General features: G+C 41.7%; 3 protein-coding genes across 5 annotated transcripts in view; 2 read left to right on the top strand and 1 right to left on the bottom strand.

Annotated features, from left to right (window-relative positions):
* The first annotated feature begins 150 nt into the window (after nt 1-150).
* On the top strand, nt 151-3,597 carry avpr1aa (arginine vasopressin receptor 1Aa). Its single transcript, XM_072386265.1, has 2 exons — nt 151-1,190; nt 1,863-3,597. The coding sequence occupies exons 1-2, from the start codon at nt 242-244 to the stop codon at nt 2,144-2,146; spliced, it is 1,233 nt and encodes a 410-aa protein (XP_072242366.1). The 5' UTR covers nt 151-241; the 3' UTR covers nt 2,147-3,597.
* Nucleotides 3,598-21,317: 17,720 nt separating this feature from the next.
* On the top strand, nt 21,318-58,338 carry ppm1h (protein phosphatase, Mg2+/Mn2+ dependent, 1H). Its single transcript, XM_072386264.1, has 10 exons — nt 21,318-21,796; nt 32,198-32,357; nt 35,962-36,318; nt 42,885-42,997; nt 43,213-43,297; nt 43,521-43,639; nt 49,853-49,916; nt 51,547-51,654; nt 56,430-56,581; nt 56,920-58,338. The coding sequence occupies exons 1-10, from the start codon at nt 21,564-21,566 to the stop codon at nt 57,065-57,067; spliced, it is 1,539 nt and encodes a 512-aa protein (XP_072242365.1). The 5' UTR covers nt 21,318-21,563; the 3' UTR covers nt 57,068-58,338.
* A 5,461-nt stretch (nt 58,339-63,799) lies between these two features.
* The window catches only part of mon2 (MON2 homolog, regulator of endosome-to-Golgi trafficking), a 27,294-nt gene continuing 19,303 nt past the window's right edge, over nt 63,800-71,790 (bottom strand). For 2 of the 3 annotated variants that reach the window (XM_072386261.1, XM_072386262.1), the window contains exons 24-35: nt 71,606-71,790; nt 71,257-71,455; nt 69,686-70,329; nt 69,220-69,363; nt 68,284-68,301; nt 67,614-67,742; nt 66,416-66,606; nt 66,273-66,333; nt 66,059-66,182; nt 65,657-65,864; nt 65,044-65,126; nt 63,800-64,561 (exon numbers count right to left, since the gene is read on the bottom strand). The exon at nt 71,606-71,790 is cut by the window's right edge and continues 109 nt beyond it. In XM_072386261.1, coding sequence (XP_072242362.1) covers nt 64,398-64,561; nt 65,044-65,126; nt 65,657-65,864; nt 66,059-66,182; nt 66,273-66,333; nt 66,416-66,606; nt 67,614-67,742; nt 68,284-68,301; nt 69,220-69,363; nt 69,686-70,329; nt 71,257-71,455; nt 71,606-71,790 — 2,150 coding nt within the window. In that variant the 3' untranslated portion in view covers nt 63,800-64,397. The remainder of the gene's footprint in view (nt 64,562-65,043; nt 65,127-65,656; nt 65,865-66,058; nt 66,183-66,272; nt 66,334-66,415; nt 66,607-67,613; nt 67,743-68,283; nt 68,302-69,219; nt 69,364-69,685; nt 70,330-71,256; nt 71,456-71,605) is intronic. The other variant, XM_072386263.1, reaches the window with a different exon arrangement.

Below are 71,790 nucleotides of genomic sequence, written 5' to 3'. Positions count from 1 at the left end.
AAAGTCACCACCACAACAAGTAACTCAGGTTTAGTTTTTTTTTTTTTCTTGCAGCGCATCCGTTTTACGCACACGCGTTCTGAAATTTGACTCGACTTTAAAAAGCCACCACAGCAGCCACTAGCAAGAGAGCAACGCGTTCCTGTCTGGGAGCATCAGGTAGCTCCATATACGGATTAAGGAGGCACTTCACAGCCCCTCTGGCAAAGAATCTGCTAGGGCGCACAGGGGGGGCAGTGCCATGTACTCTCCTAACAATGCGCTGCTCCTGAACGGACAGAACCAGTCACTACTTTCCAGTCTCACTAATGAACTAATGATGGGAACGCCTGGAAACAGCACCGTCCACCCGAACGGATCCGATCCGTTTGCGAGAAATGAGGCGGTGGCCCAAATCGAGATCATGGTCCTGAGCATCACCTTTGTGGTTGCCTTGGTTGGGAATGTTAGCGTCTTGTTGGCGATGTACAACACAAAGAAGAAGATGTCGCGGATGCACCTTTTCATCAAACACCTCAGCCTGGCGGACCTGGTGGTCGCCTTCTTCCAGGTGCTCCCGCAGCTCTGCTGGGAGATCACCTTCCGCTTCTACGGTCCAGACTTTCTCTGCAGGATAGTGAAGCACCTCCAGGTGATGGGGATGTTCGCTTCCACCTACATGATGGTGATGATGACCCTGGACCGTTATATCGCCATCTGCCACCCTCTGAAAACCCTCCAGCAGCCCACCAAGCGCTCCTACATCATGATCATCTCCACGTGGATGTGCAGCCTGGTGCTCAGCACTCCGCAGTACTTCATCTTCTCCCTGAGTGAGATCCAGAACGGCTCGGACGTGTACGACTGCTGGGCGCACTTTATCGAGCCTTGGGGCGCCAAGGCGTACATCACCTGGATAACCGTGGGCATCTTCCTCGTGCCCGTGGTCATCTTGATGTTGTGTTACGGCTTCATCTGTCACACCATATGGAAAAATATCAAGTTCAAGAAAAGGAAAACGACGGCTGGAGCCGCGAGCAAAAACGGGCTTATTGGGAAGAATTCCGTCAGCAGCGTCACAACTATATCAAGAGCCAAACTGAGGACCGTTAAAATGACTTTTGTGATAGTTTTGGCGTACATTGTTTGCTGGGCGCCGTTTTTCACCGTGCAGATGTGGTCCGTGTGGGATGAAAACTTGCAGTGGGATGGTGAGTGCTGAAGAAATAATATTGATTCTCTTGAAATGATGTGATTTACAGCCAATGATAACGGCACAGAGACAGCCTTAAGGAAATAGGGGCAAAAAATACTGATAATGATGAAAATAACTATGCGTAAAGGAAAACCCAAGTGCGCACAGCCTTTACGCATAGAGAGATTTGGCATTTAAAAAGTGTGTAACAAAAAGTTGACATAGTTTAATATATGGTGCACAAGCCACTTTATCTGCACTTAGAGTGCTGCACATATACCTAAACAGTACAATAAAAACAGTAGAAAACATCCCATTTTACTTTTATCTTGTATTTAATTAGAATGATTTGATTTCAAAACAAAGATGAAACGTTTGGGTGACATATTTAGGCTTTAGTTTTTGGGAACTTGACCAGAAAGTGCCCTGCAGGCCAATTTTTTTCACCAATTTAATGAAAAAGACGCTAATTAAATCATTAGAATGAGTTTGTTTATCAAACATATCTGAGCAGCTCAATTTTTCTAAACCAGCGTATTTGCCACATTTGTCTCTTTCTTGAAGTAAAATAGGCCCCACATTGAAACACCACATGAACTGGGTTACACAGGCATCTCTGCAGCTTTGCCTGTACCAGATGTTTTGCGGATTAATCATTCTTTTCCCCTTCCCTCTCTCCGCTCCTCAGATTCTGAGAACACAGTAGTGACTCTGTCTGCACTCCTTGCCAGTCTCAACAGCTGCTGTAACCCCTGGATATACATGATCTTCAGCGGTCACCTCCTTCAAGATTTTGTGCACTGCTTCTCCTGCTTCCACAAAATGAACACTGACCACAAGAAAGAGGACTCCGACAGCAGCATCCGTAGGACGACCCTGCTGACCAAGATGACCAATCGGAGCCCGACGGGCAGCACGGCCAACTGGAGAGAGCTGGACAATTCTCCCAAGAGCTCGGCTCAGGCAGAGTAAATAGGTAGTGGCATCAAGATAAGCACTTGATGCCACGTCTCGATGCTCGTCTTTGGACGTGTCTGGTGGAGGGTAAAATGCCCCCAAAATAAAAAAAAAAACTCTGGGAATAAAAAGCCTCTTTCTGAACACATGGCACAAACCGAAGAGATGTTGGAATGGCAGAAACTTTGCAACAAAGAGAGACAATTTGGACAGATTTAGATTTTTAGGCTTGATTCTATATGAATACATGGTCTTTTTCACCTATACTCAAGCACTACAGAAATAATAATAATAATTAAAAAAAACATTGGAAAGAGTGTTAAGTGGCAAAATATAGATTTAAAATAATGTTTATCTTTAAATCTAGTCATTACTCTTGAAAATTCAAGCATGAGAAAGCTTCAGGTTATCAAGCAGTTGAGATTTTCAGACACCACTCAAGAAATTCCAGGAATCCTGACACTTTTACTGGTGTTGGTGTCTCCCTGCAGTGCCGCCAAACACCCTTTCCTGTTTGAGTGTTTACAAAGATAAAACTTAGTGCAGCCTGGAGATGCATGGTAGAAATGACTCTTCCAGACCGCTCGTCACTAAGTAACGGAGGCAGGCACCTCATCGCTTATGTTTAGATTCCCATTTTGGGGATTTTCTTTGAACCACATTTCAGAGCCTAATGTAAAAATGAGATTCAAACCAATCTTTTGGCTTAACACAAAAACATTAGATATCAAGAGAAAGAAAGAAAAATAATGATAAATGTGCGGTTATACGTCTGCGTGCTTCAACACTTTTATGATTTGTCCAAGGCGTCGTTTCATGTTGCTGCAGACAGTTCTTTGTGTGGATCCCCAAATTTTGGCCTTCATTTCTGCTCAGCAGAGGTTAGCGGCGGCGCACGCACACACACAGATGGCGAGCAGGGGGGGCTTTGATGAGGTGAGACTGACCACTGTTGGATGAGTCTACACAACTTCACACAGACTGTTTCCATGTCTTTCACAGAATGTTGGTGAGACGCTCACACATTCCACACAATACACGTCAGCCCTGTTCCTTATTTCTTTTCTTTTTCTGACATCCTGCACCATTGGGGGCTTTGTGTTTTGGCTTCATTTGCACTCAAGACAAAAACCATTTCCTGCACACTAATGTGATGTGTAGCACTATAATGATTGTCAGACAATAACGAGGGGCCCCAAAAGAACATGTATATTGTATCGAGACTGTATGTATACAGTATATTGTGTATGTACATGTATGTGCACTGTGATCCTATGTATGAATGTTTGTATCATAATGTATAGTTGTATTTGTACATAAAAAGCACTTAAATATCTGTAAAAAGAAGTAATATATGTACATCTGCCCAAGCTCTATCTGTCTTGAATTGTTTGTGCTCGTTGAAAAAAAAACAACTGACTATACTTCAAATTTATGTTGAAATATACACAATAATGTCCTGAATACTAATGACTTTGTTGCCTGTTTTCACAGTCATGACATTGTTTATGTTTTTTGCAGTTGTTGCACAACCACAGACATATATGTCCGTTATTTTTCAGGAAATTGAGCAATTTTTGAATTTATATCTCAAGCCAATCTAAGCACTTAGAGCTTGCCAAACTTAGGGATTATGCAACCTTTCAATTGAGAATAGTCTGAGTAAAGAGTTCTGTTCAAAAACAGGCTTCGTCTTTGCGAGCTGTCAACAACAAAAGACGTCAAAATACCCCAGAACGACAGATCATTTATTAGGTTTCAAAATGTGAATATTCTAGCGAGACTGATGCTATATTGTGTAATAAAGTAATAAATCATTAGACTGCATCAAGGAGCCAGTTTATCCACATTGTCCAAGAAAAATGGTTTTGCTCTTAGTTGAGGTGACTCGATCAGGTTTTAGGAGATCTGTGGGGATTTCTTGCAGAGGAGGACAGATTTCTTTTGTTGTCGTTGAAGAAATTCAGGGCGATAAATTACCCATTGCTTTTGTACAGAGATTTCGATAATAATAAGAAAATTAATAGTGAACGGGCCTGTGATGCTACAGCAAGCATTTGGTTAGATTGGTTTAGCTTAGTTTAGCGTAGCTGTTACTAAATAGAGTGAAACAGTTTTCTCTCAGTTTTCTCTTGCCAGCTCCTCCATTGCTCCCTTATTAACATCCACAGCTCATTAGCTTGTGCAAAACCTGAACTTTAAACACATCAAGTGGTTTTACTGAAGGTAATGTAGCCGAGCTGTATTTTGTCATGGAGCAGTGAGTCACTGAAGTGTTTTTTTCTTCCTGTGAGGTTGCTTAAAAGAAGAGATGCCAGTAACATTTCTTTCAAAGGGTATTTTTTTGTCAAAAGCTTGTAAATTAAGCACACAAAAGAATGTCACCTGGGCCTTATTTAGGGTGGTGAAAGCTTCGGATAAGACCAGGCTTGTCATTTCTTTTCATTAAGTTAAGCGAAGGCAATAATTGTAAGATTTCAGGCAAATGTTTTTTCTTGCTTTTGAAGTTGTTTTTTCTTTGACTAACCAAAAGCAAACTCTCAAAATGTACATTTAGTTTCTTATTTTCATTCACCTGTTTGGAAAAATGTGGAAATCGGTACATGTCTATATAATGCCTCATTGACATAGTTAACGTGTACCAATTCATAAAAATATTCTAACACAAAAGATGTTTGCTTAATCCAAGTAAACAAGTGAGGAATTCTCATGGTCTATCTATTAGTCAACTATGTTTCCTTCAGTTGGGATTCCAGTGAAATATGTGGCATCTTCCCATACAAACAGTTAAAGGTCATTTTCTCAGACTTAAATTTGAACTTAATCCCTGATCTCTGCACTCGCCTAACTTTCCAATTTTCTTACTATTTATATTCTGGAGGTTTTGTACAGTGGCCTTTATCAATTTTACTTCATTTATAGAAAGTTGTTTCCATCGATATGAGCAAAATCCACTAGATAGAAACATTTGACCAAAATATGTCAACAAAATAAAGCAAGAAATTTTAACATGATCTTCAGACTTCCATTCTTCCTTTCATTTACTGTGCGTTTTTTAACTTTTAACTAATTTCAGAAATCTTGTTATAACTGTCTGAGGGTAAGGAACCCACAGGGGATGTTTCACTCAGATAATTATTCATGTTACTTGTGTCCTCACTTAATAAACAGATTTAAGGACAAGAGAGTTGATTGAAATCTCTACCAGAAAAACAAAAGATGCCAAAATGACTGACCGTCTCTAAATGTTTGAAAATGTTTTAAACTCATGAGGATCCACAGATTATCGGTTATTTCTATAGAGACAAATTATTTGGTATAATGTTCTTGCTGGCCACTTGCTGGCCACTTGCTGGCCACTTGTGGAAATGTGCCACGCCACATATGAAATTGAAATGAGACAAAGCAGCTATCTTACTCCATCAATTTTCTTTAATGTATTATCAAGAAATGGGAACAATATTTTTCAGATTTTGGTGAGAGATTTTCTTTACTAGCCTCCGATCACATTGACACTTGGAGTTGAAGCAGAAATATATTTTGACAGCAACAATTTTCACATTTTCATCCAAAAATAGCGTCAATCTCTATGTTATCCTCTTTGGTTCAGTTTATCTGTGACCATCTGACCTTGTAACACAAACCTCTGGTGTTTATATCACAGACGTCTGTATGAGAGGAAAGTTCTTAGAGGGAGTTATAATAGTCCCTCAAATCCCTCGTTATGAGTCAGCGTCTGTCATATAGCATTTTGATTGTGAGCAATAAAATGGAAAATAAAACAAGCATGCGGCAAATCCAACATGTATGACCTGGGATCATGCAGCTATCAGCTATTTAAGGCCATATGGAGAGAAAGAACCATTTGATGGACGTATCTCAAATTCTCAGTCTGAAGCACATGCTCTGCGCATCAAGTAGCATGCCTCTGACATGCTTGCCAGGTTAACAAGATCTGGGCAAAGGTTATCAGTCTGAACCGAGCAGATACTTAAGAAGGTATTGGTTGAGAGTCTCCAGAGAGTCTGAAATAGTAAGACTCTAAATCCGCAAGCCAAAAAGCAGATGGATATTTTTTCAAGGTATATAAAACAAGACACATGACCGTATGAGAGTCTCTTTTTATCTATACATCTATACATATTTTCTTCTCACACTGCCGCCATTCAACGTTTTTTGCTCTCTCTGAGATCAAATGATTTACCTCTCTGTTACAGTCAGTAATTCATCAGTTACATCATCCCCTTTATCCTCGGATCACTTGGATACAGGAGATAAGAATATCAATTTCACCAAAAAAGTGTCTCGAAAAGGTATTCTTATTAATCGAGGGTAGAGAGATAAGTGGATCTGACAGGGTTGTGTGAAGTCTAGCAGCAACAAAAACCTTCATATCCTTTGTGGTGTTATGCACATCGACACCTCAGGCAAAAACAGAGGTGGAGGTTCTCTTTATCGAAGGGTTGAATGAATCAGCCAAGACTTGAAGCACATGATTGTGAGGGTCATTGTTTCCTAGCTCACTTCTGAAATATCACCTGCACACTTACTTTATTTTAACATGTCTTAGGCATGAGAAATGACTTGAAGCATCAGTGTGTTATTGGCGGTCCCTCAATCTTCCCATTAAAGAAGGTCCCATCGAATGAGATAGAAGATTTAACTCTCCCGTGCATTCTTTGACCAGAACAGTAGGATTCTGCATCTGGGACCATTGCCAAGAAGATTCCTACTTCCTTTCTTAATAAGTAAACAACTCCCACCGTGCTTTCCTTACAGGAAACAAGTCCTGTTTTCTGTTACATTCTGGACAAATTGTGTCCACAGCTGGCTTCCCTCCACCTGACACAAAGTGGCCTCTCCTAAAACCAGTCTAAAATGAAGTCAGATGAGTGTTTACAAAGTTTGAATTCTGACAGGAAAGTTAATTTGTAACAAATGGGGGATGCATATGTTTTGGCTATGTCAGACCGTGGCTGGTCAGTGGTAACACAGTGAACCAGATGTGCTCCTTTTAGATGGATCTGACATGAGTGAGTCTTTAGCAGAGGAGGCTCTTTCAGCACTCTGATCAGAGGAATCAGATGAGATGGGTCGCCCAGCGCCTCCATTACAGTCAGCCTCTGTCTTCCTGCTCCATTGTTCTCCCTCAATTGCCTTTGAAAATAACACATACTTCTATTTACTATTGTGTTGTTAATTGCCCCCCTGAGCTCACTCAATCTATACAAACAAGCAGATCTAAGAATGCCAGTACACAAAATCTGGAAGATGATGAAACCTAATTTTCCTCTGCTTCACACATCACATCCGCAGTAACAAAGGCAGTCTGTGTAGAGCAGTTACAAAACTATGAAAAAGACAAAGAAGCAGCAGTTTTGGAGCTATTTTGTTCACACAAAAACTTCTCTGATAACTGCTGTTGTATAGTTCGACTCATTCTTAAAAAGCTTGCATAACTTTTTTTTCTTTGTCAAACATTCTATGACCAAACTGATTTATATCAAGAAAATTGTGTAGAGTTGTATATCTATTGTCTACTCTCAGAGTCAACTGTCAGCATATTTCCCAGGTCAGCCAAGTGTCTCTAAGTTCTTGTTTCCTAGCATCAGAGGGTTTTATTCTGGTATTTTTTTCTTTCAAGTTAAGTTCCTCAAAAGATGGAGCAGTGGAATGCGAAACCTCATCTAGATCGTGACCTTAACAAGGCTACTCCTTGCTCTTTCTCTTTGCTGATACTTCAAGGGGAAAACAGAATTACTTGTGAATTGAGGAAAAATCTAAAATAAGCACCATAAAAGACGAAGCAGTCCTTTGATGTGAGACCCCCAAACACAGTTGAAATGGCTGAGAAAATGAGAAGTGGGATGTTATTACTCACTAGCTCTAATTATTGATGACAAATATCACAGCAAGCTATTCAAATAAGTAGTCGAACCATCTTAAACATATTGCTTCAAAAACACTTTTTCATAAAAGATTACAAGACTTTGAATATGTTATCATTCAACATTAACAAGCAAAGTGCTACACTGGTGTAGATTCTCAGTCATTAAGGTCATGGTAATCCTGAGAGCTTGACTAAAAGCAACAAGACTATTTGCCATGGTTCTTAAGGACTTTTTGCTTCTCATCCAAAAGGCTTTTTCAATTCTGACCAGCTTGTTGGGAGTTGTTGACGTCACATGAGTTACTAAGCAATGCATTCTGTGGGTCACTGAGGTGCTTCTCAACATGTTCCACGCAAGAGGTGTGGATGCTTGCAAAACTGATTGGGATGGGGAATCAAGGCGGCATTTTAAATGCAGGTATCTGAACTTGGTTGGTATCTGAACACATTACCTATTTTTGAAGTTTTTTTTTTTAACCATTTAACATAGACAGCTTCTTTAACTCCTCTTCTGCTTTACTGTCCTCAAAAGATTGTCTATTCTCCTTGAGATATAGGAGGACCGCTGAGTCTTGGCCTGAGGAGCTGTCTCTTATGTGCCGTGCCATGCACTTCAGAAGTGGTTGTTTAGTTTCCCTGATACAAAGGTCCGTTGTTCTCTCTTCAGGACACTGGAGTCTATACAGCTTGCTAAGCAAAGCTTGTGTTTAGATTTTTTGTCCTTCGGGTGAACCAGTCTTCTGTCTGAGCATTGTTGAGTTTGTGGTGCAATGGGATGTTGCGTTTGGAGGAAATCCTAAATTTCTACATATGAAACACCTGTTTTTCTTTTCTTTTCCACATTTCCACTCCATTTCAATATCTATGATCCTCATTCATTGATGTGATTTACAGTACTGTGCAAAAGTCTTGAGCAATCCCTCATTTTTTCATATGCTGACACAAAAACATAGTTCTTCGCAAAGCTGACTGTTATGTGTAGTGCACAACACTGACTCATCTCTTGAGTTAGGTGCTTTCTTTATGCTTAAATGATTCATTCTTTCAGAAATAAAAACACACACATTCCAGTGAAAATGGGCAGGTACAACTACCGCACTGAAAATGAGGGAAAATGCAGCAAATGTCTACAGAGAAACTTTGGGAAAGCTTGATGAACCATAGCTCAAGACCACTTTAAAAGCTTATAAAAGAGGCTGGCTGCTTGCAATAAAAATATAAAGAAATGAAGGGCGGCTCAAGATTTCTCCACAGTACTGTAGGTTCAGGCTGAAGAAAACATTGTAAGAGTGTCACTTACTGTACAGCTTCGAGATAGTTTTCTGAATAATGGCAAACCAAATATTCCTGCTAAAACCTGTTTCAAAGGTGTGAAATGATCATTCAGAGATTTTCTTTTAAATTCACGTAGGCTAAATGGCTTCACTCATACATACTCCACTCCAGTTTCTACCCATTCAGGATCACAATGCGCTGGATGTTGTCCCAGCTGCCATCGGATGAGAGAAAGATTCCCCTGGGCTGGTCGCCAGTGTTGCTCTAATTTATGACATAGACAAAATGATAACTGCATTTATGTGAGTAGATGAACATTTATTGTGTTCATTTCTTATTTATGTATTCATTTTCTTATTTATGTATTCATTTTCTTCATGGCCAACTAATGTAAAGGTCATTTACCACAGATGTACTTTCATTATTCCTGCAACATTTTTTGTGTCACTTGCAGATTTTAAAAAAAGGACATTTCCAATATGCAGAAGAAGTTAGAAAGGATCAGTTTAGGGTAATCCATGTTTTTCAAAGGGCTGCGCAGTGATGTGGTGATTAGCCTCACAGCAAGATGGTTCCAGGTTAGAATCCTGCCTGGGGCATTTCTGTGTTAATTTCCTGTGCAAGTGTGGCTTCCTCCCAGAAACTCATGTTAGGTTAACTTGTGATCCTAAATGATCTTGAGGAGTGAGCGTGCATGGTCTAACCAAGAGGTTTGGGTGCCTAAACCAAAACAAACAGCAAAGAATGGTGCTCAAAAATGAAAGTGCGTATAAACAAAATAAGCTAAATCTATGGCCAAGGATACGGAGTGTAAGAGTTCCGACAGTTTCACAAAATGCTGCAGGACTGTATTATATATTTGCAGTGGCTGACCCACGGAGCCGCACCACCATCCTTTCCAGAGAGTCATCAGTTGCCTTTGGCAGCAAAGCAAGAAAATCACAGCAGAATAACATGTCCGCCTGGAAGATCCAGTTTAGCGCCAACCATGACTAATGACTTTGCTTGAAATTTGACAGCACAGCCAGCTTGGTAACTTAATCTCTGTTTTCAGTCAACTGCAGCCGACAGACATTTAGCTCCATTGATAAAGTTAAAGAAGGCGGAAAATTTTGATCTTGGATTTGATCCCAGTGCTATAACATTATCTCATTTCTTAAATTTCAATAGAGCTCAAGGTGTAAAACATTCATTTGGTGAAAAGACAAACAGGGCAACTTCAATCACGATGCCACGACTCAAAATTGTTCACCCCGTGGATTCACAGCATGCCACTCACTTCAGGTGCAGAAGAAGCAAGGAAGGAAGACGGAGAGGCAGAAAGCCTACACATCTTAAACAATCAATTTTAGATTTATCAAAAACACAACTTGCTATCAAAGAATAGATAATATATCTATATCTATATCTATATCAAAAGCACACTGCTCTCATCATCAACTGTATAAATTTTTTTGTTTTGCATCAAACAGGTGCTTTGGAGGGCTGTGGGATCACAGCATGACGTTATAAGAAGGCTGCATACACGTGATAAACATGTGTGAATGTACACACCAGCTTTGAATCAAAGGCAGAAGCAGGGAGGTGAGATCAGAGGCAGCTACACAGACTACCCTTTCATGCAGCCTCTGTGTCATTATGTGTGCGTGTATACAGAACAAACAAAACGTGTGGAGAGAAACGGAGGCAAAATTTCTCTGCCTTATTGGAACATGCTTTTCAAGGTAGTTAGGTGTAATTGAGAGTTCAACTCTTGCAAAAACGAGCTGCATTGTTGAAGAGACAAGTTAATGACACAGACACACTGTAACCACCAGAATGTAGAGGAGAGAGAGATACCTTCATAGCAGAGTTGTTGCCTAGAAACAAGTAGCAGGTTTAACTGTGTCTGTGGACAATGATTAATGAAGTGTCACCGTAGTGCTTTCCCCCGCTTCGTTTGTAAATAGCAGTAAAGACCTCCATGCGTAAGACGGCATTATTTTGTGAAACTATATTGTCAGGGTCAAGGACAAACTTTCTTTCTTCAGCACAGTCAAGTTTACATTCTTTGTTTAAGTGCGCTGTACACAGCCTTGAACGCATCCTTTTCCTGAATTTGTGATTGCGTCCTTCATTGAGTTGAATGCATTTCCTTCCCTCTAAAAGAGTAAGTTAAACCTTTTTTTTATGATTGTGATTTTTACTTTTCATTACAAGCTACTGCCATCACTTGTCAGGCAAAAAAAACAGCATTTAATTGACAGGAATTCTATAGTTTGACAGCATGAGCAGTCAGCAGGGAAGTAAAGCATCTGCACATGTAGATTTGGACGAACAGAGTTATATAAAGTCCATTAATCACATGCAGTTTAAGATTTTCCCCACAAAGTCCAGTTATTTCATTCTTATTATACACAAAGCAAACAAAGTAGTGATTTCAGCTCACTGTAGCACACACAAAATGTCTTTCTTACAATAAAGAAATGTCATGACAGAGTGTTTTCTTGATCACTGAATATGCTCCAATAATCTAAAAAGCAGCTTAAGTGTGTAAACAACCTCAACAACAGCCCAGACTTTCCTTTTTTCTGCAGTCAGACTCTGCTCCTCCTCAGCTCTGCTGGGGAGAACACAATGTGAGGAAAGCAGTAACAGTGACAAACTATCAGGGCAGGGTCTCCCTGTGGAGCGCCAGACCACCACCAGCCTAACTCTCCAATGGCAGCGATGACACCACTATTTCCAGTTCAACAACAGCACTGCCTCTGCTGGTTGATTGTGACTGAGGTCATTTTATTCCCATACAATTCACCCTTTGTCAGGTTGGTGTTTCATTTTGGAAAGCAGGAAAACATGCACAAACACACACGCACATCAGGTAAACTGGGGCTTGCCTTTGTTTTATTAAATTAAAAGTTAGAGGAGTCCCTTAAAGATTATCAGAACGCTGGGGACATCTGCTGGTCATGGATCAAAACCACAGGCTACACACAAACTGGTGAAAACTAATCCGCTTTCACTGTATCATGTGTTGTACTGTGTGTTCGAAGTCTACAACATTAAGGTGAGTGGTGTGCACTTAAATTTAGCCTTTTAAGCTTGTTTAAGTTCTCCAAAGCGCTCAGCAGTGTATTTCTCATGCACTCCACACACGCAGTGCTTTTCTTTCTCTACAGACACACCGATGAGCATATGGCAGTTCAGTGTCTTACCAAGAACACGTTGACACAACAAACCTGCATAAAATCTCACTCGTTATGTGTATTTTATTTGTGACAGACCTTACTATATCAACACTGGAAGTGCCATCATGGCAGAAACCATTTTCATTCACAGACTCACAGTTTCAACATTTAAACTAGAGTCATTAGCTATGTACGAGTGCTAAACTTCTTTTTATACACCAGCTCTGAATGCTGCATCGTTGTTTTATGTAAAAATGACTATATGGAACTGAACAATAATATCTTAGCTATAAATGTCTTGCTTTTATTTGACAAAACAACACAGGTTTAAAATGAGCGTCAGTGTATTTGAAACCTGAACAATGAAATGTAAGAACAAAGCAAATTTGATCAGAGTAGGCAGAAGTAGACTCTTCTTGTGTATTGATGTAAAGATACTCCATTACAAATCAAAATGCACATAGGTTTTTAACTTATTTATGCAGTGAAGTGTCAGTCTTTACCGTAGGCTATCGTTAGGTCATTTAAGCCTCAGTCTCTCATGGTGATGCTTTGGCCCCATGGTTCACAGTGTGGTGACCATAACTTCGCAAAGGGTCAGCAGAGACATTTGAAGTGTTGTGTTACAATAAATGATCTAGTGTGTAGGATGTAGTGCCACCAAGCAGCTCCAATTGCAAATGACAATCAAGTGCAAACTGCCTACCTATTCCCAAGCTGGGTGACTGTAAAATAAACATAAAATGATCACTCTGAACCAGTGTTTGGTTTGTCCCTTCTAGGTTACTGTTGTAACACAGCAGAACAACTGGATAAGGCAAGGTGAGCAACCACTGTTTTTTGGATATGCATTGTTTTTGAAGCGATTCTACAAAACCGAAAGCCAAGTTATGAGTATTATATTGTGTCTCTGCTTAAAAGTGGCTCAAAAAGTTACACACAGTGGAACTTTGGTGGCAGAGAGAAAAGTACTGGTAAGTAGTGGTTGTCTGACGGACTTACGAGTGACTTCATCGAACGAGGAAGTGTTTTAGTTTTGCGTGTGCTGTTTATGCTCAAAGATAAATATTCTTTCTGAACAGTCGGCACTTTGAAGTGTTTACATGTCACAGTTTAGTGTCGGTTCGGCTCGCTTGCAGCCTCAGCTGAGGTCTTACCAAAAAAAGTATCAGATAATATCAGTGATACAACAATGGGAAACAAATGTGTCATGCAAAAGCATGTAGCACCACTCATGGTCATAGAAAAGATCACTACTATTTTTACTCCTGCTGACTCGCTGCGTTTTCTCAGTGTTTCCCAGTATCATATTTAAGGGAAGAAACAGATTTTCAAGCACAGATCATATAATTCTCCTGCCTTCAGTTTGTTGAACTGTCTCACACACAGATAAGAAGGCAAACCTTTGCGATCACATTAGTCCAGTATCTCCAGATTATCTTCCTCTAGAAGTGTGTGTGGGAGCCATCTGTGTCTGTATGAGTCAGTCATCACTTGGACTGATTAAACACACACAGGCTTGTATGACAAACACATTTCTCAAGCCAGCTTGACCCAGTCATCACTGTTATAACCCTGCGAAGAATAAGATAGAATAAGATAGACAAAGTGAAGGGAGACGATGTGCAGGGAGTGGACCAGAAATAGAACATGTTGCATTTGGTAGAATCAAAGTAGATACTAGCCCTGTTTTCATTTAGTCCTCAAGCACTAACATTACAATAATGTGATGTGGCAAGGGGAAAGAGATAATAGCAAAATGCTGCATCGCTTATTTCGTGCACTCATTTCGTCTGTGGTTTAAACTTTAAGACCCAAAAGGGAAATTTCGCTTAATTTTTTGGGTAAAAGTCTGCGATATGTTACATAAATCCATGTAAGTGACACTATAAACTCTAACAGATACAGACAATACATTCTGAGGACTTTGTTTTTTCAGTATGAGATTACTTCCCGAGGCTCAAATAGATAAAGCAACCAGAGATGTTTAGCATTTCATATAAATTTTCATCTTTATGGATGGAAGAATCATTTGACAGGTTCACCCATCTGTCAACCAAAGTATGCTAAATGGCCAAAAGTATGTAGAATAAGAGGCATTTGTACAGCCAGGCATTGCTCCAATATGAAATTGCTGAACACTTCATTTCAAATCCACCGAGCTATACGAAGCCTTCAGTCTTCTGGGAAAGCTCTCCCCAATTCTTTGGAACATTGCTGCAGGGATTTGGTCTCAGACATCGACATAATCATTTGTGATGTTGACCACTAAAGGTGAAAGATAAGACTTCATCTCACAGTGATAAATACACGTCTCTGCTGGACAGGAATGTCACACTATCAACTTTGGCCACAAATGTGATCGTACATGAGATTTCCAAACCACGGAGTCTGGAAATCTCATGCAGATTGTCAAATCAATGTATCAACAGTAAAATGGACTACCTTTAAATTACACTGCTTTTTCCCCATCTTAAAGCACCAACAGTAGAGTCTGAATGCATGTGCTCAAGGTGTTACCTGATGGAAAATATATATGGAATGTATATTTAGTGTATTGACCCATAATTTAAATTAACACTAAAGAATTTGGCAATTATTTGCTCTTTGGCTCCCCCCTCCAGGTGTGGAATGTAAAACCACTGTCATAACAAAAAATCTCCACGTGAGCCCTAAAAATGTACAGCCATACACATTAATTTGCTCATGTTGAAGAGGCCACAAAGACAGTGAAAAGCCCCAAAAAAAGGTGAAACCACCAGAGAGCAAAATGGTGTGGGGTGGGGCTGGAAACCAAAGTCATGGACAACTGTATCTTAGACCCCTTGCACTCTGTGGTAGTTTCAGACTCGGGAATGAGCATTACAGAAGTCAGTGTAGTTCCAAATGGGTCAGATGAATATCGTTTTTAATCTTCACAAGCTTCTTCACAAGCTTCACAAGCTACATCAAAACAAAAGCTTTTAAATAAACCAAAATCTGAATTTACAGTTAACATAAGTCTAATGTAGGGAGTGCCAGGTAACTCAGCCAGTCTGGCTTTGAGTCCTGACCTGGGCCATTTGCTTCATGTCATCCCCTGTCTCTGCCCCTATTTCTTGTCAAGCAACTTTCAAATAGAAGTCAAAAGTGCAAAAAAGAGTCTGACATCTGTACCCTAACCTGTGTACTGCCCATTGTGGAGGGGTTATCCAATCACTGAAGTGGAATTATTTGGCAAAGACAAGGTACAGTTGAATGCTTCTCTCTCCACTAGAGTGCACAATCCAAGAGGAGGCCTCTGGATTCCTCCAGTCATGAATGGTTTTACATTGAACAGCAGAACTCAGTCAGTCAGGCAACACACACATATGCCTCTCCATGATTGTAATTTTCTACAGGCACACAGCTTCAGGTTGCCCATTCTCTTACTCTGTGTAAAAGTTGACATTTCTTTCTGAAAATTTCCATTTTGTGCTCTTCTACCCAAATGTGTAGATCTTTCATTGTGTGGAGAGTTCACAGTAGTATGGGTTTCTGCGTCTGGGCCACAGTCAAATCATTGATTTACAGCATTTGCAGTTCCAGCCCGTAGTGTCCATTTAATCAGCAGGACAAAGATACCAGACCATAGGATTCAGTGTGAAACTCCTCCTGTGGAGTCTTCCCAATCAGAAACACGTCCCTGGTAGTTGACTAACTGATAACAATCAGTCATGAAGCTGCAGATTTCTGGTTTTATTAGTGTGCACATAGGTATTTGACCTATGTGCCTGCAAACTGAATGCTTTTTGAAGCTTTTGAAGTGTTTATTTAGGATTTAGATTTGATGGGATATCAATCATCATCCACTGTGCAGTAAACTGTCCCCATTGTTCTGAGAGCTGAAATGTTAATGAGATCAGTCTAAGTTTGACTGTGTTTGGAGATCTATGGTTACTGCAGATTTCTCAGCAGACTACAGATCTATTCATCATGGAACCCAATTCAGTGTTCCAATTCAAATTTTCTAAATGTACACGACTGTATGTGTAGCCCAAGGTATGTTTTTTTTAAAATTTTTTTAATCATCTTCTGCTTACAGATCAGCTTGTGCATGTAATTAGGTCAGTAGAACTCTTTGCTGGCAAACTCATGAATTGTTAATTGAGTAGTGTCAATCTAATTTTACAACTCTGCTTTCATCAAAATTCACTGTTATTTTCACTGGAGACCATCTGGACTGTATAACGGGTGAGCTTCCAAATTTTATGGGTGTGTCTGCTTCTAAATATGGGAGATAATGAGTGTGCTTGGATACAGATTATAAACTGTAGGCTTTTCTTGTAATCCTCAAAGTCACGTGCTCTTGTTCTTGGGACTGTCAGGGGGGGGAAAAAAAGAAGAAAGATCCGAGTCAAAACACACACAGAATATTGTATCCAGTGTGCTGGATTTGAAACTCCCATAACTTATTTGAGGATAGATGTTTGTGGGACCATTCAAAAGTCTCAAATTAGATGATTCTCGCATGCAACATATTTTCTCCAGGGCAGCTAAATGAACCGTTGTAGCTCAGTATTAAAAGCAAGAGAAAAGAAAGGACAAGAATGACAAAACATGCATGATGTGTTAGAGGTTTGATGGGTTTCTTATCAATTTTCATCATCCCAATTTTTCATGTATCACAACCACTTGCGGGGAATTTGTTGCACAGATGAGGATGCATGTTTTCATTGTTCAAATTCTTAAAATTATACAGTATATCACACACACTTTGCCTGGTAATGAGATGTTATGTTATGTGATAACCTTCATCTATTTTACTGATGAAATCATTTAGATATATCAAGTGTGATTTTATGTCACTCATGTGACGTTTAACAGATTACACGTGACATATCTCATTTACATGTGCATAAAAAAGAAATTTGTTCCCCGTGCAAAATGTTTTACTCAAAGCCATTCTCTTGTTTTGTAAGGGGTAAGTTTGTTTTTTATTTTATTTTATGCTCACACGGTTCATATTCCCAATGAAATCAAATCACTTTGTGGTGTCACTGGGTTACAGTGGTGACTCGCCGACTGTGGGTTTGGAACCATTGGAGTTTGAAAAAATTGTGTAAATATATAAGACATAAATAGAGGATAGGTGATCATAGATAAATGGTAAAGAGTAGAGATTACCTGTAAAATAATACTATGATTACAGGGTATACAAGATAGAATGAAGATGAAAAAAAAACACTATGACCATAGCCAGTCTGGGACAGTCTGTTATTGCAAGATGTTTTTTTTAAAGCGAGGCCAAGACTTGGTCATAAACATAACCTCTAGATGCTCCTGCTGCTTGAATAAAAAGAAGCCTTTGGTTAAGATCTGTGGGTTGGCCGGTCTGCTGACAGTGTTTTGGATAACAGATTATTTTGCAAGGCTAAATTCTTCAGAAACCAGGTCTGGTCAAAAAAAAAAAGGGGGAAAGAAATATTAAAGAAAAGAAAAATGGAATACAAATGTGAACAAAGAGAATACCAACAGACTTGTAATGTGATGCTGAATAAAATGTGGCAACAGCTCTGTTCTGGTTTGGAATGAATAGCTGTGGCAACACCCCCCCCCCCTTTTACTTACATGCTTTAAATTATTTTATTTTCTTTATCCTCTCGCTCTGATTTTGCTTACATATATATGTTCCTGTTATTCTTATTCTTTTTTATTGAACTCACATCTGATATTATGTCTCTTGGACTGTGATACAAACCACTTATTTCTATAATATTCTTAAAGGGGCACTTTTTTTTTTCATGTTCTTTGTTGGGTTTTTTTAAGTGGGGTTTAGGGCTTTAGCAAATAATTAAATGAATAACTAGATAAGAAATTATTACATAAATAACATAGATTAATACAATGATACAGTAAATACATATGTACTTGTATGATATTGAATATAGTTCTGTAAAACATTAGACATTTGTTTTTTACCTAATGACAGGCAGTGTCAGCAATTAACATCTGTTTGCTTCTCTGTCTCCGGGGTGATGGGGGCAGTTTAGATGACATTTCAATGGAATTTTGCCATTATTTGTCCAACATGATTAACGCATGTTGCAATGTTTGAAAAAAACCCTAAAAGGGCTGAAGTTAAAACTAAAATTTCAAACTAAAATTTACTTATTTTAGTTTGAAATCATCCCAAACTTGAGTCTTTTTCTCTGAGTTTGTTGTTATCTCTGGTTTCCTCCATCATCAAATCAAGCCTGCAAAAACAGTTTAAACCTACTCTGAAAGGGGACGCCAGAAAAGTTTTTTTTTTTAAACAACTCAAACCACAAAAAAAACCAACAGCCACAGCGGTTTTAGCATGACCTAGACTATGGATATTTATATCACAGAACCTCTGCATCAGACTGTTATTTACTCCTTTTCAAAAGCAGAACGTCTATGTAGCAACACTGTCTGAAGTGTGTTCCAAAACCATTTAACATGCAACACCATACCATAAATGGATCGTGTTACGTGGACCCAGTTCGTGTAACTATCTGAGCCAGAAGAAACACAGAGTAAAAATCCACAGTACAGCATTTGGTTGAACCGCTACAAAATTTCCTATGCATGCGTTGTTTTTTTTACATTTACTCTTCTGCTTTCCTGTCAGGGACTGCTTCTGAAGATACTGGCAACTCATCAGCACTAAAAAAAAAAAGAGGGAAATGTAACTTCAACTGTCCACTCTTTCTTAATGACAGGAAATAGTCTTCCTATTTGTGCATGTGTCTGTGAGAAAGACAGACAGATAGACATACAGAGGGACAGAAAGAGAGAGAGAGTCATGAAGTTGTGAACTACTTCTTTAATATTTTATGATATTTTCCATTTTTTTCAAAAAACAAAAAAAAACCTCAGAGCATTCAAAGGCAAAAGGAAATCATTTTAGTTATTTCGATTGCAGTATCTTTAAGGTACGATGATTGTGGTTTCTGGACTTCAACAGAACTGCGATTGTATTCAGCTGATGATCCCTTCGACTGACTGCATGGCACAACCCTTTCTAAAATTCAAGCTGACTTCCGTGCATCATATCGTGCATGAATTTGCATAAGCTGTCATGTTTTTTACCTTCATCCAGTCGGCAAGAAAAACTCAGCTTGTGGTTTAGGGAAGGGAAAGAGCAAGAAAACACTTCTTTGGTTTCCTTTGAGCCATTGCCTGCTGGTAATTAAGTCTAAAAAGAGCAGATCAGTATGATTAGCTTAGGTGTTATACAGCTGCCAAATGTTCTAAGCTGCTCGGGGGAGACAGGTGGAGCCTGTTTTTTTCAAACCTCTGACATCTGGGGCCTGGTGTTGTGATAGGCCTTTTTCAAAGGAGACATTAGGCTTATCGCAGCTGAAAAAGCACAGGCAGAACTGATAAGAAAAATCAACTCCCTGTGGTGCTCCAGTAAAGCATTGCAGTAAACCGTCAGGCACAACAGCAAGACCTCCGGTAACTGGAATCAAGCTGTCATTATCAAACATGTGCTGCCTCGACAAACACAGACTGTTCCATGCGGAAAAACAAGTGACCGAGAACGCCATAATTTAGTCACAGGATCTGCAGGTAACTCTTGCGACCGTTGCTGTCACAGTGCTGTATCTAAACAGATGTTGGATACAGTCATGGGAAAAAGAAAGCGCACCCACTTTCGATTCTGAGGCTCGACATTTTTTCATGTTTTATATCACACCGTGTCAATAAGTGATTAAAACAAAAGCTAAGCTAAAAAAAAAAAGAGACAAAGCAGTGTGTGAAATATTAAGTACACTCTTACCACTTCCATAAGAATTAAGAGAGTAAGTAGCAGTCGTGAGATTATAATCAAACGCACTTGCTTAACTGATCCTCAGCAGGTCTGAGCACCTCTAAAAAAAGCAGAGGTTTTGGCAGTGTGTCGGCCTGGAGCATTAAGGTGTGTGTTAATACAGTTCCAAAGAGGAAAGACATCAACAGTGATCTCAGAGAAGCTATTGTTGTTGCCAATCAATCTGGGAAGGGTTATGAGGGCCTTTCCAAACTATCTGGAGTCTATCATTATATAGTGTAAAAGACACTAAGAAGCAGAAAACATTCAAGACAGCTGTCAATCTTCCCATGAATGTATATCCCAGTAAGTTCACCCTGGGGTCATAACACAAGGCTACATCTCAGACTCTACAGGCCTCAGTTTGCATGTGAAATGGTAAAGTTTATGACGGTATAGTTAGAAAAAGACCAACAGCTAAAACTTGTCTGCAGTTGCTGCAAGCAGTATTATAGTGTTTCTGAGGACAAGGCAAAAATACAACAGAACAGCAGCATCTTTCAATCCTCTGTCCCAGGATATTTATATGCTGGAGTGGGACCTTAAGAGAGTTGTGCAAATCACAATAAACTGAAGCAAGGCTGTAAAGGAGAGTGAGCCAGAATCACCCCATAATGATGTGTGAGACTGATAACGTCATACAGAAAATGATTACTTCAATTATTGCTTCAAAAGGGCGTTCTACAAGTTATTGACTCGTGGGATTTCTTAACTCTCAACAGATTTGAAATAAAGATTGAGAGCCAAAAATTCCCTAGGAATGCGCTCGCTTTTCACATACTAAACACATAACAGGAAAATGAAAGAAAAATAAACCAAATACAGTTCAATTGCAACATGCAATGTCATCAAAAAGCACGAGCACAATATTTTCATGCATGAGGAATGAAAAGGGCGATTGAGATTGCAGTTTGTAGCCGATATGTTGCAGTTTGCATGAGGGGCACTTTTATGAGTCAAACCTCATACCGCAGCGTTTTGCACCTTGCCCCAGAACTGATCGTCTCTTCAAGATTAAACACCTTTGACCTCCAGCACTGTCAACATTAAGCTGCTCACTGAGATGCCAGTGCGACTAAATCCACCAGCAGCAACCGGTTTGTCACATGACTAGCGTGCAGCCCTGAGTGCCTGTGTGTGTGTGTGTGTGTGTTTGGCTTTTATTTCCGCGTTAACCGAGAGAAGCTGAATGAGTCTCCACCGCCGCTGCTGTGTTTCTTCTTTTCACTCCGCCGAACTGCGTCGCCAGGCGGGTGGACTCTCACGCAATCGCATCTGTTGGACCCACGCTGCAGCAGGACCATGCTCACGCGGGTGAAATCGGCGGTGGCCAATTTTATGGGAGGTATGATGGCTGGCGGCTCCAACGGGGACCATCCCGGCGGCTCGGATCTGCCGCTGAAATTCCCGTACAGCCGACCGGAGTTCCTGGGACTTTCGCCGGACGAGATCGAGTGCTCGGCGGATCACATTGCGAGACCGATCCTCATACTGAAGGAGACCAAGCGGCTGCCGTGGTCCACCGGTTATGCGGAGTGAGTAACCTGTATGCGTCCATCTTTTCTTGCACGGCACACGCAGCATCCTTTGGAACCGAGTGCGTCCTTCCTGGACCACTGAGATCACTCAGAGAGGTGTAAACACAGAAAAATAGCCGCTTTTCTTCTTGTTGTGGCCTGCTTTGTGGGAATATTTAGTGCGGCAGCCTGTCTTTCCCCAAAAATCCATCAGTATCATGCACAAAATCAAAAACACGTTTTCTTAACATACAAGAATAACTCGACCAAACTAGAGACGGCTATGAATTATCCTCCAAAGGCATAACGTTTGCGTAAAGGCATAATACTGAGATACCAAGAAGTACAGGGCAGTAATAAGGTCACTGCATGCTGAGTGGCATAATGTCAAACTGCTTTAATTTCACATCCCTTGGCAATTTTCTATTTGTGGAAAAAAAGGAGTAAAAACCTACAATAAATCATATGACACAAAACCATTTTATTTAACGGCTGGAAACGATGGCTTTTTAAAACATAGCTCTTTTCTTTTAATCGGAGAAAGAGTCTCTAGTGGAGAGTGCAATGTGCTTTGCAGTCATCTGTTGGGGGCAGCAGCATCAGAGCCAGTGAGTGGAAGAAACTGGGCAAACTGATAAAGAACGCCAGCTCTGTGCTGGAGCCTGCTCTGGAGCCTCTGGGGCCTCTGGAGCTGATTGTACAAAGAAGAATGCTGAACAAGTTGCTGAGTATATAGGACAACTGCACACCTACGGCATGACACAGTGATGAAACAACCGAGTGTGTTCAGTCAGAGGCTACCTCAGATCTGCTGCAACACTGAGGTGCTACAGGAAGCCTTTTCTGCCAGCAGCAGTAACTATATGCAATGACTGTTTTTGCAATGAATAATAACAATTAAAATTATGATTGATTTCCCTTGGGGATGAATACAAATGAATCTTTTTCTATTTCCAAGGCGTTTTGCTCTGAGTTATCTCTCCTGACACGTGTATGTTGTACTCGACCTGTATGTTTCCCTTTTACAACATTCCCATTTTGTTTGTAATCGCTCCAGATTTTGGACAAAGTAACATCTTTAACCACATCGTGAGCTGAAGGACCTTTTCTGAAGAGGTTTTAAAATCCTTCCCATTGTTTCCACTGATGGCTCTCTTGTTGGCACCATCTTTGCTACCATTTGCATATTCAGATTTTACTTTTTTTCTTTGTTTTTAACAGAATAAAACACCTTAATGAGCAGCTTCAAGGAATTGTGATTTCATCATTTTTGCCATGCAACGAGAGCTCTTACTGAAGCTCTCACTGCATGTTTACCACCATCTTGCCTTATTCTTACCATTACTTTTCTTTTTCATTTTGCTCTTTGATCATCACTTGCCTCGGTAAATTGGCCCATTCTTCAAAGGCACAGACATCATCATCCCCCTGCTACTTAATAACTGATGGATTACATCCTGACCAAAGATCATCTGGTATGTTATTGATATTGCATCGAGGCGTCCAGAATCCATTTAGCTCCCGACATCCTTCTGTCATGGCTGCAATAAACTGGTCGTGTTGTTTTTTAAATGGACTTATTATGGACGCCATTTAGTATGGCTGTTTGACTCATGAAAGGCTTGTTGTTGCTCGGTTTGTGTGCAGACAGCACAGAGAAAATACATCAACAGATGAGAGAAAAAAGCAATTTATTGCTTCAAATGCTTATTGCTTCAAAAAAACAAACAAACACCAGCAATACAAGAAAATATGAATTTTTAATTTCAGTAAGTTTTCCTCTACATTTACTTTTGACTGAATAAAATATGTTCCATTGTTATTATTGTCCGCTGCCTGTGAGCTTTGTGTCAGAACTCCTTTGACTCATGCAGTCCCACATAAAGTAGGAGGGTCCGTGGTTAGTGAGGCTGTCTCATTACTTTGGAGGCCACAGGTCAGCCCTCGAGATATTCATCAATTTGGACAGTGTGTGACAGGACAGTTCAGTACCATGTACTCAAAATTTCTCAAAGAAGAGTTCATTTGGGGGCGGCTGTGGCTCAGGAGATAGAGCAGTCATTCACCAATAGGAACGTGCGATCCCCAGCTTTTCCCAGTGAGCATTTTTTAGTTTCCACGGGCAATAAACTGAACCTTATATTGCTCCTAATGTGTTCCTCGCTTGAAAATAGCTTTGCTTTGGCTAAAAATATCTACTTAATGTGATATAATTTGAATAGTTTTTTTTTTTTTGCATGTTGACACTCTGACAGATCAGTTGTTTTCTCAGTGATGTTAGATATGTGACCTCCATGTGCAGAAACTTCCCCTATCTTTTGCCATCTAATCCTTTGCGTACAACCGTCCCGCTGTGAACCTTTAAACCTATAAACATGCAAATGTGAATGTCCTCTCGCGTCAGCCATGTCTGCCTGTTTGCACGCTTTTCTTTCCACGTGGTTTTATGTTTCTTTTACTCAGCAAAAAAAGAAGAATTAGCATGGAGCGAATGCTAATATACTTTTGCTGTTTTTATGCATGAAATATCAGAGAAAAAGCAGAAGTGAATAACACAGTTTCCTAGGTCAAAAGGTGACGTCTTAAATTGGCTATTTTCTTTCTGAGCTGACAGTCCAAACCCCTTATCCTCATCTTTCAAAAGCTGAAACCAGCGGAAATTGAATCATCTTGCTTGCATTGCTTGAAATAACCGCCTATTTATTTTCTGCTAATCTACTGATCGGTTATAGAATTGATAAACTCAGTTCTAAAAGAGAGATATATGGTATTTTCTTCCCATACAGGGAACAAAAGAAATCCTGTGAAACTGTAGGAGTTTGTAGGCGAGAATGCAATCTTTTATGCCTCCCCTTGCTAATCCACCATGAAGAATTATTAATCTGAAGGGTGAATGATAATTTTTCTTCAGCTTTTAGAAGCCATAAACCACTCAAATAAGCACTAAAGGGGGTTGCAAACATGAAGTTGTGCGATTATGTATTTCTTTCATGAAGGGGATCAAAAGCTTACTGATGGGACTCTCTTGTCAACGTGGGAACCAAACTAGGGGACCAAAGTACTTTTTGATAGAATAGACTAGTTTCAGGGTTAAAAGGATGTGGCTATGAGAGTAAGGGTAAGGTGCAAGGTAATGCATTGTGTCAGTGGAGTGTCCCTATGGGCATATAGGAATAAACATGTATGAGATGTAGGAATTAGTTATGTTATGGACCGCTAAACCTGTCCCATCGGTCATACCGTGGAAACCTGAGTTTCTCATGGGGACGGAAAGCGAGTTCTCATCATGTTAGTCGTTACATTTTAAGGTAAGGACATGTTTTACGGTCAGGATGAAGCTAGCAGTAGTTAAGATCAGTGCAAGTCTCCATGAAAGCCATAACGGTGACCTCTGAGGTCATGCATACATGACTGTATTTGTGTATTTAGGCGTGTGTGCGTGTCAGCTTGGCGTAGGATCAGCCAAGACTGAGCCCTTCTGGGGATTTGCAGACAGCTGGCTCACCAGCACTATTTGTTGTTGGGAAATATTGTGCCGATAAACCTTAAAGCTTTGATAGAGAGAAGTAAAGACGTACTGGGTACAACCGACGGCAATCACTACCTCTCAGTCTGGCGGTGTCACTATAAACTTATTGCTGTAGTGTTTTTATAGACACATAGCTGTGACAGACTGTTATTACCAGAATAACAGAAATACACTGAGTTTCGTCTTTCAAACCATACAAACTGACACTTGGTAAAGAGACTGCTGCATTGGTTTTGAATGCAGAAGGTACCTCTAACACTGGTAACTGTACAGCTGTTGGATGCACCACTATGGCAACATAAAGATGTTGCCAAAGCTTTGCATATTTTTTTCTGTAAAATCTGCATTTGGCTGCGGTTTATGTCCTTATATCCTTACAAGGACATAAAAGCTGTTCTCTGCTCTAAATTAAGTCAAGGATATAAATATCATTAGTAGGGTCAAGTAAAATCAGAGTGTTTGATGATGTGGGGGCGAGTTGCACAGCCAGGATTTCCTCCTCCATAACCCTGCTTGCCTGATGCACTGATACGGAATAGGTGTGTTGTCTGGTCCAGTGGGCATGATCATTTAAATTGATCAGTGGTTATTGCCACTGACTTGTGTCACTCTGTCTTCTCCAGCGCACATACATGCCTCACTTTAGCAGAGAGGCTACATTTAATGCAGCTTTCCTCTGCGGGTGTTTCCTACTCACGGACACACACTGACCACCGCTGATTCTGCTCACCAGTAAAGCAAAGTTTAAACACAGAAAAGCCGCCCTCCACAGAAAAGACAACCCGGCGTGCTATTAAAGAGCTTAACTAAAGCCCTTTTAGTTCTTTTTATTGATAGATAGTCATGCTTTGTCATGATTTAGACATTGATGTAGTCTCTTCCAACTTGTTTTATGTGTCATGTGTCACAATTCTTGAGATTTCTACAAATACTGTCACATTAACTTTATCAGTTCAGGAAATGTTGTCAGTATTTACAGCCATCAATACATGGCCTGCAGAGTCCTGCAAGCTTTCAAGCTATTTTTTTGTTAGCTCCAAATGACCGTTTTCTTAGCAATGACGAGTGAGCCAGTGAAAAAATAACTGGGCTTTAATATGAAGTGGGGCTCAGAGCATCGTTGTCATGAGACCAAATCGAAGGCAGCTGTATAAACGAAAATGGACAAAATCATTTTGCAGATTATGCAAAGGCCAAACTTGGAATCCATCGGCTTTCATCCGATGAATCAGCCAATGGGAGCCTTGTTTTTGGGCTTCTTTGGGCTTGTTATATCTAGGTATCTCTGCAAACCCTCTTATGAATTCAGATGAAATTAAAAAAAAAAAAAAATTGTTCATCAAATTGCATCATAAAATTGCATTTTGGCTTATAAGTTCCCTTTCTTCTTCATCATGCTGACTTTTTCCAGCAAGAAATTAGGCCTGCTAAAAAAATGCAGAGATTGCACTAAAAGCAATTATTTGTCACCCGGAGTAAGACCTTTATTATGGGCTGTTAGATTCACTAGTTAGATCCCCGTAATAATGACGAAGTACTTAAAAATATGGTCCATATGGCCATCACCTTTTATTAGCTGCCTACGCAGCTCCCCTCTCATCACCTCCTGTCTTTCTTTTTGGCAGAAAGTAGTAGTACTGAGACAGCAAAATCCGCCGTTGCAAAGCTTTTTCGCTCATTCATTCATTCATTCACTTTCTCACTGACCCAGAACCATTAATGTGCAACTTCAGCAGTTGTCTGATCAATACTCAATCAATATGCGTGTCTGTAAGCTGAACACGACTGCCACCGCTGCACAGTGTTTAGTCTGCAGGTCAGCAGACGAGGACGTACTCAGCTTTGAAGTACTCAGCTGCAGTAGCTTCAGTGTTTTTAACAGATTCAAGGCAAAGAACATTTACGTGTATTGAACACAACAAACATACCATAAATATGTATGTGTTTGCGTCTGTTTTCAGTGGAGGATTCACCGTGGCTCTTTTCCTCTGTACGTTATTGTTTTTTTTCCACATTTTATTTTCCCCCATTGTAAAGAGGCCACACAAAGTTAATGTCATGCTCGGCTGCGGAGGGGAGACACATGAGCTGCATCTCATACAAAGCTTCCCAGTGCTCAGTCACATGATGCGGCACATGTTCTTGTGTAGTTTCGCCTACTTTAACACAACCAGAGGAAGAACCAGAGTAATCCTGTTTCAATTCAGTACCAGCACTCCTTCTCCTAATCCCTATACATGTAAAATATAGGATAGTTTGCTTCCCACGAGCTATCATGGGTTTCCATAGGAATATCTTGAGCATTATTTTGGATTGAAATAATGTCTTAATATTAATCATTTTATGGGTTTAAAAAAAGTCAGCAACAGGTACATGGCTATAGGAAAATAGAATCATCTGAACAGATATGAGGTATTCAATAAAAAGCAATCATTCCAAATGACCACTCATCGAAAAAGGCAGTGATTTTGTAGGAAAATGTAGAACAGCAAATATGCACAATACCCAGAATGTAACCACATTCTGGGTATTGTGCATGGCTCCTGCATGAATCTACAGAGAAAAACACTCATCGCTTCTGTTAAAATGTGTTCTGGGAATGTAATTAAGGAACTCTTCATTCTTTTGAACTGGATTTGATTAAATATACAGTAAAAGAAACATTGAATCAAGGGGAGGATGACTGTCCAAAATCCATTCTGAGTGGTACAGTTTCAGAAGCTAACCCCAAAAGCTATAATTATCTGTGCTCATTGCCTCCAGGCCATGTTTTTTCCTTCCCACAACTCGGCATCACTGTGCGCTTTTGGTTGCGCAACGAAGAATCAGCAAAGTGGCAGCAAAGAATCATAGAGGGCACAATGTAGTCTACTCAGTTTTGTTGAGAAAAGAGTTCTTCGGTTTAAAACTGCAGCCTTTAACTCTTATCAATCTGTCTGTTATGTTTGTGAAGTAAACGGTTTCCAAAATGCCAAAAAAAAGCCATCACTTGTTCCCACAGTCCAACAGTGGAAAATTCAAATCAGTTCGTCCACTCTTATCTTTTGTTGCTCAACAAAATGCTTTTCGGTACTATATGTGAATTTATGATATATTTAAATGAGATCGGATACCATGTTGGTCTCTTCTAATGCCTTCGGAGGAAAAAAAACAGAAGAAGTAGAGCTCTGATTAAATGATTAAGGTCATTCCAGTGTCTCAAATGTGAAGAAGTGGGGTAACCGAATATGACAGCCCGGTCACAGTTCATGCCTCAGGTGATGCTCCTCCTCTTAGATTAGAGATGAAAGGCCTGAAAGCTCAACTGTTGCTAATCATGTGAGCCTCCAGGGTCAAATGAACATCCCTCCCCGCAGTGCTTTGGTTTCACACACTCGCATACGCACGGAGTCTGATTGTTGCAGACCGAAAGGAATTTCCTGCTGGTTTAGTTTTAATTTGTTTCTTGCATTTGCCATAACTTTATGCATTGTCAGCTGTTTTCCAAAGCATAACGTATTTTTCAAAGATTGATTCTTAGTGCAGCGGAAACAAAGCAGAAGTTGAGGGTTGACATGACTTTTAATGTAAGGCACTAACAAAATGAAAACGCCAGTCAGTTCTCAAATGTCAGTTCACTTTCATAACCCCACAATGTAATCAATATTTATATACTGCTGAGTGTTCGATTATCAATCCGCTTTCTCAAAAAGATTTGAAGCCGCTGAGACTTTAAAACGTGATTTGAAAAAATAGTGATATTTTGTGGAAAATAGTCAGTTTTAGGTAAATAGGAAGTAGATAAACTTAAGATTTTAAATGTAAAATGTTTGATTGATTTAAACTTTACATGACAAAATGTACAGTTAAAGCTGCAATTTGTAAAATACCCTTTTCTAGAAGGAGCTGCTATGGTTTGGACGTAGCACACCGCAGTAGTATCTCTGGATCTCTGAAAGCAATGCCTTTTTTGACATGTCCCCTCGGGAATTAAGAAGCGACTCAAAACAACTCGAGCAACATGAAGGACATCCCCAGCACTGCTGTCTCTAGTCTCTGTCCTGCTACTTTTACTCTGCTCAGTCCATGGCAGCAGTGTCTGTGAGCCACTTGCACATGCACAGTGTTGTTCTTGTGGTGCGTTAGGAGGCTGTCAGCTGTTTGAGAAAACGATGTAGGCATTCTCTTGCTTCCAGTTTTATCTCTGAGGGATCATTGCACATGTAAAAACAACTGAAATCACTATAGACACTCTTTAATTATTTTTTTTTTTTTAGAGCAGAGCGTAACGCGTAGACTTCATAGTCAAAATTTTGGACTTGTTTCGCCGTCTGACAAAGAAAATGAGAGAAGTGTGTGAATGATAACTTTCCTGGCAACTCAGTTGTATTAAGACGATATGCAACTGAGCAAAGAGAGTAAAAGAGAAGCAAAAAGGGCTGGCATAAAGCAGAATGCAAATTACTTCACAAATATGCAGATTGGTGAAGTGAAATCATTGACTGTAGAGAGCAAAAGGTGGCCCTTATTTCTGTTGTTGTAAGGGCAACAGACTACCTCCTCCAAGTTCAAGTTCTTGGTGGTGGTAGACATTTTTACAGGCCCAAGCTAGCTAGTTAGCATGCTAACTTCAATAGTTATCTCTGCTGCACAATGCATAGATTACCTCGAGGTAATGCTATAGCTGTATAGCTTGGTTTCTAATCCTAATGATTGGAGGGATTGGAACCCCAATCACATTATCTGAGTGTGTTAGTCCAGCTTTAAGAAGCTTGATTCAATTTTAGTCAGACTAATATGTTTACATGCATGATAAAAGTACAGTTTTGGCTAAACTAACACAATGATTACTTTTTTTTCTAGTGCTGCTTAGTGGTGTATGTTGGTGTAGAATTACTGTAATATATCGGTAGCCGAAAGCGTTTCCTTTAAACATGTGTTATTGACGCACTTTAGTGAGTGTGCATCAAAGGTAGGGGAGTAGTCCATTGCTTGTTGTGTATTACAGCAATTAAAATCCACCTCACTGAGTGGTAGGCTCAGTAGACGTTCTGTAAGTTTAATGACTAGCAGTGTTTTGTTAGCTGGAGAAAGAGATCATGGGCACCTCTAAAATAAACAGGTAGCCTAATATTGGGATTTCTCTCATATTTGATATGATTTCACAAGATTTTAGGTAACATCAAATTATATTTAAACATTCTAAAATATGAAGGTTCCTTTTGTATTATCTGTGAAAATATTGGAAATAAACGATGAAATTATTAAATTAAGATATACTTTCATGTGTAAGATTTTGCTTATGTGCTATACTCTCTTGCTCAAATTTGAAAAGTGACTATATGTACAGTAGAGTTTCAGTGGGGCGAAAGACCTCACATCTTCCACAATGCTTTCCCATGAATGCAGCACATCCCAGCAGTGGTGCACCATCTGCCAGGTGTTGTATAATGCAGTATTTATGTGTCTTTCCGTCCCCTGCGCTGCATGCGTGGGACTCACATTGTCGTGGAATTAAAGTTTGTTTATTTACACAGCATTTTCTTCACATTGTCTCGCTTTGTTTATGGAAAAATGATGTAACAAAGGATCCCTCTGAATGTGTAACACAGAAATCTAGCTTTGGGAGGGGTTTTATAGTCTTATGAACATCATGTGGCTCAAAAGTCTCTGCTTCTGTCGCCTGCATCTGCAGCCATGTTATAATCAAAAATCCCTCAGGACATGTGTATTGTAGCAGTAACAAACGTAGAGAAGCAAATTGTCCGAAAAAAAATTATTTAAGACACAGCTGTCACTAAACTTACGTTGTTCTTGACAGAATTAAATATGGTATACATGCTATATTTACTGCAAATGTATCTTGTGAAGAACGATACACGTTATTGTAGAGTGCTGCGCACTGCGTTTTCTGTCAAGATGACCCCACACCACTTCAGTAATGTTGAAGTCGGGGCTCTGGGGAGGATTCATCTCTTCCTAAGACCTGTTGCCACTTATTTTCACTCCAATGCTTGAGTTATCTGGCAGACCTCAGCCTTTTCTCCCCGTTTCCCTTCCTTAAGAAGGGCTTCTTGACAGTCAACATTCCATGGAGACCATCTCAGATGAGGCTTCAGTGAATAGATGGATCAAGTGAAGGACCAGATGCCCTCTCAGGTCCTGTGTCAGGATTTTATACCTAGGGACATCACTTTAGGACACTTTTCGTCTGCTGTAGACAGATTTTCTTTTGTCCTCCACTTTCAGTTTCGACAGTTTTTTGAAGGACACTTTTTTTTATGTGTGTCAGACAGCATTATCTTTGACAGTTATTGTGGGTTTAACTAAAGAAATTAAGATTGAATCAACTCTGTGTCTTTGCAACAGGCTGCCAGTAACAAGATATATAAAAGATACAATCAAAATGTGTTATTTGCTACGTTTTCTGTAATGTGTAGACACAGCACCGGTTCATTTGTGATTGAATGATTCATCGGCCAGTGTTCAGTAACTTAACAAACAGAAATATAATTCTTCTGAAAAATGGTCAGGTACAAGGACTGGATTGAAAATAAGTGAAAAAACAGCCAATGTCCAAAGAAAAACTTTGAAAGGCCTTCAGAAAGCCCTGAGAACTATTGCTCAAAATCAGTTGTAAAGCTTACATTAAACTGTGGTTTCTTGGAAGCAAAATATAAAGAAATGAAGGGTGGCTCAAGACATTTGCACTGTGATGTATGTTTTTACTTATACACATACATTTTAGACATATCATATTTAGTCTGATGAAGTTGTGCCTCTACGTACCTGTATTCTCATATCTACTGACACAACTTGTTTATATAGAAATTGTAAAGTATACAATCCAGTCTACAGTTCTAACCCTAATTCCATTCTCATTGGTGTTTTGTTCTCCTCTCTCTTTTAAGGGTGATTAATGCTGGAAAAAGCACATTAAACGAGGACCAAGCCTGCTTTGAGGTGCTGGTGGTCAAGAGGAGGCCCTTAGGAAGCCCCAATCGATCCCCAACGGCCCGCAGGAGGTCTTCTCTGCCTAATGGAGAGGGCCTAAACCTCAGAGACAACCTGGTGAGTCAAACAGAAGGGTTCCATCAGGAGGTCTTTATGTTTTCCACCATATCCACATTCCCTGATGATCAGGAGATACATTTTTAAAATCACAGGATAGGATAAATGAAATAAATTCAATGCAAACTGGAGTTTGATCCGATCACATGGCTTCTCATACCACTGCTATGCTGACATTACCCAGCTCTGTCTGTCACTCCCACCTGACGACTACACGGTCTCAGCACGAATCTCAGACCGTCTCTCTGACATATCGACATGGATGAAAGCCCATCACCTCCATCTTAACCTCTCAAAAACTGAACTGCTTGTCTTCCCAGCCAAACCAACCATACACCACAGCATCTGCATCCAAACTGAATCCCTATCTCTTGCTCCGTCAAAGGTAGCTAGAATCTTGGGTGTCATGATTGATGACCAGCTGACCTTTAAAGATCATGTTGCCTCCCTCGCTCGATCGTGCCACTTTGCATTGTTAACCATAAGAAAGATCAGGCCGTACCCAACACGCCACCTAGCTGCTAGTGCAATCTATGGTCATCTCCTGCCTAGACTACTTGACTAACTATTCTCCCAGCCTGTGCTGTGAAACCTCTGCAGATGGTCTAAAATGTGGTGCTGCGTTTGGTCTTCAATCAGTCTAAAAGAGCGCATGTCACACCTCTGTTCGTTGAGCTCCACTGGCTACCTTTAGTCATGTCACTGATGTTTGCCTACAAAGTGCTTAATGGAACTGCTCCCAACTACTTGAATGCTCTTGCAAAAGCTTATGTCACGACTCGGTCACTCCGGTCGTCTACACTAGGATTTTCTACACCACGCTCAAGACAATCCAGACTCTTTTCAATGCTGGAATGACCTACCGAGCAATACCAGAACAGGGGCGTCCCTGTCTATCTTCAAGAAACTCTTGAAGACCCAGTTCTTCAGAGAGAATCTCCTACCCTAGCACTTACACTAACACTTCCCTACCGCCTCTACTACACTTTATCTTTCTGTACCTCCCTCTGTGCCTGCCCTCCATTTCCACACTGTCACCTATCACCTCTGACAGAGCCTGACTAGTGTTTTTCCTTTTAGCTTATTTGTAGCTTATTGTTAGCATTGATGTTAGCTGCATTGATATAGCCTCATTTGTAAGTCGCTTTGGATGAAAGCGTCTGCTAAATGCATAAACATAGTTATATCTCTTGCCTTTCTTGTCAATTTGTTATCAGAAGAAGTAATCACATGTACTGCCTGGATGGATTTCTAATGATGACATCGACACTAGATGACAAAGAGAGTGAATTTAGTCCTGAAATGTCCCCGGGGCTTGTTGCTGGGACCCACTGTCCCTTCGTGCTGTCCCATCAGCAGTTTATTGGGGCATAGAGCACAGCGTCCTTTACACACCACAGTGGCTGTCAACAACTCTTGCATGCAAATAGACTTCTAAGTCAGCCTTGTTCATCATCAAAGGTACATTGTATCTGATGCAGAGCAAAGGGGATGCTGTATCATCATGAAATTTGTGAGGACAGTACAATCAAACTTAATATTTACACACTTTTTTTCCTGCAGTGTCTCACTAAAACTTATTTTAAAGAACTTTGTGTCTATAATAAAGTAATACTGCCTAACATTTCCTCTCAGCCTAACGCTACTTTACTCAGGCCCACCCAGAGCCTACAGCAAACACATGTAAGTACCTCATGACTCACTTTTGCAGTGATGCTAGACCGGTAGGAGTAGTGTAGAGCCTCTCTAATGCTCTTTGCTTGCCTCATAGACTCATGCTGTAGAATCTGCCTGTGCTATATTTAGAAAATCAGGTTCAGTGTTTGCATAAACACACTGAATGTGCCAGAAATGATCCATGCTCAGTAGCAAGCAAGACAATGCAGCACAAGACAGTTAGAAGACAGTTCCTCGAGAAGCATATGTATATTATATGTGGCTTAATTTCTGAAAACGGAGTTGAATTTGTATGTAACGGAACTGAAATGGACAACAGACTATTTATTTAGGGAGAACAGAGGGTCATAGAGGTGCTTGAGTTTGTGAAGACAGTGAGCTCAAAGGTGTGCAATGAATGATCCAGATCACAAGACGCTTTGTTCAAACACTGTGTGAGACGCTGCACCTTTGAAGATCAGCACAGAGGAAAGAGTAGTTCTGAAACATGCTGTGTATCGTGCTGGGCCAATTAAAATCTGCAAATTGAAGCACGGATGACAGAACAAACAGTAACATCAAAGCACATCATGTTCATCCAATCGCAGACTCCTCGTACTCCCAAGCAGAGTTTCAGGCCACACATCTGGCTGCTGCAGTCACCTGCAACTGCTTCCACAGCATATACTACCCATGGGATGTATGCAGTGTAGATAGGAGCTTTTACCAATAACAGCAGTTCTTGGTAACCTTGTGAAAATGATGGCACGGGCTGGGGTAAAACATGTCCTAGGAATTTGTTGCTGGACCAACCCTAACCCTTGTCCAGGAAGAATGAGACCAGAAAATACAATTTACTATATTAAAAACACTTCTTTAGCTCTTTCAAACTAATGTAATTTGCTTCAGATTAGCCCTCAAGTAAAATTACAGAGCACAAGTCATAGTGGGTATACAGATCATGCATTTATTATTTAAATGTTAATAAATAATTGATTTATTCTAATATATACCCACCAGTTCATTGGAATCGGCCACATGTATTAGTATGATACTCCCTTTACTGGCTTAGGTTATAGATGAAAAAACACTTTGCAGCCTCATTAAATGAAACAGTATATGAGAAGATATCAACCATTTCTATCTGCACAACAGAAAGAAAAATGTTCTAATGGTAATGCAAAGTGGGAACATTTATCAGAAGCATTCTGGTAACAGGCTACTTTCAGTTGAAGAACAGAGGTTATCATTTTAGCAGTTTTTTTCTTCATCAAACCTGTGAGTTATGTTCCTCTGATGAAACAAACAAAAAGTTAACTGGTTACAAGGTAGGAAGATGTCAAACTAATCGCTACATCTTAACCAGTTATATCAACACATCTTCCAGTCAACCCCCATCTGAGCCAGTAACCGCACTGTGGCTCATTTCATTGCTGATACATACCAAGCTTTTTTTTCAAACTTTGTTGATTATTGATTAATTATTCATTCTTACTCTCCGAGGGACTGTTAGTATCTTGGGACAACTTGATGGGTCCCAGTAGTCCAGCTGTGTATCCTATACAGTTTCATGGGGAAAATAATACTTTGAGCTTTGAGTCATTCTGGGTGATGAGTCATTTAATTCAGCGTGAGAATGAGGGACACTGGAGGTTGTAGGTCAAAACACCACAAAAACTTTAGTAGTTGATAAAGCCTGGCCTAAATAGAAATGCATATTTGTTCTGATTTGAATATTCGGCTATATTATTATCAGTTTTTTAATTCAATTATCAATTCAATTCGATTCAATTTTATTTATATAGCGCCAGATTACAACAATTGTCATCTCAAGGCACTTAAATAATATAGTCCAATATCAATGGTTGGTAACTAAGGAGACGCTTGTTTTTATGACACATGTGCTGACATCAGTGATTAATAGGTGTGTTTGATTACCTGTATCCAGGAGAGCTCTGAGGACCTAACCTTTCACTACTGGGCGTTGTTCGATGGCCATGCCGGCTCTGGGGCGGCCGTGGTGGCGTCCCGTCTTCTCCATCACCACATTGCCCTGCACCTTCAAGAGGTGATGGAAATTCTCTGCACGCCCAACCTGCTGCCGCCCACTTGCCTGGACGAAGAACCTATCAATCACCTCCTCACTGCGACATCCAACCGTGCCCTTACCAGGGCTGCATCGCTTCGAGGCGCTGCCGGCGCTCCGGGGTCCCCCAGCACGCCACCCACGCGCTTCTTTACCGAGAAGAAAGCTTCACATGAGAGCCTAGTGATCGGGGCCATTGAGAATGCCTTCAAAGACATGGTAAGATGCGTTTCTTAAAAAGCTCCACCTTTCAGTATCGTTGCCTGCCTTTTTGTGAGTAATACCTCAGTGTTTAATAAGAATACCTGGGAGGTATTTGATGTTTAATGTGATTTTGAAGTAAAACACAACATTGTTTATACACAGGACAGTATGAAACAAGTCCCCAACTAATTCTACTCAAACTTGTTGCTCTCGTCTCTGTTTATGTGTGTTGGTAGAGTTAACGCAGAAACCATTGAAGGGTAACAAAAAACAGGCTCTTCACTGGGAAAAGAAAAAAAAAAGAAAAAAAGAAAAGGGAAAAGGTGGACGTCTCGGGTCCTGGCATTCATGCGGACAATACATTCACACCTACCTTACCATTGATGCAGATCATGCGCTCCCTTCTACGACAACATTATTCTTGGCTGTTGCCTCTTTAAGTGAGGCACCGCACCCTGCCGTACTGCACAAGCTGATCAGGAAGTTTGCATGAAACATAACAAAGACTTTGATCTTAAATGAGGCTCCACAAAGGCCCCATTTAGTCCTCCATGCTCCTCTGTGGCTGGGCGTATGTGCAGGTTAGTGCATGTCTGTCTCTCCTTCTGTGGTCTGTAGCATTCAGCTGGAGACAACCCGCAAAACCTCAAAAACCGCAAAAACCTGATAAATCACATTTCGCTAAAAGGCTTCTTATAAAAAATAGAGGGATAAGACCACAGTCTACAATGGTCTTGCTTTCCAGAGATGGAGAGCCCTACAAGCTTTTAAAGGGCCCAAATGTAGTTGGTTCTACTGCCAACATTTTGTTGCCTGATTCTATAGAACTCATTTGGTCAATGGTCTTAAGCTGAGTTCATGACATCCACATCTGCAGATACCTGATAGGAAACTTGTCAGGATGTGGTTCTACTCACTCTACAGTCATAGTTAGCTGGGTTGAAGCTTCCCATGCATGCACATTTACTCGCTTTACTTCACTAATGCAAATTCTGCTGCAGTCTCTTAACTGCACGCGGTGTTGTTCCTCTTCTTCGTCCACCTTTTGTCTGAGTTTGATCTGTAAAATAAGTGCCGATGGTGAGGTTTGTATGACGCAGTCCTGAAAACAACAAAGTAAGAGGTCACTCTGGGAGGCACACCTCGATGGCGGCCAGTGTGGAAAAGTTTGGTGCTTCCACGCTTTAACCACCAGGTGGTAGTGTGGGTTTAACTTTTGTCAAGCAGGAGGGTTGGGGAAAAAGAAAGGGTGTGTTTGGGAAATCATAGTGTATTTGTAAGTGTGTATTTGTAAGTAATAGCTGTACAAGGATGATTTGTTTACCGGAAAGATCTGTTGATGAATCTGTTGTGTATTTTGAGCCTGTCAGGATAATGATGAATCACTAGTGGGATGGCGTTTTAATGTCCCAGTGAAATGTGAGAAAATGGAATATTGCAGAACATTAAATTTGCAATCTAGTGTACAAGGCAAGTCTTTTGCCGTCTCTGTCCTTCCCTCTTGACCTTTTCAGAAAGGACAAAAAGAAAAAGTTAATGTTCTGCCCTCAACTTTGTGCCATCATCCAACACCCATTCAAAAAGAACTAGATAATAAAGCAGAACGAGCCCATTTCCAATTCAGCGTTTCATTAATTCCAGTCTTACTGTGGTTCTGGCATTTTTATCTCAATACCAGCACTAATTACAGTACTTTCTGTTCTCCACAGCTGTCATTTGTATTAATTTCTGTAATCATTTTTGCAAAATTACTTGCAGTTTGGCGCAAATAGCACTCTCACTTGGGCTTTTGCTGACTATCTACACAGGAGTCATTTTTGGCACAATGGAACTTCACAAAGCCTCCTGCTTTGTTTTTATCTTAATTCCTTTTTTTTATTTTTATACCACTGAAGCTCATTCTCTCAGAAAATGGGAAGCACCAGGGAATCTGTCAATGGTACGGTTTCCCTCTTTAAAAAAAAGAGCGTATGAGGCTCGACGTGTTAAACACTTCGAAAGGTGTAAATATCAAAAGCAATGTGAGGCTCAGAGACAGAGGCTTATCAGCTGAACTGTGTGTTTAGCCAGGATAGAAGTAAGAGGTCATGAGATCACTGGCCTTGCATGACCCTCTTCAGTAAACACATGTATTATGTCGCAGGCTACGTGCTACAAACACATGTTCAGTTGTACTAATGCATTCATTTCACATCTTAACATTATGTGAGTGCTTTCAGGCTCAGTTTGTGAGTTGGATGAACAGTGACATTTGCATGTATGTTGAGCGAAAGCACTGAGAGAAAGCAAAATCATGGTGTCGGTCAGGTTGGCTAACAAAAAAACTACTGCTCTGTGCCACAAAATGGCTTTTGCACACCACCTCTAATGTAAACACCATGTGCTGTTGCTTGATCCATTAATGGCACACAAACAGCAAGCCAAAAAGAAAAACACGGCCCAGTTGTGGTATAGATTTTGTGCCAGAACTGCGCTGAGCCTGTTCTGTATCTTGTTGTAATTAAGGTCACTAACATGTGTTCCATTGTCTGTCCAGATGTGGCTGCACTTTGCCACATCTTTGCCCTATCTGACCTAAGTCCAAACACACAGAACCCGACCAAATCTGTGCCGACACTTAGCTTCAGCTAGCCCAGTTCACCTGGGTCTGGTATGTTTGTACAGTGGTTCCACCAACAGCTGACAGATTAACCAGAATTCAACTACCGGTCTGCCAATTGCCACTAAATTCAAGAGACATCTTCCTCTCCTTTCAGTCAAGCTGTAACTCCAGCTCGACACAACTCTGCATGCAGCCATACTTACTGCTTTATGAGGGTACTGTCTCTGCCCGATGCCATCTTGTCATGTCTAAGTTTATCATGTTTTAGGTTTCTGTTTAGTCTTTAGTTTTGCCATGTTTTCCTTAGTTTCCCTTGCCCTGCCATCAGTTTCATCCTCATCACCTGTGTTTCTTCCCTCAGCTACACTCACTCACCAATCACCTCTGCTCAGTATTTAGTTTCCAGTTTTGTTTTGTTTTTCATGTTCAGTGCCAGATTCTCTCTGTCATCAATGCCACAGTTTTCCATGACAAGTTTATCAGGTTTTGCCAAGAGTTTTTTCATAGTCACAGTTTAGGTTTTTTGTATTTTTTTGTTAGTTTCTTTAGAATAAATCCAGTTTTCTATTAAATATCTGCATCCAGGTCCTATCATCACGCCACGCACACCCCACAACCTTATCGTCGTGACACGTCTAAGATGATTGTACTATTTAAAAGACATAAACAAATCTTATTATTATTTAACAACCAATTCCTAACTACAGTCTACATACTGAAAATGGCTAATTTTGGCAAAGAGAGCTGCCTGCCTTATTCCTCAGAAAATGATTTACAATAAAACATTATTCAAACTTTTGGAACTGTCTTGCATGTTTGCCCACTTTTCCCCTCCAAACCAAGTTTCCACTCAACACTAAGCATGTTTACAAGACACTTATTGTCTCAGTCTGACTAAAACCTGACTTTTACGATGCATGTAAACGCGGTAGTCTGACAAAATCGCACAAAGCTCTGAAAGCTGGACTAAAACACCCAGATAATACGGTTGGGGATTAAATCACTCCTCCGTGTATACGCTCAACTGGTGTAGGCTCAAATGGGCTAAGGTGCCCTGCGCCTGTTCCAAAGGCTTATCTTTCTGTATCTAAGTTTATATTATTGCAGCCAAGGACCAAATAAAGCTGCTCTCGTTCACATGTTTTTCTGTTTCTTAACACAGCAGAAAAACAGCCAATGAAGACCTCGTGTCGACTCACATCCCGCTTGAAGCATTTCCACAACTCAACATATCTGCAGTTAAGTCAGCTATGCTATGAAACTGTACAAAGAAAGTGTGAAGCAGCAGAATGCCAAAGTGGCGTGATGTCAGAAATACTTGGTTCGATAACGCCATTCCCCGTGCACGTGCTCCGGGGCGAGAGCAGGGATCCAGTTACATGGCCAGGTCGAGCTATAACCGCATCGAACCGTAACCGCAACTGTGTTACTATCATTTCTATATGGATACTTTGGCAAAACATGACCGTGTGTGTGTGTGATGGCTGCTGTGTTATCAACTCTCTTCATTAAAAGCGCGTTAGCCAATTTCCTACAGAATTTTGCCCAGAGCTCTGTCTTGCCTTTAAAAACAACTAATATGTCGCAGCTTTGGCTAATTAGTGAAAAATGATTAATTCGGTTAATTACCTGCCACACTGTCCATCATTGGAGTTTTCCATCTTTCTTTGACATTCAGCTCTGACTCCTTCTCTGCCCTTGCTGTACTCTGAGTTATTACTTTTCCCTTCCTGTTTTTAGGCCTAATAGCTTTTGGCTCTCTCACTGATTCTGCAAATCGGCCGAGGGATAACCGAGCAAACAGCGCGGGGGAAGGAGGTCTCGACTTGTTGTAAGCTGCTTTGAACTTTGCCGTGAAGGCGCACAGTCGTGTTGAATTAAAGCACTCGGAATTATCTATTAAATTCTGAGTCTATCTTGTGTACGTTTTGTGTAGTTTTGTACCATATAGAAAGTAATTGAGGCAAACCGGATTTCTTTGTATTTTGCTTTCAAGGAGACACTTTTTGTAGTCTTTTAAACATGTCTTGAGCAGTAGGTCTCTGGGCTTTTTGGAGGTCTTCAAAGTGTTTCATTTTCAGTCCAGTCCTTGAACCTGAACATTTTCAGAGGAATGTCTTTGTGTGTTTGAAATATTTTAGCATAGAAAGGGCACCTAAGTCAGGAGTGATTATTTAAGTGATTCCCAAAGTGCGATTAGATGAAAACATGGCATATCTCAGCATGGTGTGCAGTGTGTCCTCCAAAAGAAATGAAGCAAAATTAATCCAAAAGAAGAAGCGGCAGGCCTCAAAAGAAGCATCTAAAGCAGACAAACAGTATCTGAAAGTGATGTCTGTAAGAAAGAGGAAAATCATCCGTTCATCTATTGTTCCCCCAAAGCCTCATCAGGAATGGTTTCCTAATTTTGTACGAGAAGTGGACTGAAAATCAGCGGCAACAGGTCTTATGAAGTAATGAATCCTCCCCAGAGCCCGGACTTCAACTTTATTAAAGCAGTATGGGGTAATCTTATCAGGGATCGGAACAAAAGGCAGCCAGCATCCAAAGAAGAGCTTTGGAATGTCCTTCAAGAAACCGACTGCACGATTCCAGAAGGCTCTCTAAAGAAATCTTTTTCTTCTTTTTTTTATGATCTACTGGATTATTACTGTATTTGCAGTCTTTTTTTTATGATGGTGGTGTTATGCATGACTGATTTGTGATTCTTCAGGTCTACCTTCAGGTATTTTGGTAACAATAAAGACTTAAAGCCTTACAAATACTGTTTTGAAATTACAATGGCAGTTAAATCAGCTTGGCCAAAAAAAAACGGGACGCATATGATCGGGAATTGTGCGTCTCTCCCTGTCTCTGCCCTCTGGTTATTGAGCTCGGTTGTTTGGTTCCTCATTGCTGAGCAGTAGAAGGTGTAGATGTTTATGCAGACATTTTCATTATTAAAGACTTGCCTGCAGCAAGAGGTATTGGATTCAGCGAGGATAAATATGTATGGCTCACTGTGGATTCATAATTCATCCAGGCTGAAGGACACATTTGTTCACTCCCTCCCCACCCTCCAACCTCCTCCCCCAGGAGTAGCGTTTGTCAGGAGTGTGTTCTGGAGTGTGGCTCAACAGAAACACACACACACACACACTCGTGCTCAAATTCACACGCGCTGCATCTTCCGTCTTGTCACTATCGCACACGTATATTTCTGCACACAGAGCAAACACACACATTTCTTAAGCTGTGTTCAGATGGAGGCTGTCAGCGGCGGAGCAGAGGGCGATACGCTTTCCAACGGGGTGAACATCCCTTGTGGGAAAACATGTTAGGCACGGACTCGCTGCAAATGTGTTTGCAAGCATTTTCAATCCCACTCAGTCTGTTGAGTGCGATAGAGGGACGGGAACGAGGCGCTCGAGGGGTCAATCATCTTCCAATCTTCCGCTGATATCTTCCCGCTTCTCTTTGGCTCTTAAAGGCCTCAGAGGAGCTGTCGGTACCACAGCAGCCGCTGAGGGCATGCAAGAGTTAAACATTTTGCAGCAAATCTGATTAATTCAGTGACAGGTTAGTTATTCATCTAATTAATGAACCAATTGCACGTTTTTTTTTCTTCAAATAATTTTTGGTTTAATTAGCACCAAATGAATTTGGGCTAATTAACTGCTGAAATAACCAGCAGGCCCTCCACATTTTCTCTTTTTCCCCTTTGGCTTCCATTTACTTTTATTGTTCCTCGACCTATGGCACTCTTAAGAAACACATTTCTATTTTGGTGTTAGAATTGATAAAAGCACCATGGCAGGTTTTAAGTACTCAGAAAATATATTACACTCCAGATCCAGCTGAAACGCTTCCTATCACTTCGCTGCGTGATAGCAAGCGTTTTCGAAGGGTTTGACGATTGGAAACATGATCACGTGCAGAGGATGGATTTGTTCTGTGTGCCCTCATCAGAGAGTTAATGCGTGTGTTTGTTTGTACTCAGGATGTGCAGATAGAAAAGGAGAAGGGGGCCTACAACATCTCAGGGGGCTGCACTGCACTGGTGGTCATCTGTTTACAAGGGAAGCTCTACGTCGGGAACGCTGGGGACAGCAGGTGTGATTCACACACAGAATGAGTGTGTCACATGTGTAGGTAACGGACGTGTCATGCTGTGCGGGATGTGTTTGCTTGTTGCTCAGCTTCTCATGCCCTTCATCCAGCAGGAGCAAACGTGTGTCACATCCCCCCCCCCCCCCCCCCCCCCCCCCCCCCCTCACCCCACCCACCCCCTTTTAATAAACAGAGCTTTGTCTGCTCATCTCTCTCAGAGCTATCATTATTCGGGCTGGAGAAGTCATTCCCATGTCAGCGGAGTTCACACCAGAGTCAGAGAGACAGCGACTGCAGTTCTTGGTAAGAGAGAACCTTCCTCAGCCCCATTTCTGGTGAGCACAGCTGTCAGATATTAGCAGAGCTGACCTCACCTCCTGTTGAGACACCAGCTCAGTGTCTCTTACACGGATTGCTCTCTTTGCCAGCTTAATAGACTACGGAATTGTTTTTCCTATCCCTTGGGCATGTCAATCTTCTTCTTACTGTTTTTTTTTTTCTTCCTCTCTCTTTCTTTATATCAAAGGCGTACATGCAGCCCCACTTGTTAGGGAACGAGTTCACACATCTGGAGTTCCCGAGGAGAGTGCAGAGGAAGGAGGTGGGGAAGAGGATGCTGTACCGTGACTTCACCATGTCAGGATGGTGGGTTAAGTGATAATTACACATTCCTTTTTGTTTTAACATAATTTCTAATTGGATTAATCTATTAGATGCAATTCACAGGATGTGAGGAAAACTGTTTTTTTTTTTTTTCACATTTTGCTCCCTCATAATACTTGTCTCTGTGTTCCTGGTAAATGATTTAATGCTGAAATGCACTTGTTTAGAAATACCTAAAGAAAAATACTTGATGAAAATATACTTTCTAAACCTGTCCATCTGGTTGGATCCACTGAGAGTAATCTGTCAAAATCATTTCTGCAACACAGACCTGTTATCTACATTTGGAAGACTTAATGTAATGCACTGGTTATGAAAGCAGCCCATCATAGCAATCTCTCTCCCACTGATTGTGTGCTGTAGAGTGCAAAAAAAAAAAAAGAGTTAAATTGTCAGAGGAAGGCCAGAAAAAAACGTCCTTGGCATTTCTTCTTCTGTGTGAGTTATGAAGGAATTTGTGTGACCTTCAGTAACTCCTCGTGTTACTGTAGAGAGTTAAAAAGAAGGTAAGAGATGTAGAAAGATGGAAAGAATATACTGCATGCATAGAAAACAAATGGTAATGTGAGAGCCTGAGAAAATGACAGAACAGAAATATGTAGTGACTGATGACAGACGAACAGTATCTTTTCTGACACCTTCTCCGTTCTCCTGAGTTTTACGGCTCTGCTCAGCTCAGCAGATGTAGGTCAGTCATCGGCTGCATTCCTTATTGGGCCCAGAACTCTCTGCCTGTCTACTGTCTCTGCAGGACAGACAGCCTGTGATGTATTTTTAATCAGGTTCTTCCCATAACCCAGTTCTGCTGCAGTTTCACCCAGACTCGGTCTGGGTCTCAGATTAAGTCCTTGTCAGCCTGCGTGACTGATTGCTCTGAATGTGACTTCACTGTATCTTGTATCGGTGCTGTTAATATCCCCTGCAAGCACAGAGGATCCCTTCTTTTAAAGCAGCGCTCTGTGCATGCATGTACATGTGCAGCCTGTGTATGTGGGTGTATGCTGGCGTCCAGTTCTGTCAAAGGCATCCATGATCAAGGCTGTGCTTTTACGAAGATGCACAGGCCTGCAGACCACCACGCCACTCTCCTCCCTCGCTGTCTTTAACGCCCCTTCCTCGGGCAGTTGGACCAGAGCGAGAGCTGGCAGTGGCATCGCAGACTGTAATGGTGGCTGTTGGCTGGGATGGCAGGTGGGTTTGTTTGCCCAGAGTGATGGATGTTGAGCAGGCGGCTGTATTCAGCATAATCCAGAAGTCAGGTGGAGGGAGGGTAGGGATGGTGGGTGGTTGGGTTGCTTAGAGTATGGATGGAGGGGTGAACAAGAAGAGAGTAAATAGTTTGAGGTAAGGTAGATAAATAGATGAAGAAAAGAGAGGAATGCAAAGAGCAATGCAACAAAAAGATGGTGAGATATAAAGACTTCAAAAAGAAAATGAAAGGTTTGACACTAAAGTGTCCAGTGAGACATCTCTGTCACTGTTTGGCGCTCACCTTCTCCTGTGGCACCCTTATTTCATGATCAAATAAAGACGCAACAAACCCTGATGCTCTGACACGTCAGTGTGTTTGTTAAGTTAAGCCTCCTCCCACTTGGAAAAGGTTCTGTTTGCGGACTGCAGGAGAGGCGCCTTACCTGAAGATGTCCAAATCAAACCATACCAAACCAAAATGAATGTTGCTGGCAAGATCATAGAGATACAAGTTAACTTCAAGTGGGATTTCAACATTGATTTGTGTTGATTTTCCCCATCGTTTACCCGCCAAAGTGCAGCAACTCTAATGTGTAACAAAATACAAACTGTTCAAATGCAACTTCAAATATCTGCTCTGGCAGCAGTTTTGGAAACCGTCAACCATATAAAGGTGTCAGGGATACTCAGACTGGGAAATTTGATGTCGACGTTAGGTCAATATATCTGTGCATCCCTGTCAGATACCATATCTGCTTGTAGATTACATCGGAGTAAAAATGAACGCTTCTAATATGAGCAATTGCACTCACTTTTTTAGTAATTTTATGTACGAAAGTAAGTTTCATGACCATTTAAACTAGGGATGTCAAACTCCAGTCATCGAGGGCCGCCGCCCTGCAGGTTTTAGATGCTTCCCTGCTGCAACACACCTGATTCAGATCAATGCCTCATTTGTTGGTTTGTGTGCAGCATTTAACAATCTTTCCATTTCATCCATTTCATCTGAATCAGGTGTGTTGCAGCAGGGGAACATCTAAAACCTGCAGGACAGCGGCCCTCGAGGACTGGAGTTTGACATCCCTGATTTAAACCCATTATGACCTTCTTAAAAAAGTCTCCTAAAACTTTAAAAAGGTTATTAATTTTTTATTTTTTTTTGAAAACTCTTCACAAAAACCTTCCATTTTCTTAGCTTCTAAAGATACTCAAAATGACCAAAAAGCATTTGAGAGGATTGAGAGGAACTATTGAAACTATTGATTACGCCTTTTTTGATAGAATTGTTCTGGTCTTGAAAATGGTGATATATGCAGTCGTCGTTACAGGCTTGAAGGTTAAAAGCACTTATAAAGCCTCAGGTTTGTAGACAATGCGAGGTTGCAGCTTGAAGTGGGTGTAACATGAGGTCTTGCAGGTTGCAGACGATTCCTCTTTAAACTTTTTCTCATCCTTTTAAGAGACCTACTCTCTCCATATTCTGGTGCTATAGTGCTCATACCATAATATGCAAAGGTTTTAGGCGCCAAAGGTCAAATGAGAATGCTTTAAAAATGAATGACAAGAATTCTTTCAACTTGATTCTCATCTTCGCACAAATTGAAGCTGGTAGAAAGATAAATCAAACCAACACTGCAGATTCTCCTGGGGCACAGTTTTCTCAGACACTTGGCAGGAAGGTGGTTCTCGGAGAACTTTCTGCAGTAGTCTTTCTTCTGTGCTTCTGTCACTTTGTGTAATCCCAGACGAACCCTGATATTGAGATCAGAGCTCTGTGGGTTGCCGTACCATCTGCCGCAGGACTCCTGGCTCTTCGTGTTGCTGAAGATAGTAATTTATGACTCTTGTCCTTATCATGCTGTAGAATTAATTTGGGACTGATTGGACGTCTCACCAGTGGTACCGTGTGATGGATAAGCATCGAATCATTAAAAAAAAAATGCAGAGAACATTTGCTCCTTTATTTTCTGCTCATCGTTCTGTTAGTCCTCTCCAGGAAACGTTTGTGCTGCGTCCGCGTGACTCATGGCTACAGTTTGCTTTTGGGGAGTCGCTAGGTCACTGCCATTTACTGCGGCCTTGACTTGCTCCTGAAAGCGGAATTCAATCTATGAACAAGCCGCCAAGGTTGGCCAAAAAGTTTATTCAGGCAAACTTTCAGTTGAGCCAATTTGTCTGACTCATACGGTGCTGACACAGGCGGCCGCAATGTCACCTCAAAGTTTGTCGATAGGTAGGTGGGTGTGGTTGTGAGGATACGTCTACGACAGCGTGCACAGAAATTACAATGCTTTGCACGCCTTGCTTAATGTTTTTTTGTCACCCCTCTTTGCACCAAGCGGGCGATGACATCAGTCTTTGTCTCGCCTGCTGGTTTGTAAAATCCTGCCGAGAGGATGATACACCCCTTCAATAACCCCCCCACCCACACACACAAACACACACACACACACTCACATGTAGCAGTGTATCCAGCATCCAAACAGCCCTTGCGAACTGTATCAGTGCGGTCAAACAGTGCAGCCCTTGTTGGTTCTCTCCTTGTTTGCTATGCGTGTCTCTGGGTAGGGAGAATGTAACACAACAGGATATATGTGCTGCTCTCTCGTTCTGTCACTCTTGATAACTCAAGTCAGATAGGTTGGACTCCCAGTAAACTTATATCTCAAGAGGGAGACTGTCCCTGAAAGCCAGTTCCTGGGATGCCATCCAATACATCTTTGAAATGATGACGGAAAGTGCGTGTCTCTATCTATGTTGCACAGATACACCCTTCTTGCTTCACTACTTGAAGGTGAAATACTAAAAAATGGATGGAGTTTTACAGTGATAAAGCAGGAGACTGCGAGGCCGAGACCTCTTTTAATGGTCAGTTTAAATTTCACATCATCAAACTGCAATTTTAACCGGTGTTTTTCCACACCACGAACGCTGGTGAGGAAACATTTCTGGAGGACTGTTTTTTTTTTTTTCTTTTCGTGATACTCCTCTCCTCTCAGACGAGTCTCAGCCTGCAGACTGTATTTCTGTGTTTGTGGGTTGTGTTTGCTGTGATAGTCCTTGCTCTGCACAGTTATAAAACTGCTGAGTGCAGCAGTGTAGCGCTTGCCTAAGGTGGAAACATATGGTCTCTCTGAGTGGAACCAGCAGTAATGTAAAACCCATCCTGTTCTTCGCTAATCTGCTTCATAGCAGCTGAAATACATTGGATATGGTGTGTGTTTTTTTTTTGTTTTTTCGGGGGATGGGTGCTTGGTCATATGATATTTGCAAATAACAAATTTGTTTTAATAGTTTCAAACCATTTTTTATGATAGTTATATACATCTCCCCCTCCTTTTCCACATTCTGGACTGTAAATCTTATTTGATCAAAGTCGTGACTCGATCAGAGCCAGATTTGCATTCGTGGCACCTGGTGTGAGATGTGAATGGAAAACTTTGTCCTGGCAGCTCTTTTTGGAAATTGCCTCTAATATGTAAAGTTTCTGCTACAGTTGCACAGCTGTTCCTCTGATGTACAAATGTCAATGGATGAAAGAGACTGTTCGAAACCGCAGTCAGGTGAAAATGAAAGTACTCTTTCAATAATAAGGTTTTATGTATCAGGGCATCCTGTGTCACTATTTTTTAAGAAAACTAAGTCAAAATGCAGAAGCAGTGTGGGTTAAAAAAGAAACAGAAAACCGAATCCCTGCAAGTTCACCCAAGGTCCGACTGTGCAATGTTCAGAGAAACTGAAAAAAAACAAAACAAGACAAGTGTGCATCTCAGACTCTACAGGCCTGAGGGTTGTCAGGAGAAGGAAACCAAAAGAATAAAGGAAAACATAAGACTTCTGGAACAATGTCCTTTGTGGACAGACAAGACCAAAATTAAGATTTTTGGCCATAATGCACAGCAGCATGTTTGGTGAAAACTGAACACAGCACATCAGCACAAACACCTCACGCCAACTGTCAAGCGCAGTGGTGGAGGGCTGATGATTCAGGCTTGTTTTGCAGCCACAGGCTCTGGGCACCTTGCAGTCGTTGAGTTGATTGTGAACTCCTCTGTATACCAAAGTAGTAACCATATGTCTGCCCTCTGTCAGACAACTAAGGCTTTTTGAAACGGGGTGATCAACAGGACAATGAACCCAAACACAGCAGCAAATCTCCAACAGAATGGTGCAATGGTCCAGTCAAAGTCAAGGCGGATTGAAATACAGAGTTAGAGTTTCAAGAGAACTCTGCAAAAGTGAATGCCTTAATCCTCAATTAAAGTGAAGCAATGTTGTAAAGAAGAGTGGACCCAAATTCTTCCACAACGATGTGAGAGACATTTCATACAGAAATAGCTTATGTCAGGTTATTGTCGCTAAAGTTGGTTCTACGAGCTGTTGACTCATGGGGTGTAGTTAGTTTTTCATACACTGGTTCTTGATTTTAGTTCAAATGAGACGATGTAACGCGTCATATGTTCTTGCTCATTTGAGCTTGAAGACCAGATTGTCATTTTGTCCTGATGCAAAAACCTCACGAAACGTCTGCTTTCTTTAAGTTCCTGAGCTGAAAAAAGTGTAACCTAAGACATGGCATGTACAGTTTTTCACAGTTTTCTCCTTCATGCTGCAGCTCTTTCTTGTCCAAGTATGTAAAGTGGTACATTAGTTATTAGCTGGGTAAGTTTAAACATCTCGCTAAAAGATCAGGAGAATGTGAATTTGGACACATGTGTTCATTCATTCAGACTTTCAGAGGCACACATGCAGGCTCACGAAGAAATGCACCTAACAGAACAGCAACAATAAACTACGGCAGCCTCATACATCTATAGTTACATTCTTCATGGCTGGGGAGACTTTTACAAGATCATTTAGAAAGAAACAAAAGAGAGAATTATGCCAAGGCTCTGTGTGGTTGGGGGCTGGGGAGGGCCACGGAAGCAATGTATCTCAGGGACATGTGTGCGCTGCCTGCCATAAAGAAAAATCCCATTCAAGTGTCCTCTCCTCTCTGCGCAGGGCGTATAAAACCATAGAGGATGATGACCTGAAGTTTCCCCTGATCTACGGCGAAGGGAAGAAGGTAAGAAGTGCTTGGCAGCCACGCGCTGACAGACTTACACCCCGTGGCCTTGAGTGCCTCGCCTGTAATCAGAGCTCACAGGGCACCATTAGTCAGCCACCTCCTGCCACTGTATGGGGGAGCCAGACTGTGGAAAGCATTTCTGAGGCTGTTTTTAAAAGAAATAATTCACATCCTGCACCAGCCTTTAACGCTGACAGTGTATCCGCTCCAATGGCTTTTTCTGTTTATGTCCCTCAGTAGGTCAAACGTAGCACTAACAGTAGCAGTTGGGGGGGGTCAAATGTTGGACTCGAATCTGAGCCACGGAATGATGAAGGAAAGGTGGGAGGCGTGACTTAAACACTGACTGGCTTGTGAATGTTGTCAGTATCGTGACACGGAGAACAAAAGAAAGGGTGATGAGCTCAGTGAATTTTTCAGCACATTTTTTCCCGTCCCTCGGTGATGGTGTACGCACAGCGGTGCGCTGCACAGCGTCTCGTCCACCATGTCCCGAAAAGGTCAGAGATGAAACGCGATCTCACATGCACACAGACAGCGTTTATGTTTGACTGATGACCGGGGCAGATGTCACCCCCCCAGCACCCCGTGCCCACGTCCGTGCGTTCTCTCCCTTTGAAGTGGGGCGTGGAGATGGATGGCCAGATAGAGTGAGGGAGCTTTGTGTGAGGCAGAGAAACGCCAGAGCACTTCAAAGGCCGGCGCGCTGCCTGCTGGGCTCCAGCGCTCAACAATTAATCCCAGGATGTCTCCTCGTCTCTGCCTGAAGAGGTTCACCGCCGCTTTGAAAGACTGCAGCGCTGTGCTGCATACTGATCCGACCCTGTTCCAGCCAGGCCTCGTTTGCCCTCATATGCCCTTTCCCTGTACAGGAGTCAATTAACCCAGTTCCCCAGCGCTGTGCTGTGCCTGCATTCGTTTTGTACAGGCAGCAGTAGAGGTCCATCCAGACTGTAAGAATTCAGTTTAATGCCGCTTAATTGAATGTGATGCTTGGGAAATGATTGCAGTGACAGAACTGCAAAGCTTTCACAACTCTAGAACCATCAAGAAAAAGGATAGAGCCACTTTATTACAGTGTTCCACAGCAACATAAAAGCAAGCGTAAGACTTTTTCAGATGACTGTAAAAGCTTCTAAATCAAAACCAAAGTTAGCAAATGTTCCACATTTGGGGAAAAAAAGTTGAATGATGGGCATAGATAAAATTTGACAAGGATAAATTGATATTGAGCTTACAGATTTAGTTGGAAACAGAATGCTTTGAATAATGAATCCATAAATAATAAGTAATTACCGTTGACTCCTTTCCTAACTGCCCCTCATTCAGCGCCTCGTGTACCTTGGCTGTCATTATTTTCCCAGATATCTGCAATTGATCATGGCTAGCAGAGATGGCCATTGCTTCAAAAATGGGAGCCAAGTTGTCAGAAAGTTTTCTTTAAGGCTTACTCTGTCTCCCTGCCCAGAAAAGATGAGCAGTAAAGAATGTACTTCCAAGTGCGTCATTGGGCGTGAGAAAACTCTGAGATGAGCTGAAATCAAAATGCTGAAACACTACTGATTTTGTTGCTACTCTGTTTACCTAAGATGGAGGTTGTGCCTGACATGCTTCTGATCTTTTGCAGGCTCGTGTTTTGGCAACCATCGGAGTCACGAGAGGTCTCGGGGACCACAATCTGAAAGTGCATGACTCCAACATTTACATAAAGCCCTTCCTGTCCTGCTGCCCAGAGGTATGCTCCATTTTGAATTCTATCCTGTCCGACTTTTTTCTCTTTTGCATGTGGGGGTTTTCTCTTGGTGCTCCCACAATACACTGACATGCAGTTTAGAACATGCCTGATCCCTTTATTTAGGCTGCGCGTCGATGGGATTTGAGCTGGTCTGGGTCAGTGTATCAGACTGGTAACCCTCGCCTCACCCAGTACCAGCTGACATGGGCTTCAACACTCTTGCTGCCATCAAGTATATGCAACCCTGTAAAAAATAAAATAAATAGTTGGCTTTTTTCAACATTGCCACATGGAAAATAATCTATTTTGAATAATGAATACCTTGTGTGCGAAGAGGAAATACACCCTTGGTCTCAGAAGCTGGTATTGCCGCATTATGCCGTGCACAGTCCCATCATTTGCAAAGTGTTTATTTTAGGTCATCTCACAATATATTAATGTATCCTTTGATCTGATATAGAATTTATATTTGAATCAGTTGCTTTCACACACCATAGTCGCACCATATTGGCATTAAAAAAAGCCATCCTTAATAATCCATCGTTGTTCCCCTTTGATAATTCCTACAGAATAATAGGTGTCTCAGCGCTGTATTAGTGTGTGCTCACAGATAGCAAGCTCCCTCCTCTGCATCAGCTGAGTGACAACTTTTAGGAGCAGCGTGTCACTCCATGGCCAACTCCACTTAAGACACACACCAATTTGGCTCTGTAACCACCTCTGCTTCCAACTCAGAGCGGATCAGCAACAAATCAGCTTCGACATTCTGTTCCATCGCTGTACTTTCAAACTGAACACAAAAGGCTTGGAGCGGGCAAAGTGAAAATGGCTAATGAATGTAAGCTGTCCAGTTTCTGAAGCTGCAAATCATCCACAAACCACAAAATTTCCACCACTATTTTCCTGCAATTGTGTCTTTTGTCTGCGTCACACACATCTAAAGTTGCTGAAAACTCTTAGATTCATGTGTCCAGAGCTCATTGTTCCAGGTCAGGTATTTGCAAGTGTCCCATTCAGGTCAAACTTTCCACTTGTAGACTCATGCACTTGGTAACACCAACAGCTACCATGGTTACGAGGAGCTCTGGAGCTTTGGGATCGGTTGAGATTCTTTTTGTGTCAAACAATCTGCTCTTGGGCTGAATTTATTAGGGTACCAGACAATTTGCAATAGTATGAAATCTAAGTGACCTGTAAATGATTTATTTGTAAGAGAATGATTTATTCCAAATAAATTAGAGATTTAAAATTCAATGTCCAAAAAATAGGCATCCACAATATTTTTTTCTTGAATGCAACAGCTCTTTGGACCTTGGTAATGATGACACCTCACTTTTTAAGTAAGACCAGCTCTAACTGCACTCCAAGATGGTGGTGGTAATCATCGGCACCACTCCCTAAATCCGCTAATTCAAATTTTGGGGGATTTGAAGGTGTAATTAATAAAGGGGTGTCAAACAAAAGGTCAAAACGATGGTTAACTTGTCCGAATAAATCATCTTTATCTGTTCGAATTTATTCCGATTGTGTCCAAATATGTAAAAAAAAAGATTAAAAAAGCTAATCATTTCCATTAGCTTACCTTTTTGCATGATTTAAACTAATGGATGGATTATATTCTGCTTCTTATAGCATCGACAAAATAGCTTTGTTCATTCACATTCGTAGCCTCGAATGTGCGAATGTTTTCTTATTGTCGCAGTGCAAATTTGCTCTAAATTTCTGAACACGGTAATATTTGCACCTGGCCTTATAGCACATATGGTAGAGAGGGGGTAAGATGAGCCATTGTTTTACCTATATGGTCCTGAAGATAAAGGGAAACGAGGCAGATTATAGTCTCGACAGTTATTTTTTTTTACAAATAAGCACAATTCATTTCTGAAAGACAACTTAATATAAAACCTAAGAAAAAACAAATGACACCCTAATTGCAGTCCTTCAGAAAAAGAAAGATTGTTGAAGAAAGCGAGACAGCTACAGAAGTGGGACGAATAAGTAAATGTCTCTGAAACTGAAAACATGTTAGCAAAATAAATCCAAAACTGTTGTACACCGAATGCAAAACTTGTCCTCTCTCATTTTTTTGGGAGCTTGCAAACAAAGCAGCAGCCACGGCATGAAGACCAGCGCAAATGACTGTTCGACACTCCATCCATCAGGGTTACAGTGAAATGTAAATCATTCCTCCCTCCTTGCAGTTTGCCCAAACTCCAGTCTTGCTCAACTTACCCCACAGCGTTTGGCTCACTTTGCTCCATAGCAAATATTTTGGAAAAAAAATAACCAGCTTACATGTCCAGGGAAAATATTTACCTAAATGATTTACATGGTTTTATACGCTGACAAATGACCAACATGCAACTTAATATTTATTTTGTCGGTCATAAACTGGCATTGATGTAACAGCCATGTAACAGCTGATATGTGAGAATTTGTCTTTGCAAGCCAAAAACAGCTTTGAAAGATAACCGGTGCTTATCACACCTCCCGTGTGATTCTTCTTTTCACAGTCTGGCAGAGATGATGGTTGCTTCCAAAATGAAAGGTCACATAACAATAAAAGTGCCTGTTTCCCAAGATTCAGAGGATGGGACAACTGACCTGCTCTGCCATAAATATTCATACCCTACCAGAGGGGGAAAAATGTGGGGGGAAAAAAATGGCTTTTTATGAACAGATATTAGTATTTGACTACAGCTGGGAGTTATTAGCTGGGAAACACAATGGAACCACAGCTCAATGCCTTTCCGAGGTCTAGTTAAGATTCAGTGAAAGCGGAACAAAAAAAGGAACTATAAAGCTTTTGTTTTTCTAAAGGTACATCCGTGCTTTCTCCAAAAACTGCTCCACGTGGTCAACAGAAACAGCGCTTTACTTGCGCTGATATTTTTCTCCGCAAAACTGGACACTCCAGTCGGCGCTATTCCTGATCTGTAACCACGCATAAATTCACCTACTGTAGTAATACCGGCTTTAGAGGGCTATTAGTTGTCATGACCGTTCAGTGATTAACATTACTTGCTTGCTAACTCTTCTAAAACCCTCACATCGAGCTGTCTGCTCACAGTATCTTAGGAGATACGTTTCTAAGAAAGTAGCACTTCATTTTGCATCGATACTGCTTGTTCTGCTGGTGGTTAAATCTGTTAAATCGGTTAAATCTTGTGGTTAAACCCTCATTGGACATGTTTTTGTGTAATTGTTAAAGGTCTAAAGAGTGAAGTTGTGTTGACGCGGAGGGCTAGAGCCAAAGTGGTTCGATATTATCCAAAAATATTCAAAATCGCCAGCGTTTTTCCATTTAAAAAAAAAAAAGGCAACAGTGTAAAGCATTATTACTGCAGTAGACTAACAGAGTTGTCTTTTCTTTGGTTTGATTTGACCTTTGAAAAAAAAAACAAGATCTCTGCGATAACAAAGAAAAATTATATTTGCCATTACCCTGCGTGGTCACCCTGCACGCTTTCATTCCTCTACGGCCACTGTCTTCCCCTATTAGAGACAGTTGTGCATGATTGCAGTAGTCATGAAATCCAAGAACGCTCTTGCCCTTTCATTCATTGCTCTCTGAGTTCAGTCACAGTTCAGCCTGTTTTTTTTTTTTTTTTCCAGATGATCCTTGGAGATGCTTCAAGTTACTCTTGTTATTATGGGAATGAGTAATGTTTTATTTGAGCATTCGAGGCCATGTTGGATGTTTGATGCATACGGAAAGTCTATACAAAGTAATAACGTGTGGGAGAGTTCCCTGTAAGTATTTTGCAAACCCTTGTGCAACATGTCGAGTTAACATTACTGGAAAAAAAAAAAAAGAAAAAAAAAAAGGAACATGAAATATGAATGTAGGGTTTCAAGATCAAAGGCTCAAGTTATCACTTCTTCCCGAGAAACATTGTACTGCTCTGCTCTGTTGAGAAATCCACAGACTGATACAACAAAACCACAACCAGGAGGTTCATGACCCACGCAGAGGTCATTTCTAATTTCTTTACAGCTTTGTTCACATGTGCTTCGCCGTTTGTACCGCAGCCTCTGTGGTGAGGTGGTGTGAGCGATGTGACTCCCCCTCACAGTCGAAGAGAGAAATGACTTGAAACAACCAAACAAAGGCAGTCATAAGCACTTTGGGCTTCATTTTACTTGCTTTGTGCTTGGGGTGGGCATTTAAAGGGATTTTTGAGGTCAACTAACCCCTGCCAATTGCCTACCTGGTGAAACATAAGCCTCTTCCTGCCCCAAACAAAAATCTGAGTCAACTATGTTTTTGAGGAGTGTTGATGAGCTTTTAGCAGGGGGTGCTTTGATAAACGGTTATGCCATTTCAACACATGAACATCAGAGATTTTCAAAGGAAAATTTGGACGTTTTGGTCCAATTCAAGAGGCGCAAGCTTGGTTTTCGTCACGGCGCCTATAATAAACATCTTTAAAAGTCTATAAAAGAGACGGAACTTTTCACAGGAAGTATGTTCAAAAATCCCCCAAATAAGAACTGAGAGTCTGTTTCTGGCTACAGAAAGCATTAACAAGCTGTGATATTTGCAAAAAAGGGGGATGTTAGAATATGCTGACCAAACAAAAACGTAATCTTACTTCTGACCAAAATACTGCACACCGTATTGAAGAATCAACTGAGTTAGGCTGCACTTTAAGATCAAAGATAGCCTCGCATGCTAAATGTATTCACTCTTAAACGAGAACTCTTGAGACATACAAATGATTCTTGGGAACACGCTAATCCTCAACTCTCGCCTTGTTTCTCTTCACTTTCAGGTCAGAGTTTACCCCTTATCGCAGTATGAGCATGGGGCGGATGACGTTCTGGTGCTGGGAACTGACGGTCTGTGGGACGTCCTCTCCAACCAGGAAGTAGCTGAAGCAGTGACCGGTTTCCTGGCAAACTGCGACCCAGACGACCAGCACAGGCATGTTCGCTCATCATCTCACAGCTGCGGCCACCACTCAGACATGTATTTCCTTGTCACCCCTGCCTTATTTGGAGAGGGTGACCAGTGTTATCTGGCTGCAATTATTTCCAAACATTTCGATGAGTCACTTCTCTGATGTCAAGAAAAAAGCTTGTGATATATTTATCAGGATCCTCTCAGACTCCTTCTCCTGTGGCCATAGTTTCAAAACTCCCCCCTAATATCTTCATATTATTTTTGTTTTTATTTAATCTCATTTCCTGTGGTTATATGAAGTGGAATAAAGTGCTTAGTTAATATAATATCTGATCATTAATCGCTTTTTTTGTTGTCAGGTACACAATGGCAGCTCAAGACCTAATAATGAGAGCACGAGGGGTGCTGAAGGACCGAGGCTGGAGGATATCGAACGACAGACTCGGCTCCGGCGATGACATCTCCGTCTACATCATCCCCCTTATGTATGGAAACAAGCAGAACTAGCCCAGCTTCGAAACCACAACGCAACCCCGCGTTTCCTTCCTCCTCCTCGTCTTTTTAAAAGTGCATTTTGTGTGGGTTTCCTCTTTTGCCGAAGGATCAAAGACAATCTCTGCTCAGAGATGGGATTTCTGTCCAGGTTTCCCTGCGATCATCCGTAGCCGGGTTGAACTCTCGGCTCTGGCCCTCTTTTGTAGAAAAAAAAAACAACTGAGGAACAGAACCACGAAAGGAGCTCGTTGATGTCTAACTACTGTAATATATATTTTGTTTTTATTCTTATTTATTTTTCACAATCATGAGGAAGCCGACGTGAAGTTCGTGGTGGGGAAAAGGATTGTTGTCACTAACTAATGCACAATATTTATAAATGTGAAAATGTAAATACATGCACAGCACTTGTCTGATTGGTTGAACATCTGTACAGTGTACAAAAGAACTCCTAAAACCGATGTCCTATGTGTGTGAATCGCACCGCTTCTGTTCCATTTAGTCAGGCATCTGCAGTCTTACGTCTCCTGAAAGGAAGAAACACATGAAGAAGAATACACAACACATGTGTGTAGTCCTTAAATATGTTGGTTAGCTACATGTCACCACAGGATTACACACAGCCATATCCATCCCGGCTTTGCCATTCATTTCAATTGAGAAAAGAGGAGCAAATGCGTCTATTTATTGTACTTTGCCAACCTTGTCTTCCTTTGTGATTCTGAGTAACTCATGTCGTCATTGTCCACCTTAGGTGGGTCTTTGCATGCTACATCAGGTGCACCGTCACCTGCTACCTGTGCCATCATTAAGTTACACCGTCACTCTTTATTTACATGTGACGCTCAAACTCTTTAAGTATAACTAATACAACAGAAGCTCATGCTTAAAGGTGCCTCTAACAGTGTCAGTTGCTGATTTTTTTTTAACATGTTTCTCTTAAAAATCCTTCTACATAACACCCATCAGTGATGACAGTGAACATGTTCTTACCTTGTTGGTGTTGTACGATCAGTATAGTTGTTTAATTTTCCACATTTTGGTGTTATTTTTGTGTTAGTTGCTGTAGAAATGGCTGCCATTGGTGAAACACGGGACAGAGTAGCTTGATTTTAATGTAAATAATGTTTCCAGTGGAAAATCTCCTTTCTATTACTGTAAGTGATGTACATCTTTCCAAAACCAAGACATGTCCTTTCTACTGTTTTAGAAACCGGAGGGACAGTGAAAATGGAAAAAAGCTTAAAAAGATGTTGTAATAAATAGGAAAAATTATCATTTCGGACATTGCCACTGTCTTTTTTTTCCCTGCAACTGTCTTTTTAATGATCTTCCACTTTGAGTCAATGAAACATTTTGTTTCTGCATTCAGACAATTGAATCCAGCAGAAATGTTGGAACTCCTGGCTTGAAAGCTCCTTTGACTGCAGCGGCTTCACAGTGCAGAAAAATGCCGTCGTCCCTCTTCCATAACTGCGCTGAGAGCCCCAAAGCAAAGTGTGGATCACGTGTGGAACGCCCCCGTTTGAATGTTTAAAGGTTTCATGGTGGACGCCGCTTCGAGGGGTGTAATTCGACACCGAATCGCTCCAGCAAAAGTGATGTGCTACTGAAGTGATGCGATACTAAATACTCTAAACACCCGCGAGACCAAACATGTTAGTCATATTGCGGTATAAAGCCATCAAGGTTCAACATGACGAGGAAATCAAAAGATGAGAAAGGTATTTCAGACTGAAAAGAAGACAGAAACTCGATCATTTCTTTGCATTAAACAACTAAAATGACACAGCATGTTTCCCTTTTACCCCTGTCCTACCGCACAATAACATTTTATCAAGGAGAGCTCATTTGGGCTAAAAAAAAAAAAAAGTGTAATGATGATATTTTATAGGACTGATGACCAGCGACGTCAAATGAGCTACGGATCTGTTTTTGGGAGATGATCCGGAGAACCAAAAAAGAAGAAGAGTGGCGCAAACGGTGGTGTGAAAGAGTGACAACATTACGACGGTAACAACAAGAACTGAGGGCTGATTAGCTCAGGGAAACCAGGCGGAAAAAAAGAGAAAATGTATCGGATGAGAGCAGCAACGCTGAAAGGTGAGGATGGGGATGGGGGGTTTTTGACAGCGTGGGAAAACGGACGTGTCGAAGACCGGGAGGAACAGATCTTCCACGTGGAACTTGGTGCTTCAGCTTCATCTAATCATGTGCATAGTGTTCTCACTTCGTTTCAGACGTATACGGTCTGAGGGATGAAGGCAGGGAGACAGAAAGGCTTCACAAACCACAAATTATTTTAATCATTTCTGCAAGTCACATCACCCTATGAACATGTGCAGGTCGTCGAATTAAGGGGATCGTTTCCATGCATCTCCCGACGAATGCCTTTGAACACGTTTTGGGGATAATAACGTGTTGTCGTGGGAGTCTCACACTCCTGGGTCCTCTGCAGGAGCTGGAGGACCATCTGGTCCCCGCAGGACCAGCGCCGTATCCTCCTCCAGTCAGGCCAGCACTAATCTGGCACTCCACTCCCACTCTCTATACGTGTGTGTGTGTGTGTGTGTGTGTGTGTGTGTGAGTGAGTGTGGTCCAGATTGGATGACGGCAATGATGACACAGTCGTTCCTGTGGGTGGCTTGTTTTTCCAAGGTCACAGCACTCCCCACCCCACCCATGGACGGATCTGAAGGAGATGCTGAGTGGGCCTGGAGTCAGATACTTACCTCTTCAAACACAGAGGTAAAACGCTGCCTCACCGCAGTGCGTAACAAAGGCTGGCGGAGGCCTCCTGGGCGAAAGGATCTTCTTCATATACTTTGTGGACACAGGTTTTTCTTATCTAAATAGCGCTGAAAATAAGCAGTTTTCATCACCAGCGCAAATACGAAAGGACGTTTTATGCACGTAATGCCAGAGCTGCCGAAATAAGTCAGTCGAGCCTTATATTTAAGAAAGAGTGCCACTACTTAGGTGTTTTTTTTTTAAAAATAGATCTATAATTCAGTTAAGCTCGGCTTCTAGTTTTACTCCTTTTCAGGCTGAATTCAGTACAAAACTGTGAAAAATAATAAAATGCACTATTAACAGCTACTTTTGTTCGTGGATTGCTTTTTCAAACATGAATTGGTGACAGCTGACCCTCCCAATAGGCTATTTACAATCTCCCCTTCTAACAAAAGGAGACGTGGCAGCATGAATGAGGGTATTCGATGGCAGAGAGTCAATATATGAGGGTAGACCGTCCTGTCTGGGCAAAGGTGTCCAGTGGTGTAGCTCCGATAACGTACCTGAGTGGGCAGAGTTTCCACAACAGCCTCCAATTTACTGCTTTTAGAGCTTCTGCAGCCTGAAGTGAGATTTATCTGCAGCCCGGCTCAACTGAAGAGTTTTGACACAAGATGGATGGGATGAATATAGGCCTACTGTTGGCTGCATCTGTGCTGCTCACCGATTCACAGACTGGATCTCTTTAAAGTCGGGATGTGATAAATGATGTTGGGTTTTGCCCTGGGGATGAGGAAACTTGTATTCCTTACACGAGATAGACCTGTTGGGCCTTCAGGCCTTCAACTCTGTGGATTATTTGCTTGTCATCTACCATGAAAAAGTGTTCACTCTTGGTATCCAGCAGGCATCTCTACAATGAGTCGCTGGAGCAGAATTTATTGAACAAGATCAGCACAGACTGCGAGTGGGCAGAGGTGTGGCCTGGGAACATAACTATCATATCAAGTGTGAACTCATTAATATTTCAAGGGACTCTTCTTGGAAGGTCAGAGCAGAAATCGGTCTTCCGTCAGGTTCTGAATGAGCGGCTGGCTTTCATATGGGCTGCGTGGGGGTCTTGACTCAAGAATGCAGAACTGCAAGGTTTCACAGACCCAGGCTGCCAGCCAATCAAAGCTCATTGCTCATTCTGGTCCCCACCCCTGTCACGAGACCCATACTAATGTGCTACAGAGCAGCCAGATGCAGCCAGAGGGGGGGGGATTCAAAAAGGTTAACTCGCATTGTACGACCGAAAGAGTCTCTCTCTGCCCCCTCACCCCAGAGAGCTCAAACGCCCGCTGGGGTCGTGTAACATGACTGTCTGTGGACACCACGCACGCACACACCGTCCAGATTTAGCATAATAAGCTGATTATTGTGTGAACCGTGCTAACAGTGGACTGAATGAATGGGCTCTGCCCAGCCCCGCGAAGAAGCACTCAAGCGCAGGACGAGTATATACACACACACACACACAGGTTCGACGGTATGCTGCATTATTAACAGAGGACACCCAGGAGAGCTATGAGCAGCTTGTGCGTATCAGAGCAGATGTACTGTAGGACACCTCTGTGGGCAGCAGGAGCCACGTCATTCCTCTCCTCATAGCAACAGTAACGCTGACCCACATGCTTAGTTTCTACGTAGCCCACCCCGCGTGGTGGTGGAAACCAGATTACATACCATTACGACTGTCCTCGTGCGTTTTTAAAAATCGGCATTAAAGATTTATAACAGCATAGATATGAGACGGTCATCTGGTAACAAGCAAGCATCATTTTACATTCTGCAAAAAATAAAAAATAAAAAAAATGGCTAAACAGAAATGCCTGTTTCAGAGCCAACATCTCGCGTTATCGTTCAAATTAAAACTACATGAGACAAAGTGCGTTTTTCTACGCAGGCTATTTTATTGGAGAATTGATACAAAGAGAAACACGAAACAGGTCAGAATTCAGCAAAAAAAAAAAGATTTTCTCATCTAAATTACAGTCAATTTTTGCTTCGCCGAATAAAACACAGAGTTGTACCCCTGGGTGCGTGCTACCTGTGTAAAAAAAATATAAAAAATTATTTAAAAAATTTTAAAAAATAAAATACTAACCGCCTCGGGAGCGTGACTTTTTTTTTCTTGTTTCTTCCCTCGGCTGAAGTGGAGACACCAGCACCAGCAAGGCAGTAGCTTGCGCAGTCATCTCCATAGCGGGCAGTGTCTCAACCCAACCAACAGCACAAACTACTACCTCAGCCAGTACATGGTGCAGAACGAAGGGCCAAAATGAGGAAAGAAAGGCGAAACAGCGAGGGAAAAAAATGTTTAAAAAAAATAGCTAGAAGTAGTGCACCGTCTCGACCAGAGCGGAACTCCCTCGCAGCCGAAGATGTCCGTCCTCTCCCGCTTCACTCCTCTTCTGAGCAGACTTGAAATAAGAGGGAAACCCCGCCCAAGAGGACCTGCCCCTCTCCCCCTCCTCCGTTTTCCTCCTTGTGTTTAGTACAAACCACAGCCCTGTCCTTTCCCCTCATGTGACCTTCCGAGGGAGCCCAAGCTAGGGCTCGAGAGCCCCCAAAAGCACTTCAGAGGGAGCTAAATAACTTTCCTGTGGCATTTCAATGCGCTTTAGCTGACACAGTCGTGCTGGCTGAGCACCCATTTTCACTATCAAGAAAAGGTTTCTGTCGCCGAGGGTCCCCTTTTAAAAGTAAACCCCACTTTACAGCATGGGTACAGGATATGAGACACATTTGAAATAAAAAAAAAAATCCCTTGGCCCTAAATTTTGATTCAAGAAATGAATAAATGACACTTCTGCAATACCGTACATAACAGCAGGACAGTAATATGTGTTCGTAGAATTATGAACATATTCACAAGACCAATTTAGTCTTCAACAATGCAGATTCTTTCGAAAAATAAATGTAACATCCAACTAAAATGGGACTTTGAAGGAAAGTGACGTGATAATCTTGTATAATTTGGACTGCTAATGATTACTGTCATTTAATCTGAGGATTAACTCCTTGATAATAAAAGCGTAAATGGCTGATATGTTAGAGGATGAAGGAATCTGAGAAAAACAGGCCACGGTCATGTCATTTTCTCCAACCTATGCATCCTACAGTTCCCTGTTCAAGACAATCATTGAATTATTTTCAACTGAAACCAGCAAGTGATCGCTCTTAATAACACCTATAAAACCTTATGATGTACATGCATGTCAATAAAGAATGGGATTCTTGAAATGTCTTTCTGTCTCATCTCAAGCAGAAAACCGTGTTGCCAAATGTTTTTGGGTTTTTTCTCTGCTTGTAATGTACTTTGTAAGAATTTTTTACCCTAAACATTTGTGTTTTGATGGTAGTAGGAGAAAATAACTCTCATATCACAGCTAACGAGTCATGGATGCATGCGGCCGGTGTTGGCTGATAACTTGGTAACTTAGAGCTCCAGTGCCAACCTCCAGATTTAATCACTTTTAGCCACAAAAACTGCAAGATAGCAATATGCCAAATACAAACCCAGAGCTTCCTAACTGTAGCCAAAAGTCCAGTAGAAGACATCACAGTGGCTATGTGTCTTTGTTGCTATTAGCAAAGAAAACAGCACATGCTGCAGTTTACTTACCAACACCACCTGTTGGCAGTACATGTGTTACAGCTGCATTTCTTTTCTCTTTATAGCCATTTTTTTATATGCATTACCTGTGAAAATAAGTTTGCATTTTAGCAACTGAACTACATTAGACCAGGCAGCCCCGAGTTATGAATTATGTAGAGATTTCAATCATATTTGTTAGCAAAACAAACTAATTTAAACTTGGAACATCTTGATGAATAACAGGCTTTTGCCTATAGCCGCAAGAGCATTTTAACGACATTCGACCCATTCTAAATGAGGCTTTATGCAGATGTTGCAGCTTCTGTTCGTTCAGCATGCATCAGAACTGAGCACACATGCCACAGAGCTGATTGTAGAACTGTCCCATTTATTTTATACAGACACATACAATCCTTCTCAGATGGCTGGCTAAAGATGACATGGAATGTTACAGTAAGATTTGTTTGTTTTTTTTTAGTTTTTTTTTGCATAAAATCTTCACTGTGGAAAATGCTGCAAAAGTCTAAGCCCCAGTTTTTGCTTTTTTTTTTCTCCCCCAATTATAATTATTATTATTAATTACATGATCAAACACCATCACCACACACTGTACATCGATGCAGCCTCTTCAGGGGAATAAATTAAACAAAACTCAGAGGCAACACTGCAATTTTTCTTTTAATCTCTGTAGTTAACAGGCAATTGCAGTCAGTTTGTATGAGAATGGAGGGAGGGGAGGGGAGGGGAGACAAACGCATCATCAGCCCACATAAGAAGCACACAATGATGAGTATGAAGTTAAGGGTCACTGATGTGGTCTGAGGCGGCCTCGTGTTGGTTTGCTTCACGTCACCGTAGATTGAGTTCATGTGGAGTTCATGTCCAAGCACTTGTGAGGCGCCCAGAATAAGAATAAAGAATCAACATTTCTTCGTTATAAAAACAAGGAGCTGAGAGTGAGCCTGGTCAGGATTCTCCATTCTGGACTTTGGAGACAGGTGGCTGCATAAAGTCTTTAAAGGGCCCCAGGGCCTCCTTCAGGGCTGAGCTCACTTCGGATGACGAGCATGTAATGCACTCTACTAGCGTAGGGTACAGGGCGATCACCTGAGCCCACGTATTACCATCCACTGCAGGCAGCAAACAAAAGAACAGAAGAGAGAGAGAAAGAAAGAAAATACAGACAAGTAGTGATGGGAGGGAGAGGAAGGAGAAAAATATTATTTGTTCCAGAGGACAATCAAAGAAATCATTTGCTTGATGAAACTCCCATAGGCATGTGGAAATGAGTTTTTTGCTCTGAATAAAGGGCATTGTAATACAAACATGTTCAAGGACACTTGAAAAATCTAATTTCACATTGTCTCGCTCCGATTTGTTACAGATACAAAAGAAAAAAAAAAAGAATTCTTCTAATTGACCTTGTTGGAAACAAACAGTTCTCCACAGATCAGAGATAACACTGAAAAATGGTCCCCATAGTACTCTGGCACATTTTCAAAATGAGCAGATGACAAATATGGCGGCTGCACAGTTTTTTTTTCTCTCTTCCCCATTACGCCTCGTTGTCATTCTAAGAATCATTCAATCATCTACATAGTACGATACTTACCGTTTTCCGGGTGTGTCTTTTTCAGCGAGTCCATCAAAGTGCTGATAGCTTTCAGTACAAAGATAATCTCGGTCACCTGCTGCCTACAATGAAAAAGGCACAACGGACGTCGTTAGCTTAAAAGACATAAAACGACAGAAAAGCAGAAAGGGTGAGCGTCACCCTTTCTGTCACAGGTATGTTGTTGTTGACGACAGGTGCCAAGGAACGGGTCGTTGTAGGATTAAGAAAACAAGAGACAGCAAAATAATGCGCAAACGACCAAATGTGACGACGATCAGATGATCAGAGAGATGGAAAAAGTACGAAGTGCTTAGCATGAATCAAAAAGGAAAACATCGCCTTCGTATACCAAGATCAGGCTTTTGCACGTTAGATCAAAACAAACTAGCAGAGCATATTCTAAACACCTGGACTCCCATTCCACCTCCCAATTGGTTGTTAGTTTATTTATTTAGTTAGTGGCAAAAATGCTTAGGACATTGTAGCATTAAACCCAGTATGTAATGCACATATAGATGGAACTAAAGTGGTCTTGGTTTTGCGCCCTGTGGTTAAAAGCCGGAGCAACATGCAGCTCCTCTTAGTTCTGTGGTGGAAACGGGGGTTGCACCTCGGCAGGGGGCAGCGTCCACTCAACCGCTCGTCCTCTACGTAGCGTCTGAGAACATCCTGGGACCTTTTGAGGAGCACAGAGAGCGCCATCCGAGAGATGTAGCCCTCCTGCGGGGTGGACACCTTGTTGCTGAAAGAAAACTGCAGCAACGTCTCGAAGCACACCTTCGAAAACTCCTCCCGCATCCGCACGTCTATTTCTGCCTCTGTTGAAAGGAAACATTTGCATATTAAGACCGTGATTAGCCGAATTATCCAAAGTGATTTGACGGTAGGAGGACGGACAGGAGTTTAGTTGCTGGTTCAACACACGAAGACCTGCGGCCTTGTTATTGCAGTGATAAACCACGGTATGGTTACACAGCAAGATTCCAAAAACAATGAGAGGTCAGTTACTTACCTGTGAACGAGGGAGACTGGGAGTGAATGGAACCCTTATTGAGCATAGCCATGATCTGGCCAACAAAGTCTTTGGGGATGAAATTGGCAAATGGCAAAATCTCTGTGCTGATCAACTGGACAACCTAAAAAGAAGTCACACGGTAGATGTCTGGAGAGCTCACTACATCTTTTCATATACGTACATTCCAAAAATCACCGAAGCTGATATTTACCTCAACATCAACGGCTTCATTCTTTTGAAATTCCTGGATGGACAGGTTATCGGGGGGAGTGCTATAAAAGGAGAACAGTTTGCTTGCTTTATTGGCCTTCTAGAACTTGCTTAATCAACATCGACCCGTGAACAAAAACGTACCTTTTGGTGAAGAGAAAGTCTTCAAAGGCATTGGCCAACTCTGGCCACATAGTGTCAAACTTCCCGGACGAAGCGTGCTGGCGGGCCACCGGCAGTCCAATAGACAGCACCTTAAGCAGAGATGACACGGCGAGCTTCCAGGTGCTCTCTGACGGACAGGCATACTTCAAACCCAAAGGCATTCTTAAAGCCTTCAGGGTCGAAAACAAACAGAGGAGAAATAATAACAGATATTAAAGCTGGAAGCTTTAGAAAACCTCAAAGAAAAATATTTCTTCTCGCGTCTTTATTCGAAGTGGAAAGACCTGCATTCCCTCAGCTTTGACATCAAAACAAGACTTTTAAAGGCGTTTTTGAAGCCACCAATGGTCCTTTTCAAATGTTATTCTTGAAAAAGCAACAGGCTCTCCTTATGACAAAGTGATCTTTTCCAAGAGCAGCTGGGTTGTGGAGATTTTACAAGTATCACCCTTACTTTGGAGCCAGAAAAGGGTGGGAGCGACATTTGGATGTGTCCGTATGGAATCTGCCTAATAGATCCTTGGCAAAACAACCATCTTCAATTTGGGGTTTGAGAAGAAACACATTGTGGGAAAAGAGCAGTTAAATGCAGGTGTCAAAATGGAGGGGGGGGGGGGACTTTTGGAAGCTATGCCTCTCATGGCTTCAGGTTACCAAGATGTAGATTTTTTTTTTTTTTGAGAGACTTCTTTATGAACATGTTTGAGTGCATTTTGCATTTGCAACATATGGGCTGCGATCCCTGAGCTCGATGTCGTCAGGGTCAGAGAGAAGTCAAAGCCAAATGTGCCCGAGGCTGGTGGACGTCGACAAACGAGCAGAAAGACACGGTGAATTTAAAACAACACATTTCCTGGAGGCATTTTGATCCCGCGCCCTCATGCCGTCGCTTTCTCCCAAACAAACAAAGCACTTCAGAATCATTGCCATGCCTGAATCATGTCGACGACGTCATCCAATTTAGCAGAACTTCAACCGCAGCGTTAATGCGGTGACATATTTCTAACTTAAGAAGCTGAATCACAGCTGTATTTCTGTATTCCAAACCCCTCACTTCAGTTTCTCAGCGAGTACAAGAATGCAAAGCCTGTAGAAAGGAATTCCAACACATCCAATCAAGCAAACAATCCTAGCAATCCTATAAAAAAAAAAATGTATAGTATTCTTCTGAAAATACCTTGATGATATTCTGCAGAACCTTCTCGCTGATGACAGCCTTGTGGCACGCTGTTTTATGGTACAGGTCCACCACCACCTCCAAGGAGCGCTCAGCAAAGGGCACATAGTTTAAGGCAACCCATTCTGCCTGCGGGGACAGGAAGTTTCAACAAAAAAATCAAACAAATCTGAACAATAATTCTCCGACCGTCTGGTAGAGCCACACTGAAAGCGGGGCTTAAAAGCACACTTTGCGGCGAGGATTAAAAAAAAAATTGCACACAAATTCAAAGTTACTGGAAGACAATTAGTTTGCTTCAAGAAGGCTTTTTGATGGTCTCCGTGGAGATGTTGGAGCCAAACAAATGAATTGATTCTTCAAAGTGTGCCTTTAAGAGGTATTAACAGAACCAAACGTGTGCGTATGAACATCACCGGAATCACAGAGTCGACTGAAAATGAAGTCCACAGGGACTGTGCACACAGAGGCAGAAACCACCAGTTAGTGGCAGGCAGAGGGGGTGGGTGGGAGGGTGGGGGCAGCATGGAGTGAGTGGTGAAAGACGCAGATGAGACGTGAGAGCCTACCATGCGGACCGATTTCTCATCTGCCGCAGGGGGTAGGTCATCACCATTCAGCACAGCTTAGTACAACTATAGATGGGGCTTAAGGAGATGATGAAACTCACCGGTGCAAATAGCTGGATCTAAAATGGTTATCCAGCGAGTGGTTCCAAGAAACAGAATGAGAAAAGACTGCAATTAAACTGCTGTTTTAGAGTTGTATCTGAAGTGGTTTGTTGGCTAAATTAACTTAAAAAAAAATAAAAATAAAATCAGGTCTGTCTGCCCGCCCCCTCCCTTTTTTTTCCCCCCACTTTTATCACCAGAGACCTTTAGGTCAACCTAACAATGGATGAAATCCAAAAAGACATTAAAGACCACCCATAACATCTGTTTGGCTCGGTGGGGATTTTGTTTGCACGTGTCAATTCAACAGCTCAAACAGATTCAGATCAACAGCAAAAAAAAAAAAAAAAAAAAAAATGGTCGAGTGGAGCCTGTGCCCCACATGCAGGCTGAACAGTCGTGATCCAGGTCCAGTTGGAGTTGGAGCAGAAAGATTCTGCTGGATCTCTAGCTTATGGACGAGCTAACTTGTAGACACTGATGACAGGACAGTGCTAAATAAATGTCGCTCTCTTTTCCTAAAGCGAGTGATCTTCCTTAAAATGAGTTGGGTGTCTTAGAAAAACGTGAATGTAAAACGTGTTGCGACTGAACAGCGGTCAAACATTCCACTGGCATGTTGGCAGCAAAATGATAAACGAGGAAGGGGATTTGAGGAGGAAATGGTTTTGGGGCGTCTAACGGGGGCCGAGGACAATCTGACAAACTTCATGTTAGTGCTTTCATATAAACTACACTTAAGGGAGGAGGAGGAGGAGGGGGGGGACTTCTTTCAAAGAAAGATCAAAGAAAAGGTGGCTGAAGGGAACTGAATAATGAAAAACAATGTCATCCATCATTTTAAAGAAAAAAAAAAACTGAATAAGTTGCTCAGGGGGGAAATAAACAAAACAAAACAAACAACAAGCAGTTCCATGATCTGCTGCATTCCGTACCTGGTTGTATTTGGCATTGGCCACGTGTTTGGTTTCCATCCTGCCGTACTGAGGAGGCTTGCAGGAAAACTCAACGAAAAGTAGCAGCTGTTCAAAGATGGCCGGGTACATGACCTGCAGGTTCTCCGGGCCCACGCAGATGGCCTGCAGCAGGGAGGGAAGGGAGGAACAAACAGTGCTGTCATCCACCACGGGAGTGCATATTGCATACTTTAGCAAATGGAAACATTTTTCCCGGGCTGAGTTGATATAAAAGAGGAAGAAACAACTTTTAGCAGCATGTACTGTTCAAACACTAAAGCCACTGTATGACTTACTGGGATATATGGATTTAAACTGTGGATGCTGACATTTTACACCACTAGGAAAGCATGACACTTCCCCCCAATTTTAACTTTATGTACCAAATATCATGTATTAAAAAACTCTGTTGGTATGGATACGTTTTTCCATTTCCTTTTCCTACCTTCTGCAAAACATCCAAAGCTGTAAGTACAGCTTCCTGCAGGCTGGTGAGCACCGCCTCAGTGTAGGAGGGGAGGATGAAGGGCGAGGCATCGCTACTGATAGGCACAGATACGGCCCCGTGGAGGATGACCCCGAGCTTTTTCAGATCCTCCATGCTAAAGTTAGCTTTGATGTGCTGGTAGAGTGCTGGGAAAATCTGGATCAATGCTGTGAGGAAAGGCTGACTCGGGATGAAGGCGAGCTTCTCTGTCGGGCCGCTCGGCGGCCTCGTGCTGTCCGTTCCCGTTCGGTACCACGTGTTCCACGCGGACCACCACAACGCCGAGTCCTCCAAGGCTGACTCCTCGCCTGGTGGCGGCGCCTGCAGCTCGGCCCCGTTGTACCTGGTCAACCTTTCAACCAACGAATCTGACCGCACCAGAGGTCTGCCAGGACCGGATGCTGAGAGAGGGTCGATGAGGACTGGGGGGACGCCCATGGCAGCGAGCGCGTCTCCCGCTTTGTCCGAGTCTTTAACGGGTGTGACGATCTGTAGGATTTCTTGAAAGCTCTTGAGGGCAGCCAGGGACACCTCGTTGTTTTTACTAAGAGCAGCTGACTGAATGTGGTTCAGCAGCACCTCCCAGGCCTCGAAGAAATCCCCTGCAGATACACACCAAAAAAACAGTGGGCCTGTTAGTGCAAAGCTGCTAATTAGCAGTTAAGGCAAACTGGAAATAGACGCACTTTACATTTTGATATGTGAGGTTCTGTAGTCACAAAAGGCCTATTTGAGAATATCAAATCACCAACTATTGATGTTCATGTTATCTAGGGTGCACGGAAGAGGAAAAGCCATCTTCGAAATAATTCTGTGCACTTCTCCTGTAGTGCGATAGAGCGGCGCTTTATTTTACCAGTGACCTCATGTAATGGAAATTAGCGTTTCCTTATTCACATCTCAGTGTGAAACAAATCCCGTCCACATGGGGCACAACGCAGCTACTGGTATGGAGGTACCACACCAACAAAAGTGCGCTGATTTGTATATCTGGTGAAGCTAAATTCTATTCACAACAGAACATAAGAAAGTATCGGATGTTAAAAGTGAGACATTTTACTTTATCATGAAAAATGAGCTCATCATGAATTTGTAAAAGCTGCCCAGTTTTACTTCTGAGAGACTCTGCGTCTCTAAGGTGCTCTTCTTACACCCAAATCGTGTTTCTGACCTGCTGCTAACCTACTTAATTGGATGCAACATGCTCCTCCAGCTGTTTCCATTTAGCACCACTTACTTTTTCAGCCTTTAGTTTCCAGACGTCTTGCTGCCTTTAAATAATCAAAAAGGTTTTCTTTCAACATCTGATATGTTTTCTAAGTTCTACTGTGAATAAAATATTGCTCGATGGGAATCGCAAATCACTGCGTTCGATTCTGATTCATATGTTAGTGTCCCAGCCTTTTGGCAGTTTCACCAGTAACATCAGCCAGGCACAGATTTACCAGAAAGCTTCAAAGGAAAGGTTTAAAGGAAGGCTGTTGTGTACCACAGCCATCACTGTGGCCGAGCGTCACATGTGGACTTACCCAATTGCTGGAGGAGATATCGCCTTGTGTTAAAAATGCGTGCCACCCCGGCTAATGTCAATACCCACGTCTCTGCCCACTGTTTTTCAGCGGTGTCACGTGAGTGGTGGATGAGGATGTTCCCGCCACCGGACTCTATCTTCTCCTTGTCCGCCGTGGTGGACGACGTCCTCACACAGTCGAGCAGCTGAAACAATACCTACAAAGGAGGTTTTATTCTTGATTTTGCTTATTCTCTGACATTGTACAGTAAATCGGAGCAGAATAATGCATATATTGGAGCTAAAACAATTTTTTCCTCTAAAGTCTAAGTAAATCAAAAGATGGAGACGAATTCCAGCCCGCTAACCTTCCAGACCACGATATGCCAAGTCGGCTGCTGCAGCAGGGTTCCGTGAGCAGCGATGGTGGAGAACAATGTCTGGCCGGCGCTTTTACGCACGGCCGGGCGCGGGTCGACGCACAGCTCGCCCAGCTTGGCGTACAGGCACAACCACAGGCAGTCAAAGGGAGGGGCAGGGTGGAACGGCCTGT

The sequence above is a fragment of the Leuresthes tenuis genome, unplaced genomic scaffold, assembly GCF_036924035.1.
Source record: "Leuresthes tenuis unplaced genomic scaffold, fLeuTen1.0.hap1 SCAF_5, whole genome shotgun sequence".
NCBI lineage: Eukaryota > Metazoa > Chordata > Actinopteri > Atheriniformes > Atherinopsidae > Leuresthes > Leuresthes tenuis.
The sequence above is the reverse complement of the archived record's forward strand: the minus strand, read 5'-3'. Positions and strand labels throughout refer to the sequence as shown.

Bases quoted from the DNA above. Each gene is read 5' to 3' on its own strand.
- avpr1aa (XM_072386265.1), top strand. From the start codon at position 242: ATGTACTCTCCTAACAATGCGCTGCTCCTGAACGGACAGAACCAGTCA. The intron at 1,191-1,862 runs GTGAGTGCTGAA...TCCGCTCCTCAG, and splicing joins TGAAAACTTGCAGTGGGATG to ATTCTGAGAACACAGTAGTG.
- ppm1h (XM_072386264.1), top strand. From the start codon at position 21,564: ATGCTCACGCGGGTGAAATCGGCGGTGGCCAATTTTATGGGAGGTATG. The intron at 21,797-32,197 runs GTGAGTAACCTG...CTCTCTTTTAAG, and splicing joins TGGTCCACCGGTTATGCGGA to GGTGATTAATGCTGGAAAAA. The intron at 49,917-51,546 runs GTAAGAAGTGCT...GATCTTTTGCAG, and splicing joins TCTACGGCGAAGGGAAGAAG to GCTCGTGTTTTGGCAACCAT.